General features: G+C 40.8%; 3 protein-coding genes across 4 annotated transcripts in view; all 3 read left to right on the top strand.

Moving 5' to 3' along the window:
• Kcnq3 (potassium voltage-gated channel subfamily Q member 3) overlaps positions 1-2,903 on the top strand; it is a 308,651-nt gene extending 305,748 nt beyond the window's left edge. The window contains exon 15 of the mRNA XM_031359714.1: positions 1-2,903. This exon is cut by the window's left edge and continues 6,548 nt beyond it. The gene's annotated coding sequence lies outside the window, so the exon portion shown is untranslated.
• A 14,910-nt stretch (positions 2,904-17,813) lies between these two features.
• Positions 17,814-49,621, top strand: Hhla1 (HERV-H LTR-associating 1). The gene is made up of 16 exons (XM_031358419.1): positions 17,814-17,892; positions 18,894-18,953; positions 23,051-23,107; positions 23,792-23,848; positions 24,621-24,701; positions 28,828-28,911; positions 29,008-29,091; positions 34,288-34,371; positions 35,089-35,145; positions 35,248-35,334; positions 38,596-38,814; positions 41,124-41,360; positions 43,996-44,064; positions 44,394-44,468; positions 48,801-48,957; positions 49,573-49,621. The coding sequence occupies exons 1-16, from the start codon at positions 17,814-17,816 to the stop codon at positions 49,619-49,621; spliced, it is 1,536 nt and encodes a 511-aa protein (XP_031214279.1).
• A 9,938-nt stretch (positions 49,622-59,559) lies between these two features.
• Positions 59,560-72,089, top strand: part of Oc90 (otoconin 90) — a 43,973-nt gene continuing 31,443 nt past the window's right edge. For both annotated transcript variants that reach the window (XM_031358418.1, XM_031358417.1), the window contains exons 1-2: positions 59,560-59,698; positions 62,884-62,976. In XM_031358418.1, coding sequence (XP_031214278.1) covers positions 59,593-59,698; positions 62,884-62,976 — 199 coding nt within the window. In that variant the 5' untranslated portion in view covers positions 59,560-59,592. The remainder of the gene's footprint in view (positions 59,699-62,883; positions 62,977-72,089) is intronic.

The following is a 72,089-nucleotide window of genomic DNA, read 5'->3' as shown; positions in this document are numbered from 1 at the left end:
GCACTGTTGCCATGAATCAGACTCTTCAAGAAGGTCAAAACGTGTTCAAATTCTTCCTCGAAGATATAATCTCAGCCTTCAGCAGCCTCAATGTCAGTATCCCTCTAGAATCAGTCATAGTTGAACAGAATTGAGGAGATGTGATTTTACATATTCTAAAATGTTCAGGGGAAGAAAATGATCACCCATATTTTTTAGGGCAGGACACAAATGCTCAGAGATTGGGGGCTCTAACTGGTTCTCAGGGTGATTAAAATAGAGATCAGGTACCAGAGTGGTCTTAGGTCTCAAGTGTCCTGACTCCTGCTCCAGATGTTAGAGACTGGAGTATTTCTGGTGACCCTGGAAGATATATTTTCTTACTCCCTTGAGAAAGAGCTAGACCAGAAATGTTTTTTGAGACTTCACTCAATCTCTATAATAGATTCTCCCATGTCACTAAGATGTCCCATCTGAATGTTTCATCTTCAAAGGGCTCAGAGAAATCACCTGCTGATGAGTATACCTAGGGAAAGACTGAAGAACAAACTTTCAACCATGTGCATGACTTCTCTCCACCCTTCTGATTATTCCTGCTTTGTCTGTCCTTATGCTTCCAAGATTGGGCAGGTTCACCTGTTTGGTTCATCCCCTGGACTCATTAAGATCCACTCACACCTTGGGTTGCACCTTCAGATACAGGCCCACTGCATGAGACTTCTCCATAGGTTTAATTTAAGTAGGATCTGATTTCTTTGGGAATCTGACTTGTTGTCAACTTCTAGTTCAACCAAAGGTGACTTTGCGTACTGGAATATCTGGGGTTTGTCTGAGCATACCTGGTTCCTCTCACTTGACCCTAGGGAATCCTCATCCTTGCCATTTCGTAGACATGTACTCTTTGGGCCTCTGCCAAAAGCTGCATTGAATCTGTCCTTCTTAAAACACATCATGTCTATGTAATTGTGGTAACACATTAGGGGAAAAACTGGTCTCTCATGACTCACATGCAGATCTCTAGAATTTCCACTTGGTCTGTGCTTACATTTGCCAGAATTTGACAGTGCTCCCGAAGAAATCTGTCTTAAACCCATTGGTAAGATAGGATGTCTTAGTGATCCTGGTTTGGGGTATTCCAAAAGCTCCTGAAAGATTCAGAGGGAAAAGTGACACATTATGGGATTGCTTTGGTTTACTGGATTATTTTAAAGACTGTCATTCTACCTGAGTCTCCCCTCCTCCCAATGGCATTCCTTCAAGATTGAAGTAAGTGCCAGGAAAGAATAGTAATCTTTTGACATATTAAAAATTCAGAGATCCGTGTAACCTGATAATGGCTTAAAATTAGCCAAACCCAGCCTATTACTTCGGATTATATCAAACTACTATTGGAAACTTAAGATTTATGAACGTAAGAGAAAGTTTGATTTCAATGCTCTTTTCTCCAACTCTGAGCATAAAACTGAGGTCTGGGATCGGAGAACAGCTCCCCCTGTGTTCTCCGTAGGAGTTGAATGCAGGGCAGTTCTCTGATTCCTGCATGCTGCACCCGTAGTGTATGCCCACTCGAGGGCTGTCATTGGTGGCACAGAAATCAAAGTTGAAAGGAAAATAGCTGCCTACATGTCACATAGTATAAGAGAAAGAACTGAGATTTTACACAAAGCCATGATCTCAGAAGCTTTTCCTACCCCCTGGCCCTACCCCCAAGTCTCACAGGGCAGGAGAAATGATCTCCTGTTGGGCCCTAAGAAGGCCTTTCCCTCCTCTGCACAGTCAGCTTTCCGATGACATGATCGCAGACCTACCCATGCCCCGGAGAGTAGAAGAATGACTGTCAGCGGCTCCCTTTGGCTATTCAGCAAGTCCTTTGAGTGTTTTCACCATCCAGCTGTCAGAGGCAGAAAGTGATGCCACATAAATTATTTACACAGTTCACATTGGAGTCCATTAGCCTTTAGAGCTTGGTGGCCACAGATATTCCCACAAACACCCTTTGTTCTCTGTCCCCACAGATCTTCTGTCACTGTGTTTATCTGAACAAGTTCAAAAGTATCCCAGGCTCAGCTGACTCTCATCTTCTGTCTCTAGACTGTATCTTTATTTCAGGGCTTTGAAATTTTGCAGACACAAACAGGCCTTTAAAAAAATAAGAATGTTCTCTGAGAGGCCAAAAGTGCAGATCAATTATTACTCCATCTTTCAATATTAAGAGAACAAGAATCTGCATGGACATCAAATGGATCTCCTAACTGGGCCATTCTTTACCATTCTGGATCCATTTCCAGGGGATGGGAGATCAGGTCCGCCCTCCAGCACTCCCTGAGGGCTAAATAGAGGATTTGGATTGCCCTTTCTGTCAAATTACAGACCCAAGCTGTTAGAGAGAGAACCTGTGCCAGGTTCTGGAAAGCTAACTTAGGATGGATGCACATTATCAGTTCTGCCAGTCCTTTCTATTTTAAAAAGAAAACAGAATCTCTCTCTTGCCTAAGATGGGCTGTGTCTATTCCCTGCCCCCAGTCCCATATAGCAGTAATGGAAAACACCCTACTGTGGAAGAACAAATTGAGGTTTGCAATGACATGAATCACTGTATTTGATTTTAGGTTGATTTTATTTCACCCCCTTTTACGGCATAGAATTCTGGTGCCTTGCTCCCTGGATTTGTCTCCGTGCTATGAGTAGGCTCTCCACATTCTGGCTTACACGGGAACACAACTATTCCACAAGTGCCCTTTAGTGCTCTTTATAATATGGTTTCCTGTAATTTTTAAACTGTATGTGTAATTTATATTCTGGCTCTGTCCAATATTTGACAACTTTAATAGGTTGATTTCCATATATATTATGCAAACAATTCTTACCTGATTTTTTTATGTTCTATCTCAAAATCAATAAAGATTGCACCACTTATTCATAAATGGATGCTTCAGTGATTGTGTGAAAAATATTTCTGAAATGCTTCAGAACAGGTCTTTGGTATTGTATAACAATGGGTCAAAGGCACTGGTTGATGCTACAGAAAAATCTTAAAAATATTCATGGCCTAATACAACACAAATTAATTTCTTGTCCAAATGAAGATCCATCATAGACTGTCACAATGCTTAAAAGTAATGCAAAGATGTGTGGTACTTTTAGCATGGGATGTACGGGAACCCAGTTCCATTCAGCTACCAAGCATAGCCAGGAAATTAGAAAATATAAAAGTCATACCATTTTCTATCTCCTTGGGATTCGGTGACTCTTCCTTTGCAGTCACATTTTCATTGGACAGGCCTTGCCATGTGGCACTAACAAGCCTGCTCAGGAGGGTGGGATGTGTAGTCTTCAGTAGAGCTCAGGATGAGGAACTGGTGTTAAAGCCAAAAACTTACCCTAGAAATTACTAGAGTAACAAATATACACATAACAACAATTTATTTGCAGAATTTGGCAAAGGTTGTCTTCTTATTAATGGTGTATTTTAAAATAATCAAGTCAGAATATACTAATTCTCAATTGTGAATTGGAATATTGGTGAGTATACAAAGGTATGGGTCAGCTTTCCAATTTTGTCTCCTAAACATTTTGGATATTTATGATCCTTGCTTATATAACATCCTTGTTATTTTTTCTTGTCCAAATTCTATTTAGTTCTGTTCAAAAAAATACTTGTTTATTACTTAATTGACATTCATTGGAGTGCCTCTACACTGTGCCTAGCATTTAAGGTACACTATTTCACCACTGAATAGCAGGACTACATTGACATCAAGATTATTTCAGCTCAGGGACGTGTAATGATAGAAATAAAGAGTCTGTGGACACACAAAAAGGTGCTCAACCAGAATACAATTATGAGTTTTCCTTAAGAGAAAACGAGTCCTCAATGGAATATGCAAAGGTGATTTAGCAAAGCCACATGGGAAGAAGATTATAAGCGTCGACAGATACTGGACAAGGTGAGTTCTATTGAAAGTGAAGTTTTATTTTTTATTTTCTTTATTTACATGTCCGCCAATATCTCCTTTTCCAGGTTCACCTCCAAAAATGAAAAAAAAATTAAAATAAAATAAAAAACATGAACAAAACAAAAGCAAACCTCTGTTCCCTCCCATCTCCCCCTGCCCACCACCCTACCCTCTGCTGCTTACTGGCCCTGGCATTCCCCTACACTGGGGCATAGAACCTTCACAGGGCCAAGGGTCTCTCCTCCCATTGATGACCGACTTGGCCTTCGTCTGCTGAAGCCATTAGTCACACCATGTGTACTCTTTGGTTGGTAGTTTAGTCCCTGGGAGCTCTGAGGGTAAGTCTTATTTTTTAAATGGTATTCTCTGCCTATGGTAAGCAACTCAGTGGTGTGCATAGTTTCGGGAAAACTGAAAACACTCCAAGTGTAAGGAGGTGTTGTGCTTGAAATGCAGCATTGGGAAGGATATGGGGCCAAGAAGGCAAAGCCTTTCAGGCACATCAGCAGTTTTGGAACGTAATAGCTTTGAGTCAAAAAGATCATAAGGCAAAGGGAAAACTTCACTTTCCCATGAAGAAAACCTCTGCCAATATTCAAGGTCTGAAAGCTCACCTGCTTTCTGGCCTCTGCCCCTACCAGCATCATCAGACTATATTTTCAGCATTTTCCTTTCCTAACTAAAGACCAGGCAACAATATTCTCTTGGCCCCATGTTTTCAGTTCCTATCATTGCAGGAAGACCAGTGCTCCCTATTCTCCTCAATAACAAATGCCATCATCTGACCCTGTTCTATACTCCACGTCTAGCCCCATACAGTCCATTCTATACCCAAAGTCCCATCAAGTTAGATATCTCAGAGTAGACCTTGACCTCTCTTGGGTCACCATAGGTAGTCTGTGGTGTTTGTCTTGTTGCTCTTCAAGATCCTTTTTCTACCAACACCATTTGCCTTTTCTCTCCTAATCTTTCTGAATCTAATCTGTCCATCCCTTAAAGTCCTATAAACAGTGGTATTGTAAGAAATAGAAACCTGAGCAATGTACTCCTTTACTTTTCTATACCACCTATAGCTTAAATTAATTTTTATGTACAGTTATTATTGATAGCCATGCCTCACCCCACCCCTTTATCTTACAGTGTGTTGTCAAATTTTCATCCACCTACTAGTGCATTATCTACATAAACATATTCTATGCTTTCTACTTCAGAAAAGCTGACAGTTCCACTCACACACAGGCTGTTAATTGTAAATATTTTGTCAATATTTCCTATTGCCAAAGAAGCACTCATTCCCAAGGCTTTGATAGGACATTGGTACCATGGGGAAGTCTTTGATGAATCTCTCATCTTTCAGGTAACACTTTATGTTTTGACTAGAGTGTCCTGCACAGAAACCTACCATAGCATCTGTTTCACAATGTTCTGGTTGTTGCAGCATCTGCCTTCTCTCCACCACCTCCACCATTGGCCTGGGACTCGTCTGTGGGTAGAAACTATCAGAGGCAACTCTGAATTTCCCCAAGCCAGCAAGGGCTTCACACTGTCAGCATAGACCAAGAAAGGGGAAATCAATGCTAAGGAACCTTTTTACAGCTAAAAAACATGGAGGGGGAAGTTAGAAGGTGTAGACAGTTAGGAGAAACAGAGACAAGCTTCCCGAGAACACTGCTTCCTTTCTCCAGGGAAAAGCAGAGGGTAAAGAAAAAGGCCCACTCAGGGACAAACAACTGCAAAAGATGAGAACAAAGATGAGAAGACCCAGGGGTCTTATACAATGCCTAACCCAGAACACCCTCCCCAGTCCTAACTCCCAATTCTGACTACAGGATTCATATGCCTTCTCAGTACAAAATCACTCCAAGCAGTTAGAAATGAATAGAGGAGACACTCTTTAACAAAATATAATATTACTGCTTCTGTCTAATGCACAAAAGAGAATGAGCCCAAAACAATTATTTTACTGGTTCATGTAAGCCAGTTTTGACCTTAGGTTTTGCATTTTACATACACTGTTATCCTGAAATCTCTCTCAGGTATGGATGGCAAGTTACAGGTTTTTAAACAGAGTTAGGAGACTGCAAGTCTGTCATTTGAGCAAATGTAGGATTTACACAGCAAAGATATTGCCAAAATTATTTTTTAAAGTATACCAGTGTTGTTGCCAAGACTCACCCTACCCAGCTGGCAGAATTATGCTTTCCTGATAAGAAAACCAGGATTTGGTGGCAGACAAAGGCTTAATGATGGTTGTCATGTGCTCTCCCCTTGAGCTTCCTGTTACAGGTGTTTTCTTTCAGATGGGAAAGGGTCCATGGGTCCCTTGTAAGTCAGGGTTTTGTTATGGGGTGGACCCTAATTGTTGGAAATCTTGGTAAACAAAACTTAAACTTCAGTTATGTTCGAGGTCCCACATTTTCTATCCTGTGGTTTCTAACAAGCCTGGCAACTGTACTACTTATCATCTGGTCATTTTGGAGGCAGTTCTCCTTTAGCTAAATTCTACATTGTATAACAATATTTCCTAAACAAGTTTATTGATAAATTGTTTATATCAGTTTTACTGATTCAAGGTTCCCCTGCATCTCTAACCCAACAGGACATGTCAGCTTGTCTCCACAAAAGCTGTTTCTTTTACTCTCTCCACCTCTCTGTTTTTCTCATATTTTGTTCGGTGGTCGTTCCTGGGTAGTTAGTTCTTTACCTGGTCCACAGAATGAACTTGTCTAACATCAGAATCCCCTTTACAAAGGCTCTAGTTTCTTCTCTGGATCTGGTCTTTAAAAGCTTTCCCAGAACTCAGTGTTGTCAGACATCATGAGAATAAGAGTTGATTCCAACAAGCACTTAATGGAGAATAAACATTCTTTGTTTTCTGTAAATTGTCTCATTTCATCTGCACAGCAAACCTCCTTGGGTGTAGAACTATTATCAGCCCCATTTTGTAAATTGGGGCATGGAGGCTAAGAGAAGCCTTTCAGTCACTCACCCAAAGTCATAGAGGTAGAACCAGAATTTGGGCCGAAGAAGTCTCATTGCAGAGCCTGGATTCCTGGCCACTAATTCATGAGAACTGATAAGGACTACATCAGTTACCATTTGTGAATGAAGCTTGCCCACTCACCCTTATCCCTTGGGCTTCTCCAGCAACTTGACAGTGTGGATTGTACCCATCCAAGACCAACTAGATCAAAAAGTCACTTTATTACTACAGAAGTTAAAGTGTGTGTGAGAGGGTGTAGGTGCATATGCAAATGCATGTGAAGGACAAAAATTGATGTTAGGTGTTTTCTTCAATTGCACATGACAATATTTTTGAGACAAAATTTTCTCATAGATCAAGTAAACCTAGAACTCATAGCTCAAGCTCAATTGGCTATCCAGCATGTCCTGTCCCCAATGACAGGCATGTACTGTTGTGCCTGGCTCTTTTACTAAGGTTCTAAGGCTCTAACTTAGGTCACTATGCTATACAACAAGGAGTATACCAACCCCTTTTTCCTCTGACCCAAAATTAAGATTTTAATAAAGGGATTAAAGATTATAAAGATTAGGCCAGGATTTCACCCTGGAACTACATGGTTTCCCAGAGCTATAGACAGCACAAAACTTTTAACATGAACCTTATTACTCCTACTGGAGAAGGTCCCAGGGAGCTAATCTCTTAGACCTAATGGTCTTAGTTAACAAGGAGCCTTCTGAGAAGTTATATAAATTGACCAAAAACCTGTTCCAAGAACACACAGGATCTTGCTAGAGTCTACTATTTGCTGCCTGAAGGCCGCCCCATGATGTTAAGTGACACTCTCTGGTCACTCTTGCTACAAGTGAATGTGCTCCAAGTTTCTCCAGCCCTCAGGCAGAGAAGCCAGGAGACACGGTCAAATAAGGTGGAGAGATGTCTACATAGAGAACTATACTTCAACTTTCAGTGAGCTGGAAGGCAGGCAGAAGTAATCTGGGTCAGGCAGTATCAGCATGTAGCATACAAGTTCAGTTTAAAATCCTACTTCCAGAAACAGAACCACTCAGTGTCAAACTACAATTTTGGACAGCAGAGGTGAGCTGACGAACATTAGCAGCAGGATTTCTGATGGCTAGAGCTTCTTGGAATAAAGGCTGTCATCACTGCTATTCAACTACAAGGTCAATGCCTAGCTTCCAGGGAAGGTTCTACAGAACCTTGTGATTATGGGAACCTCATGCACCTTGCATACATGTGCACATTCGACAACAAAACTCTCAGTCTCATGAGTATCAAATACAGGAGAGATAGACCTGAAAAATTATATCTCTGAGAAAATAATCCCTTTCCATCTGCATAAATGAAGCAAAAGCCCATTCATAGCCTCACATCTTAGACACTCCTGGGAATCTACTATTTTTTTTTCCAGTTTCCTACAATGAGCGCATGCATCTGACTGTCCCAGATCTTAATAGTTTCCCCACACTAGGGACGTGTAAGGTATCTTCCCTAAGGGGGAAAAAAAAGATTGTCTTGGATCCTGCCCCCACATCAGGCCTGAAAACATTCAAGGCAGGTCAACTTCTGATTCTGATCAGGTCAGCCTCAGATGAGTTCAAGTCCAATGGAATTAGCAGAGGCAGGCAGTCAATGAGAAGAAATTACAGAAGAAACAGTGGTCAAGTCATAGAGGGGTATTAAGCTATTGGCTGATCATATTCTGAATCAGGAGAGATTCACTGCAATACTTCGAGAAGGGGTGGTGAGATGTTATTTCTATTGAAAATGCCTGAAGGGCACGAAATAGAATCAGGAAGGTTAGCCTAGAACAGTATCATGTTGGCAACAATTCAAATGAGAACCATTTAATTTCATGGAGCTGCCATGTAGGTCCTGATGATTGAACCCAGGTCCTCTGGAAGAGCAACCAGTGCTCTTAACCCTGAGCTATCTCTTCAGGGGGAGGTTAAAGGGAATCTATGCGGGTGATCCAGCTGAGATTCCTGCCAGGGAAGGGTATAGAAACTAATGTGGCCACCTCCTGCAGCTAGGCAGGACTTCCAGTAGAAGGAGGACATCAATGCTCCCACAAAACCTTCAACCCAAATTTTTTCCTGCCTACAGGATGCACAGGGATAAAGATGGAGCAGAGATTGAGGGAATGGCCAGCCAATGGCTGGTCCAACATGAAACCCATTTCACAGGTGATATCCAATTCCTGACACTAATAATGATATTCTGCTGTGATTGCAGACAGGAACTTAGCATAACTATCTCTGAGAGACTTCATTCAGCAGTGGATGGAAACAGATGCAGAGGCCCATAGCCAAACATTAGGCAGAGTTTAGTGAGTCTTGTGGAAAAGTAGGGTCAAGGACACCACAAGCCCTCAGAGTTGACTAACCTGGGCCCATGGGGGTTCACAAAGACTGAACCACAAACCAAAACATGCAAAAGCTGGACCTTAAGGCTCCCACACATTTGTAGCTGATATGCAGCTTGGTTTTCATATGGGTCCCCTAACAATTGGGGCTATCTGACTGTATTGCCTGCCATTTCCCTTCCCCTACTTGGACTGCCTGATTACTGGACCTCAGTGGAAGAGGAGGTGTTTAGTCTTCCTGAGATTAGGTGTCCCAGGGCATGGTGGTACCCAGCTGGGAACTTCTTTTGTACAGTTAAGGGGAGGGACTTATAAGGGTGGGACTGGGAGGAGAGGAAGGAGAGAGCTGCAATTTGGATGTAATGTGAATAAAAATAAATACATTGTGGGGAAAAAATGAGAAGCATGAGTGCGAGGTCAATGAAGTCTAAGGAAATGGTTTGGTGAATTTACCACTTGCCAAGAAAGCATCAAGGGTTGAATTAGCATCTATAGAACCTGTATGAAGCTAAACACAATATCACACATCTATACTCCCAGCTCTTCTCTAGAGTAATAGAAGGTGGAGATGGGAGTATTCCCAGAAGCACATGAGTTTAGCATGCTCAGTGGAGGAAAAACAACAACAAGATAACCTGTTTCAAACAAGGAGGAAGTAAAAAAACAGACACTGGAGATGTCCTTTGGCTTCCATATGCATATCAGGGCACAAATTCACACAAAGATTTCAAAGTTAAGAAGACATTTTAGGGCCAAAGATATACCAATGTTTATCTGCACATTTATATCATCTTTCAGGTTCTTATGAAACACACTAAAAGCCATAATGCATAATAGCATCACCTAGTAACCAAGCATAGAGAAAAAAGAGGAGCTCTAAGGATTGAGCCCTATAGCATTGAGAGAATAGGAAGATGAGGAGGAACTACCAATGAGTATGAACACCTAATAAAACAAAGAAAATCAAGAGTGTGTCATTGAGGGAGATAAGCTTGAAGTGTCCTAAAAAAGAGGCCAAGAGCTAATGGGAAGAGTGCTGCTGGGGTCTTTTATGAGAAGACAGTCAGCCTCTTGGAAGCCCTGGAAGCCATATTGATATCATGCCCGATTGTTGTGTCTTGTGGGTTAGGAAAAGGAAAGGGATAGATGAACTGAATTACAGAACAAATCTGATAATTTTCACCATAAAAAAAGGAATACATGGAGAGCTATGAGGAAGCAAGGAGGTATTTGTTTTATTAAAAAAAAATAGTATATTTGCATGCTTGTGAGGATGAGTTTATAGGGAGGAGGAAATTGATTTAAGGATGGGAAGGGGCAGCATTTGCAGAATCCCAGTCTTTCCACCAATTAGGAAAAGAAAAACAACAAACATGAAAGAAGAAATTCACTTAAGGAGCTTTAAGAACAAGCATGGCAAGATGTACAGGAAAGCATCTGCAGTACACCCATGAAATCAGGAGCAGAGGGAACAGCAGGAAGACAGCCAAGATCCTTTGTCAGAGTTTTCTTGGGAAGGAACCGGCAAGGCATGGGAAGCATATTAAAGGTTCAGTGAATCATATCAAGGGACTCTGGCGTAGCGTAGCCTAGAGGAAGGGTAGACCAGAAGCATCACAGCTGAGCACCAGAGCTCAATGGAGGAGGTAGTTGTGGGAATGCAAAGCATGCTCCTGGGGAAATAGGAATTGGACTTTGAAGAGAAAAGAAGTCCTCCCTGGGTGAGCAAGGCCCAAGGTTTGAATTATCCTAAGAAGGCCCAATGAGTCATTCTGGAAATGAAGAGTTGGGGCAGCAGCAGCAGGGCCCCTAATGTTATGACAAATTTCAGGACAGCCCAGATAGCACTGCTGTCTTCTCTCTAGCTATGACCAGCAGCACAGGTGTCAGTATAGAGGACAAGGAGGAAAACAGAAGCCATGGGCATACAAAGGTCACAGGTCCTATTCAGAACCCAGTAAGCCAGTGACACTTCCAACTTTAAAACTCCATGTTTTAGAACCACTTGAATGTAATCCTGCAATAGAAACCTTAAAGAATTAAAGGGGCAAGGGCTATAGCTAAGTGAGTAAAGTGCTTACTGAGCAAGAATGAAGATTTTGACTTCAGATCCCTAGAATACACATTATAAACAAAAACAGTTTCACATGGCTATACATATTTGTGTCTCTAGATCTGGGGAAGAATACAGCAATGTCCTGGGGCCTCCCTATAGGTTCAGTGAAAGACTGTGTCTCAAAAAACAAAGCAGAGGGTGATACATGAAGACTCAGTTAAACATGGCCTACACACACACACACACACACACACACACACACACACACACACACACCACAAATTGAAACTTTCATGCTGAAGATATAACACCCTGAAGTCCTGAGAGTTGAGTAGGGACTGCCAGAGAAAAGGGTTTTTTTTTTTTGTTTTGTTTTGTTTTTTTGTTTTTGTTTTTGTTTTTTGTGAAACAAGCCTCGTTGCTGTCATTTATTGTACATGTTGAACAGTGTCTGAGAACCAAAGTGAGTTTCTTTGTTTGGTTTTAGGATTGTTTTGTTGCTTTGTTTGCATCAAACGGGTTCTTCGAAGAACCTGTTCTGGAGGAAGACAAAACCAGAGATCCTCAGTGAAGTGAAATGGAAGAAACAAGGTTAAAAACTCACCAGACACAAACCACACCAGTCATCCCATTTAATATCCTGTTACATGCACCGAGGAAACCAAGAACATTAGGTCTCAGGACACCAATGCTCTGAGGTTCTAGCTCAAGTCCCCTCTTTGTGACATATCATGCACACATACCCACACACACATTGACCAGAAATCACATGCATGCACAAGTGGGTATAGAACCTCTGGGTGAGATAGGAGGAAGAGCTGAGACCAGGATATGCCAGCACCTGCATACTAGAGACTCAGAAAACCCTTCTGTTGCAAACTAAACAAGAGTTAAAATTAAAACACTAGCAGAACACAGGAAAAAGGAGGATGTTCATACAGGAGGTTTGGATAGATGAGGAGGGAAAGATGCAACTTGTCTTGTCTCACAGCTGAATCATCTACACATGCATGTCTCATGGTTCCTGTTTCATCTTTTCTAAAAACTGCAACTCTTGGTGTAGGAAAAATAGAGAGATCCTGAGAAGTTTTCTCTTCCTAGTTGCCACCAAAAGTGTAAATAAAGACACGTCTTCCAATTGCTTTTTCGCTGCTTGTTGGGTTGGTTGGTTGGTTTGTAAAACATCAAGTGTTGGGTGTTAGATTTAGCTGTCATTCGGGGTGTTGACCACGCCACCATGATACCCTACTGAAATCCCTGAGAAAGGCAGAACTCTAAATACTAGACACTTCTGCCCTGCACCTCAACTACCTTACTCGTATTTCACTTGCCAGTTGTGTTTACTAGGATGTAGGAGTTGGAACTTAAGCTCTCTTCCAGAGAAAGGACAAAAGGGCCTCTACCTAAACAGAAACATGCAGGCCTACAGGCCTGGGCCCTGGCCAGCTTACTGAGACAATTCTGGGTCTAGGAAAACAACCTTACTTCATGTAGTGGCTTTATTCCACACAGAATCTATCAGCCCTAAAATTTGTTTCTGTGGCGTTTATGTCAACAAAATAGTCTCCTTTGCTTATTTCCCCCAACTTTTAAAAACTTGACATCTTTCCCTCATTCAAAGCCTTGTGCACATGGGCAGTGGGCTGGCTTGAGTCTCCTGCTTTCAGTACCTGCCAACCTTGACCTCAGCCTGGCCACTCTTCTTTAGAAGACTCTGGCTGGCTGTGTGCCAGATGATGTTGTGCCCAAAGATGACCAGGATAGGAAGGGAGACTCATCACCTGCTTCCTGCTGTGCTATTCCCTCCACAGAGTAATTATCCTCAGGAAAATTTTCCCATCCCTGACTGAATCGCTGCTTTGTCATTCAGCTCACGGATTCTATTCAGCTTATCACACAGGCATTTTTCTCTGATGGAGATGATCCTCTTTCACTGCCCAGAGTTTGGGGGAGGATTATTATCCTCTTTTTTCCAGAGGATTTAAAGCAGAGTTATCAAGCTTTTCCCCATCCCCCTCACCCCCTGCCCCATATCTTTCACTAAGAACTCATATAAATCCTACCACTCTGACCTAACTGCTAAGCTTTCTGGCTGTCTAAGTTCTTTGAAGTCATTCATCCTGCTCAGGAGACCGGTGAGTTGTATACTATAGATATTTTAAGCTGCCTTTGGTCTCCTCACCCCCAAAGCATGAGTTCAGCTAAGGAATGCTGTAATTCCTGTGTTCTGGCTCCTGGAGGCTGAAAGATAGAAGAGTCCTTTCTGCCGTATCTTCAGCACGTTGAGCGAAGAGTCCATACTTTGATCACAATCTGTTGCTGCCCATTTCCTTTATGGTATTGATTAGGATCTTAAAGCATTCTTGAGCCAGTGAGGGAATAGATTTTCCTCACTTCTGAGATAAAGAAAATATGATCTCCATTCCAAGAAATTGAACCAGTAAGTGAAGAATGCCCTGAGGTGTGTCTAACAGCAAGGTAACTGCTGCCAAATTTAACTTATTGAGTTAAGTAAATCTCAACTCTGTTGTGGACTCAGACAGGAAACAGACACTCCCCCTGGCTTTTCTGGTCTTCATGCCTTGAAATGGATGCTCTCTAGGCTTCATTTTCTTCAGATTACAGAATAATGATAATAGCAATGAATGGCAAGGTGGCTTTGAGAATTAGTGGGTAACCATACATGGGCTAGCAGGAGGCCCTTCATCTCTTCCTTGTCAATAGATATTTTGAAGACAGCCCCTCATGTGTCTGAGTTGCTCTAAAGGCTGTGGCGGTGGCTGTCTGGGACTAAAATCCCTGGCTGTTATCACCATCTTAATGGCCTTGAGCAATTATTAAACCAGCCTCTACTTCCTCTCCAAGAAGAGGAAGCTGGTGCTAAGCTAGAAACTAGGTGAGCAAATGATCATAAAGATACACGGAGAATTAAATAGCTCACGTTTACTGTGGCTGATCAGGTCCCCGTAGTACATCAGTGTGAGCATTTCTTCCCTGTGGATCACTGATTTCTGCAGCTTCTTCACCCTTTCAAAGTGAGTGGGAAAGGTAGACTTACTTGTCGGTTCAAACCAAACATTGATCTGTGTTCTGTATTAACTGGAAGCAATACAATGGTTACGTAGACTCTAAAATTTAAGATCTTATTGCACATGCCACCAATACCACAACTGTTGTTGATAAAAATAAGGATGTATCATGAGTAGCCATTATAAGACTCTTGGGTGGGTCTTGACCCACTGGTCTCAAGAAACATTTTTTTTTATCTGTCTTCTTGGGAGTTTCTGGGTTTCTAACCCTTCCATCCATTAAAATGCTCAGAAGTCATCTATTTTGTTTTTTAGCATTGGGTCCGTTCCTTGACTTTCAAGGGAGGTATTTTGCAGGTAGGAAAGAATTTACTGCTCTGCTATTTAGTGTTGTATTTGCTTAGCTTAGACTGGGTTTGATTTTGTTTGGGGTTTGATTTTGTTTTGGATTTTTTTTACTGGTTTGAAAGAGGGTCTCACACTATATTCCAGGCTAGCCTGAAACTTACTTTGTAGCCTAGGCTGTCTCTGAACTCAGAATGATCCTCCTGTCTCAAACACCTGAAAGCTGGGTTTAAAGACATGAGTCATAACATGTGCTTCTCCTTTAAGAAACCATGTGGCCATGAGCCAAGAGGTCCTCCTCTGATCTTTTTGTTTTGATATTACATAAAAAGTATTATTTATCTAATATGATAGGCATATAAAATAATACACATAGACGGTGCCCAAACGTGCATGCTTAGTATATGGAAGCTAGCCTACCAACAAAAAGTTGTATTTCCTCTAAACTTAGTATCAATGCCTGGGGGGCTAAAAATTGAGCTAACAAAATTAGATTAAATGAAGTGTGAAATTCCATATGCCTATGTCAATCCTCACAGATATAATATAAAAATCTCAAAGAGGCAACTTGATCCAGAGGTTTAAATGCTCTTTTAGTAAGAGGTCAATAAAGCTGTGAGAGGAAATATATTCAAAGAAAGGGTCATTGGAGCTTCAAGAGGTGGAACATTAAGTGCATGGGGGAAACAGACTGAAGACAATGCTCACTTTAAGGTGAGCTCTGTGTACAGACCTGACTCAGTGCCAATTTTCTGTCTTCTTTATAGCCATGAAAGTCTTTCTAGACATGGGAATTATGGCAGAATCCATGTATTGGAAATGTGGGCATTTTGTCAGATAAAGGAATCTCTGAAAAGGTTACTTCCTATGCCTGTCAATTCTCAATAGCTTTCAGCTCAAAATAATCCATGTGGTAAAGTGTCATGTCTTAGGGAGCCTTAATCCCTCGGGCTTTACTGTAGCCATTATTATTGCTGATTTACTTCTTTGCAAGTGTCACTGACGAAGCAGTAGATTTGCAGATATTATAATAATGGCCACAGGAAATGAGAAAAATAATTATAACTCAGTTTCAGAGCAAAATATTTGACAGATGATATAGATTTTATAAGATACAGCTTTGAGGACTATAAGTCCATCACATGGAGAAAAGTATTTGTTTGCTTGTTTGAGTACCAATGCTCTTGAACATCACATCTTTAGTTAATCAGTCAGATAGCTCTAGCTATGCCATGTTCTGCCTACTGCCTTATACACACACAACATATTTTGCCATGAGAGAAGAAAGGGAGATACAAATAGAACAGGAGTCTACAAATAGACAGATGAAACATGGCAGAACCAGAGAATGATTTCAAGATGCCTGACTCCAGAGTCCTTGCTTTCAGTCAGGGGTGCCATAAGGCTCATCACTTTGTTTGAGCTGTGAGGAGGTCTAGTTGAAACAGGTTACAAAGCTCAACTCTGGAGTCAAATAGAGTGCATCTTAGAGACACATGCTCTCTAAGTGCCTTAAACTGTCCCACAGTAGCCCAGGTTTGCAAGAGGAAGATTAGAGAAAGAAGAAATGATTAGTTCTATCCTGTGTTCAAGTCTGGTTTGTCTACTGCGCAAGCTGGGAAATTCTTTCAAGAACCCTCTGCCTCTCCATTCGAGTCTTGTCTCAAGCACTGAATGGGAAACCCTAAAATAACATTCTTCATTTGTCTCAAGCTCAGTTTAACTGAGCTTCCTGTTTTCATCTGCTAATTCTGCTTATCTTCTGCCAAACACATAGTTGATTCTGTCCAATGGAGATGAATGGAAACCTAAACTATAGGAAAATTGCTTCTTCTTCCATAGACAAAATCAGTAGAAATTGTGGTCTTAAAGTAATGAAGTTTAACACATTTACTTTTAGTTAATGGAAGTTGTTGACATGATGATCAGCAATCAATAAAATATGTGTAACTGTTACAGAAATCGAAATGACGACTTTTTCTGACATAAACTTGTATTTTCTCATCATCGGTGTGGTTCTGTGGTTTGGCTAATGTAGACAAGGAAGTGGGGGAAGAGCAAAGGGTAATGGAATGATAGACAGTTAAGATCCCTAAGCACACTCTCTAGACCAAAAATTGTAACTAGTTGCTGAATTTTATGATCCCGTTTACACTTCAGAATACACTTGCAACTGTCCATTTTATACTTAAAGAACAGTAGGGCACATAAATATTGCCTAGTCCTGGAGGAAAGGTTTCATTCTATGCACATTCTCATGCCCCTGAGTTGAAGACAATGCTGACTTCAACTTATGGCAGACAATCTGGCTTCACTGAGGGAAAGTGTACATCGGTGTTCTGTGTGGTATGTGACACACAGAAAGTGTGCAATGATTTTTTTGTCATTCTTATATTCATCTCTATTTTAGCTGTCATGCTACAGAATAAACTCTCAAAGATAGCTGGCACAGATGCCACAGAGTTGGGCAAGTTGTAAGAGTTACCTACATTCATAATTTTAGCATTTAATATATTAAGAGTAATGTTAATAGTACTGTTTTGTCTTTAGAGGCTATTTCTCATCTTGGAAACTACATGAATGCCCCTAAATTATACAGGTAAACCTCTCATAGTCCCAGATCCCTGCAGTTACTCGGAGTAGACCCATGACTCTGACATAGACTGTAACTAAAAAACAAACATCACTTTCTGCCAAACACATAAGGGCTGCTCTGAGACCCACAGGCTATACCCTTCCCACTATCACCATCGCTAAGGAGTCTACAGCTAATAGGTAATGAGATTAAAAACTACAAATTGGTAGAGTCCACAAAATAAGGTTCCTCAGTAAATGCTTCCTGCCAGTGCTTCCTCTCCAACTGTTCATAATCAAATACAGAGATTAACAAGAAAATGAGCTTTGTTTCAAAATTAAGCCAAAGAAATCACAGGGTCCATTTTTTATCTCAGCCCAACCTAAATCTTTCCTGATGAGATGATTTTCCAATGATTTCCCCAGCACTGCCCTGAGAACATTCTACATCAGAGTGCTTACTAAGCAACCCTGGCTGCCTCTAAGAGCTTGATGTTTTGCTCCCAGGTTGTCAAAGCTTCCAAGCATGCTGAGCTTCCTGCTGCATGGTCCTCCAATAAGGCTGTGTGTGGGCCTTGCCTGTATCCTCTCTCTCTGGAATACAGGTGGGCTGTTCACTTCCTTGTATCTATTCTTTATGTTTTATGATGGTGTGTTATTGTGCTTTGAGAATCCCAACAGCAATAGTTCGATGTACAATCTTAAGTGTTTTGGTCAAAATACTAATCACATTGTTTACTTTTTCTGTGGCCTTTTGAACTTGAGCATCACAGAAAGCTGTCCCTCTACCATCCTTATTCACAGCACCAGTCTTTATTTGCTCTCCCACCAAGGGAGTATTCTGAACTAGTTCACTGATTCTCCTATTGTACCATTCTCCACTTGTCAGCCTAAGTGGTCTTCGGATACAGATGATTACATCACTTGATTGTATTCTTCCATGGTCCCACTCATCCCACACAAATGATTCAATGACGTGTTATTTCTGTTTAGATAGTAATCCAAGTTCTTTATGTGCTCCACATGATCTTGTTTATCTCATTTACCAGCTCCCATAAAATGCCTACCTGCTTCTTGATGCGCCAACATGTTGACCTTCAGTCAGTTCTTTAGAAAAATGCTCACAGGTAACTTAGGACTGAGACACAAGATATTCTCTGTATGTAGGACAGCACTCTACCACTTCGAGCCTACCCAGATATTGTTCCTTCTCAGATCTCAGTTCAGCATGCTCTCCCAGGGAAGACTTCCATGTCCCTGCTGTGAGATCAGGCTTCCTGTCATCCATATTCACATCCCACTCAAAGCATTGTTTGTAATTATTACCCTTCACACTATTGAATTCCCTTCTTTTATATTTGCCTCTCCAACACATACAATACCTAACAGATTCCGATGCTGAGTAAACAGTCTCAATCACATTTGCCTTCAGTAAATATGAGATGACTAGTGACTGAGTGAACACAATACATGGGATTTTAAGCAAATCGCAGAATTCTAGATGGAGATCTTTCATCTGTAAACATAGGTAAGTTTGACTAACTTCTGTCTGATGTTATGGCTTCACTGTAACTTCTTTGACAAAACCTATTTTACTTTATTTTAGTGTCTGGTCTTAAAGGAGAAGGCAAGAAAGATAAGGAAATGGCTCTCCTACCTGCAACAAGTAGGTAGTTGTTATCTCCCCAGCTCACTTAACTCCAGCAGATTCCTGAAGCTCTCTGAGTCAATTCTTCTGGGGATCCTAGTAAATCTTCACTGACTGTGGTCTTCTATCAAAGGTTGAAATTTATGATGGAAGCATTGTTGTTTGACATCATCACCTGTAGAACATCTCTCTTGCCTTTACCTTTCCTGGTTACATGGTATGAACTTGACTAATGCACTGTGCCTGGTAAGACAGCTCACATGGCAACCAGACACTGCACATTCATTCAGAACTTTTAAAGCATAGCAGGATAACATCTTCAGTATTCATTTGGATTTTAGGAAAGATGGAAGTTTCTCCTCATTTTCTAAACTTTCCTTTTAAGCAGAGCATCCAGTGTTTCAAAAGGCAGATGGTACCAAATGGGCATAAAATACTTCCACGGAAAACCACTTCTCTTTCTCCAAAGCTACCAGCTGTACCAATATCCTGTGTGTGAGTGTGATAATTGTTCACAATTACTTACTCTACTTGAGCCTACAAGTTTCTCCCTTTAAAATGAGGATAACTCAAATGCCAAAGGAAATTAGAAAGAATAAATGGTGTTTTTTCTAAGAAAAATATTAGGTGTTGGGTGTGAAAACTGTCAGATACCAGCTAATGTAAAATGTTAGTGTGGTGGGGTGTTTGTTGTTGTTTTTTTGTTCAAAAGCAATATAATAGAGGCATATATTCTGTCCAACAATTATTTGAAATCAGCTTCTGCATGACATGCTTTTAGACACCTGAGATTTTTCCAAATATGGTGGCACACGCCTAAAATCTCAGCCCTCAAGAGGTAAGGGCAGGGAATTAGCTGCATGTTTGAAGACAGCCTGGGCTATATTGATATGTCTCAGGAAAAAAAATATAAGAATTGGCAGGATAGCTCAATCAGTAAAGTGATTTCTGAAGGACCTGAGTTCAATTCCCAGATCCCAAGTGTTTTGTTTTGTTTTGTTTTGTTTTGTTTTAAGGAAAACATGGTGAGGTGCACTTGTAATCCGAGTGCTATAAAGTCAAGGATGGGTAAACCTCTGGAACTCCTTAGCCAGACAGTTAGTATATCTAAATTCCAATACCATTACTTTTAAAAAGAGAAAGGTAGGCATTGTCTAAGATAAGCTAAGGTTATCTACTGTCCTCAATCACATGAATGTGCACCAGCATACATGTGAACATACATGAACACACACACACACACAAACACACACAAATAGGACAATCTGAAAGGCAAATAATACAAAAGGTACATTCTTCCACAGAAAACCATGTCTGGTTTTGGGGGAGATTTACTGTATACTTCAAATTTATTTACAAATACTGAAAAAGGATTTCTAACTTTAAAAGAGAGTGGCATATGTAATTATTGAGGTTCAAAGTTTATGCATTGTGGGGTTGGAAGGGTTCATGAGCCCCACTGCTTTCTGAAGAGCTACTTACAGTGGATGCCTTCTAGGAGAGGAAGAGTCAATTTTCTTTGAAGATGTTATCCCTACTAGGTCAAACACACTCCAGTGGATGGTCCCACACCCATGAGTACATGGGCAACACAAACTGGATTCAGTGGCATATAACTAAAGGAGGACATGAAGTTGGCAGTTGAGGAGGGGTATTCTAAAATGAGACAGATTTTTTTCCTGGGGAGATGAAACACACATGTCTACTCATCACAGATGCACAGCTTACGACATACCAAAGAACTGGCACCACCAAAGTCCAACTTAGTGAACTAATGGGTTTTAACTGTAAGTAACTAGGGCTACTTATAGGAATGTGGGTAAGGGGTCAGGTACAGGAACAGAAATCACTCAAAGACAGCTGCATCACCAAAGCCCATCCAGACATGTTGACACCTCACAAAAGAAACTTGGAGTGCACTGCACAGCCTTAAGGAAGTGCAACAGGTTTGAAAGTATACCTTCCAAGTTGCTCTGATCCTCTTAAAAGGCAGCTCAGATGATCGTTGTTTCTCACCAGCAGCTAAGCTGGTCCCTGCTTCTGCCAGGCAGATGGGCTGGTCTGAGAGTGACTCTCAGCAGTCTTTGCTGTTTATATACTCTGGAAGAGGAAGGAGCCGAGTTAACATGATCAGTTTAAGAGACTTCCTAAAGCTATTCTAGGTTGTTTACTTCCTGTCTCAATGAGTTTGTCTGTAAAATGGAATGCTGCATAACAGAGGAACAGGAGGTGGATCTGGAAAGAATTATGAGAAGGGTGTGGTGTCTCTCTGTGTGTGTGTGTGTGTGTGTGTGTATTGTATGCATGTGCATGCATGTGAAAATTCACTATATATGAAATTCTCAAAGAATTAATAAAAATGTTATATTGAAAAATCAACCAGAATAATGTCAAAAACAAGAGAGGGAAATGATAGATAGATAGATAGATAGATAGATAGATAGATAGATAGATAGATAGATAGATTGACTGATAGGTGGTAGATGGATGTATGTTGGGCCACAGATTTCTTCAAGAAAAAATTGTTTGGAGGAGGCTTTGAGAGCATCATGGAAAATGGGGCAGAAAGAATGTCAGAACTGGGCAATGAGAAGGATGGCCAGGAAATGCTATTTTATGGCTATTACATGACTGTACACTCGTAAACTCCAAACAGTTGCATTTGCTTTCATAGGACCCACACCAGACTAAGCCAGTAAATACTCAGTCATAGTTGGGGGAGGGGCTCCTGAGGCCTTCCCAGGATGGTGGAAATGACTAGGGTAATGCCATCCCATCCTAAATTTGTTTTGGGCTTGCCAGGTCATTTCTCAGACTTCCAGCCCTAACAGTCGCATTCACCTTGGCAACCTGTCTGGGATTGTCCATGGCCTTTACCATGGTGGTCTCTGGAAAAAAAAAAAAACTTCAGAGCTTTACAAAGAAAGCAGATTTTACTAGGCTACCCTAAATCCCTCACTATTGTAACCTTCTATTCGAACACTAATTTAATTGTGGATTTATCTTTTAAAGTCTTGTGCTTGAGCTTCAGCACCAAGAGACTTTTCAGAGGCACGAGTTCAATTATTTGTCTGCTCATTAATAAAAAGGACTAAATATTTAAGTTGATTCTTGCCGGGTTTTTCAATCCTAATAAGCCATATAAGAGACACATAATTTAGATATTTTAATTATAAGCCATATACCTATGATGGGCAGATCTAGGACTACACTAACTTATTCCCGAGCTATAAGGCCCCTTGTTTCTTGCTGTTTCTCCTGGCCATGCATATCTGGTTCATGGCAGCTTCTTCCTACTCTGTCTGCTTCCTCTCCCTCTCCTCTCTACCTGTCTCCCCTTCTCCAGCCCCCAGTCCCACCTTTCTGCTCCATTGCCCAGTCCATTGCCAGTCCTAGAATTTATTAACCAATTAAAATGGGGAGAAGATTCACATAGCATCACTTGAGTATGTGATGGTCTGGTCAACCATATCTTCCAGTATTAGTAATAGAATACAAGCAGCATCAGGCCGACTCACTACACTGGCTTAATCACGGTTGTGGATGACAGTCTTACATGGATCATTCCATAGCTAATGGCAGTTGAGGCATGCTAGAAGAGAGGACATCATTTTCATTAGTGACGTAGCTAGTGAAGAGTTGTCCAGTGTACCCAGTATAACTAGAGTGGCCCTGGTAATACTAAGTGAGTCACAAAACAAAATTAAAGACTTGGCATCTAGAATAAGGGGACAAAATAGAGGTATGAAAATGATGGAATCTACTACATACATGTATGAAACCGTAAAAGAATAAATCTTTAAAATACTATGAAGGGATTGATTTTGTATTACGTTTTCCTACTATAATGAAATACACTATTTAGTATACTAAATATGATATAATAAACCAAGATGAAAATCACAGCAGAGCTTTCTTACTGAAGGTCCCTTCTGCCTGCTTCAGTTTTATCTTGGTTTTTGTCTGTTGTGGGACTTGAGTCTATCTTTTAAATCCTCACGGTTTTTTGTCTCTCCATCCTTGAAAGGAATTGAAGGACAAGATGATTTTTAAGGATGTTACTGTGTGACTAGGTCCCCTAGCATACATTTCACTGGTGGAAATTTCTGTTTCAGTGTCTGGAAATGAAGGCCTCAAGAAGGATAAATATGGATCCCTCCTTCCTGCGGCAGGTACAGTCCTGCCCTACTCCTTCCTTACTTAGGAACACTGGGCATATTTCCCAGACTCTATACCTTTACTCTTCTGCATATTTCATCTTAATTTCCATGAACACTCATCTCTGCAGCAGTGATAGCAACAGGTACAGTGTGAGTCTCCACCCTCTGATTCAAAGTGACTAGCCCTCCTGGGCAGTCACTGTCTCAAAGAGGCCTTCTCTTCCCCGATGACCAGGTTACTTCCCTTATAACTCCTACTGCCATTGGTCATGGGTATCCTCCTCTCAAAGCCACAGACAAGAAGCTTCATGAAGCCAGAAACAAACTGGCAAGTGGCCTGATATTATGAAGGCCCATTGCATTGTAGTTCTACAAAGTGAATTTTGAGCCTTTCGCACACACAGACACACACACAGATGTACACACACACACACACACACACACACACACACACACACACACACACAGCTTACTTGTGCAAAGTCAGACCAGTCATTCTTTTTTCTGAAGCCCAGTTTCCTGACTCACTTAATGAGGTTGGTAGACCACACACTCTGTATTATCGGTATTTTATTTATGAGTATATGGTTCTCTAGACCACAACCTGTCTCTTCTCTTCTCAGGGTTTCTCAGTGGTCCTACTCACAGGGCTGGAAATAGAGATTTATGTTTGTCATACTTTTTTTCCTTTCCCAGAGTCTGTCTTCAGAGAAAAAAAGATGGCAACGGGGGTAGAGGTTCTTGCAACTACAGGTGAGCTTTCTCCTTACCTTTACCGTGGTATGGGAATCTAGACTGCTAAGCAAGTTTTTTCCATGTCTCTAAAAGAATTTCCAATCAGCACAGCAGGGGCAATATCATGTAAGCATAAAGTAAAAATTGGAAAAGATAATGCTTACAATAAAGTAAATTAAAAGGGGAAAGAGGACCATGAACCACTCTGTCTACCTTGTTTTCTTGTCCATAAGTAACAGCTGGGAGAAGGGAATATTTTAACAAACAGCCTCTCTCCATATTACCGTAAACACCAATACCTGGGGGACTTTGTTGCTCCATACTGGTATCTGGGTCATATTCAAGTTCTATTAAATCTGCATTTCTGGGGTTGAAACCCATACATTGGAATTTTAAAATATAATAATATTTTAGGAGAAGCCAGAACCCTGCTATGCTTATGTCCACATATGAATCAGTATGCCAATCTCTAAATTCAGAGGTGCTGAGAACACTTATGATGACCCTGAGCCTCCTCCTGTGGATGAGGGACAGTCCGTCAATTCCTGCTCTCTCCAAACACAGAGATAAAATAGTCACTAAAACCAAGTGCTATGTGAGCCACAGTATGTGTCACTGACTCTCACCTAGTCTCTGACATGAATTGCTGCTTACCTCTGAGCCCCTTGTGTCTGTCACTTAGTCTGTGTTCAACATGCGCCTGAAGAAGTTCTAGACCAAGTTTGGAAACGAGAAACTGTATCTGTTGCACAGCAGATCCTATCAGAGATGTTTTTTAAATCTCTTTCAGAACTCCCAGCAAGGTCAGTTGATCTGTCTGCACTCAACCTGACAGAGCTTGTGAATGGGATGCTCAGTAGAGCTTTAAAAGGTAACCACTCATTTAAAGACCATGTCTATATGGACTTCTCTTGTACTGGCTTATCTTCTAGCCTGTCTTTGACCTGGGCAGGACACATTATATACCTATGCCATAGTTCTCCATGTTCAGAATAGAGAACACATTGTCCTGTGTAACACATGAACAACTATGAATGCATCAACATGAAGTGGGAGGTTTGAGAGCATCATGTACAGGGCTGTCATTTGAAATCTCAACTGTATCACCCTATGAAATGCTATTCCTTAAGTTTATATGACCTAATCTATGTTGCTTTAAGACAAAGGATCTCTGAGGCTTACACTATTGTCTAAGTAGCCTTTTTTTAATTTTCTTTTATCTTCTGTCAAAATAACTTATAGGCAGCAGGTATTTAATGATTGGAATTTCATGAATCTATTATAATATAAACCAAAAGGTACATATCTAGAAGATTCTTTCAAAACTGGAGTAGAGCATGAAAGATCCCTGGTGTACCCTTACTTTCTTGATTGTTTATATTCTCCTTTATTCTTACTTGGCAAATGTTTATGGTGCACCTACCACATGTCAGCCACTATTCTATATTTTTTAGTGTAAAACAAGGGAAACAAAACAGATAAAAGCCTCTGCCATGGGCATTCATAATCTAGTGGGAGGAGAGGAAAAGAATTCTTAGTCAACAAATAAAACACGTAGACAATGAGTGGTGTGCAGAGCAAAGAGCTAGAGTATGCCAGTTCAACATCGAAGGCTATGTGAATAGCATCGCCTAAAGCTGCACTAGATGTGCAAATAGAAGTAACTTGAGGCACTTATTAAAACAACTCAGCATTCTGGATACTTCACCTTCCCAGGCTTTCAGTCTCTAAAATCATGAGATTATCGACTTCTTGTGGTCTTCTCTCTAAATGTGTGGGAATTTTTCCCAACACCTTGCAGAAATCACTGCACTCTAGACGGTCATTTAGGGAATTCTAGAGTTGCCAGGTGGATCAGATAGTCCAATGGCAACTGCTATTATAGTAGGGTGTTTTTGTTTGTTTCTTTGTTTAATGTTGTCATTTTTATTTTTCATTTACTCTTCAAAATTAAAATAGAATTACATTATATTGTGTTTCCCATCCCTTACCTCTCTTCGACCCTTCCCATGCATACATGCTATGCTTTCTCAGATTTGCAGCCTCTATTTCTTTGTTTGTTGTTTTTTACCATTTGTTTTTGCCAATAATTTATTTTTTTGTTCACTTTATATCCTGATCAACCTCTATTTCTTAATCATTGTTATATACATATGTGTGTGTGTGTGTGTGTGTGTGTGTGTGTGTATGTATACACTCCTATATGCATTACATATAACCTGCATAGTCCATATGTTACTCATATGTATGTGATTTTGGGATTTGCCACTAGGTGTTGGAAAATCAATTTGTGGGCTCTTCCCCAGAAGAGACTATTTCTTTGACTTTCAGCATTCCTTATTTGCCTGGGATTCTTTATTCAGAGCTGAGGATCTGTGGGATCCCCCAATTCATGATAACATGTTTATTGGTGTTGTCCTTGTGCAGATCTTGTTTAGGAACTCATGGCAATGAGACTTCATGGGGGTGGCTTCTTTAACATTTCTAGGAGTCAACATCTCATTGCAAACTTCCTATTTCTCTGACTCTTACAGTATTTCCACCCCCTCTTCCTCTACAATCCCTGAGCCTGGGGTGGAGGTGTTGTGTTCTAGATTTATCAGTTGAGGCTGAGCACCACACAGTCACTTGATCTTTGCATTTTGTTGAAGTTATCTGTAATGATATTGGTCTGTTGCAATGAGACATCTCTTTGATATGGGGTGAAACCTATACTTAATTTTATTTTTCATTTATAATGTAGTTTGCTATACTTCCTTAGTAAAGTAGTGGTTGTGGATTCTCCTCCAAGATCCATGACCTTACTAGTCCTGGGTAATTAGCTAGGTTTTTAGGACCAGGAGTGATTTCCTTCTTGTTAGGCAGGCCTTTTGTCCAATTAGAGAGCTGTTAGTTACTACCAAGTTATGCATATTGCTTTTGTACTTTTTGTGCCACATTGGTTATTATTTTAGTCTATAATAAGTAAATATTTGTCATTGTTTTGTTTACTGGTATTTATTTTTATCATTATTTTGTTGCATTATTATTCTATTTGATTATAAAATACTGTTTCTCTTTTCTTCACTTATTCTCATTTTCTTTTATGTTCTGTTTTTTCTCTTTTCAGAAAGGATATAGAATAATGAGTTTTGCTACAATATTGTATTTTTATTAAAACATTTTAATTAAAATATAATTATATCACTTCCCCCTTTCCTTTTTTTTTCTCTAACCCTTATCTGCTCCTCACTCTCTTTCAAATCAATGACTTTTTTATTGTTGTGTTACAAATTGGTGCATAGATGAAAGACAACCTGTTAGTCAATATATTATTGCTTGTGTGTGTATGATTTCACAGATGACTTTTAGTGGATAACTAGTTAGGAATCTCATCCCTTAAAGAGGTCGACTCTTCTTCTCAAAGGAGTCATTAGTTGCCTATAGTTCCTTGTCTAGGGGTGGAACTCATGATGTTGCCCCTTCCTTCTTAGCGTGGCTATTACTATTGTAACTGTTCTGATGCTGTTGGGGCAGTTTTATTGTTGCTAATGTAGATGTAGCTTCATTTTCATATCTTGGAGAAATATTCTCACAGTAGACTTTCTAGACCTCTGGGTTTTCCTCCCCCTCTTCTGCAACATTTCCTGAGCCTCATGTATAGGAGTTGTGCTGCATTCATATTCACTGGAACTAGAATCTATTCCAACATATAAACCTCCTTTGAAAATTTATTTACATGTTTTTATTTTTTCCTTCCTAAACAGAATTTCTCGTATTTGTCAATCTTAGCCATTCTTACTGGGATGAGATGAAATATTAAGTTGTTTCATGTTGCCCTTCCTTAATTGCTAAGTATGATGAACACTTTTGAGTTGTTTATTGGATGTTTATATTTCTTCAGATCCTGTTTCCTAACTTTGGTCATGTGTTTTCTTAACTTTTGGGTTTTTTTATTCTCAATATTAGTCCTCTGTAGGATGCATAGCTGACAAAGATTCTCCCACAATATATGTGTTTCTTCACTTGATGGTCTCCTTCATTGTCTTTTAGTTTTGCAACATCTTGGGTGTCAGTTGTGTCCTTAATTACTGGGCAAATGAATCCTATTCAGAAATCCCTTTCCTACAGCTGCATCTTGTTTTCTTCTAACAGTTTTGACGTTTCAAGTTTTAAATTGGGATCTTTGCTCAACTTGGAGTTAATTTCATGGAAGGCGATAGATATGAATCTAATTTCAATTCTCTGCTTGTGGAAATCCAGTTTTATCAGCACCACTTCTTGAACATACTATCTTTTCTCCAATGTGTGTTTTTTGGCATCCTTGGCAATTATCATGTACAGGCTAATTTTATGTTACCTTGAAACAGGCTAGAGTAATTTTGGAAGAGGGAACCTCAACTGCAGTAATGGTTTTACCAGATTGGTCTGTACACAAACCTGTGGAATATATTCTTGATTGACAGTTAATGTGACAGAATCCAGCTCACTGTAGGTTGTGCCACCCTAGGCTGATGACACTGAGAAAGCTACAAGTGAGCAAGCCATTAAGCAGTTCTATTCCATTACCTCTGATTTCTGTCCCCAGGTTCCTGACTTGATTTCCTGCCTGACTTACCTGGATAATAAACACAATAAGAGGAAATAAACTTTTCAAATTTCTTTTGGTCATGTTATTTGCTAAAAAATAAAAAAGAAACCCTAACTAAAATATATCATCTGACCATAGTTGCATGTATTCATGTTCAGGTCTTCTATTTTATTACACTGGTCTAGATGTCTATTTACAACATTGTTATATAAATACATCTTTTACCTTCCACATATTCACTCTCCCTCAAATGCACTTTTTTGTTTGCTTTTCAAGACCAAGTCTCAGTATATCACTTTAACTGGCTACAAACACACAATCCTTCTGCCTTAGCCTCCCAGAACTAAAGTCACAGGCATTGGTAGTAACTCTTTATTTAAAACTGTGTCAGCAAGTATTTGTGATTCTTTCTCTCCCTCTTCAGCAGATAGCAAGCAATTCTTCTCCGTGCTTAGCATCACTTCTTATAGTTCGTTTGCCTTTCAGAAGGTTTCTGTGGCCATCTACAACAGTAAGTGATAACAGGTCTCCTGTGGAGATGTGGTAGGTGAGGGGATCAGGGCCAGGCACAATATCATGACACTAAGGAAATGCTTTCTTTTCACAGTTTCCAACCCAAAGACAGTTGATCCAGCCAAATTCCCTACCAGGCATTGCTACTGTTTGAGCAATAGAACCAATGACTTATCAGGTAGGTGGAGTCCACTCTACCCTTGTAGCTCTTCCAATTTTGATTGTGCCCTTTGGATGTAATTTTTTTCACAGTAAAATAAAACAGAGTGATGCTTATTACACTTAAATGTGTGCATATTTCTGTGTTTGTTTTTGCTATAGAGAAATCTCTGTGTATACACAAATGAGTATTCCCTACCATTGTTTATGTGGCAAAAACATGGAAAATGTAAATATTTACCACTAGGAAACTTCAAAACATAGCCATGTATAGTGAACAATGAGTGTGTGTGGCCAGATAATTGCCTCTAAGAGGAAATCAATGTTCCCAAGAATCTTCAGATTCTAAATAGTATCCAGAATACAGTGTTATCAATGATAAGATATGTGCATATTTGAACAAAAGAAAGGCTATTATCTGATGAAAAGATTGAAGTGTTTTGAAATGGAAGAATATTTATCAATATGGACTTGCAGTATTTCAAATACTTTTCAATGACACTATATTTTACTTTTATAATCCAAATTTATTGCATGTTTCTTAAATTTAAAATGTCTTAGAAAAAGTAGAGATTTCTCTTTTCCTGCAACTTCACTTAAACAACTATTCTTTATTGAGAATATATTATTACTGAAGCCATCTTCCTTGCCTGAGAAGAGAGGAACTTAGAATCTAGAGCAGTGGTTCTCAATCTATGGGTTGTGATCCCATGGGGGGAGGATGTCAAATATCAGATATCCTGCATACCAAGTAGTTACATTACAATTCATAACAGCAGCAAAAATACAGCTATGAAGTAGCAATAAAATAATGTTATGGTTGGGGGTCACTACAACATGAGAAACTAACTGTATTAAAGGGTTGCAACAGTAGGAAGGTTAAAAGCACTGCTCTAAATGAAGGGACAGAAATTGAATGAAGGCACTATAAATGCCTGCAGCTAACAGACCACAAGAACAACAACTCAGGAACTCAGTGCAATAGTGTGATTCTCTAGTGCTAAGGAACTACAAGGTCTGTTATGGTGGGAAATATTTGGAGACTTATACCCCACCTTAGATCATTTAGTTCTGAAATAAAAACCACAAAACCTTTATATTTATAATAATCCTTAAAGCACTAGAACTGGGCAGATATCTATGCTATTTTGCATACTTCTCTCTCAATAATCTTGCCATGTTCTGCTTAGACCACTCCTTAGCATCAGGCTAGCCCTCATGACCATATGTTCATGATCCATCTACCCTATGGCAACTTTTTCTTTCTCCTCCTCATCCTTTCTCTTCTTCTGTTCCCTGCCTAAGAACACTAGAACCTCTGACCTGCCCCCATCTCTTCTACCCAGACCAGGTTGTAGGCATATTTACTAACCAATTAGGGATAACTTATGGGGCAAGGCTTACACAACAAAAGTGGATATATGTGAAGATCTGCTCATTTTGAAGAAAAAAGATATTTGGGAACATAATTTAGCATTTGAATACATGGCAGCACCAGACCAACTTCTTACAGTTTGTAACATATCTGTAAAAGGATTCCTCTGGTTACTTGTTAAAATATAGATTGCAAAAGAAGCAAGGGTTTATTTTCCTTGTTCCCTTTTCTACTTAACCATTTAGTGTATTTTTATATTAATACCTTTTGTAAGCATTTCAAATAGCTATGTAACCTATAAACACAAAGCCCTAGATCCTGCTAGCTTGTTGCTCTGCTTCTGTAAGGTGTTGCCTTAGTCCTCAGGATGCAAAGTAGTTTACCATCAGACTCTAGCAATAAGACAAGGGTAAAAAGAAATGGAAGGCTTACTCACTTGCCATACACTCACAGTGTAGACACCATTCACATTCCATTGTGCAAAATCTGGTGATATGATATAAAGAAAGCTTGAAGATAAAATGTTGTTAAAAAGAAAAAAGAAGCTTTGCCCTAAGACTTAATATTCTTTAACTAAAGTAATGTTAGAGCATATATTTTTAACTTGCTATTTAATTCTATCCACTTTATTGTTAAAATTTTCCTTACAGTACATTTTAATCATATCTCCCCACATCAACTTCTCCCAGAATCTCCACATCCCCCTATGCATCTAACATGCTTGCTCTTAAAAAAAAGCAAAAGAATATCAAACCAATGAACTAAAACAAGACAAAACAAAACAAAAGAAACATACAATAACAAAATAAAGAGTACACAAAAACAAACAAACAACAAATGTAGAATTCAATTATTTCTGGGCATGGTGTCTTTCCTGGAGTAAGCTTGATATACTCAATGACACTCCATTGGAGAAAACGGATTTTCCCTATCCAAAAAGTTGTCAGTTGCAAATTCTTGGCTCAGGGTGGCACTTTGTGTCCATTTGTCCTTCTCAGTGGGTGGGGTCCTGCTAGTTTGACTCTGTGCAGTTCATGTGTATTCTGTCACAGTCTCTGAAACTTCACATGCATCAGTCCTATTGTCTTGCTTCCTTGATGTGATCTATCAACTCTGGTTTTTATGATCTTACTATCTCCTCTTTAAAATCAATCCCTGAGCTTTGAGAGGAGGTGTTTGATAATGAAATGCAATTTAGGGCTGAATGCTCCAAAACTGCTGTTTGTACATTGTCCAGTTGTGAGGCTCTGTATTAATTCTCATCTACTGCAAGAAGAAGCTTTTATGGTGAGGGTGTACTGATGCCTTGGTGCCCCATCACATGTGCAACTGATAAATTATTATGGAATGTGTGTGTCTTAAAATGCATTCTATCCCAATATATGGAAATATGCCCAGTCCTTCAAAAAGATGTTCATTATTCACTGACATAGAAGGTGATGGTTATTGACCTGTTTCCTATTCCTGAGAACCTTTACTATTATAAAGTGCTGTGGTGAGCACCTGTGCAGAATCACTTGAAGTACTAGCCAAATTATCTCTGTAGGATAAAGCCCTTGAAATGAAATTGTTGGCTGACAGGGAAACAATCTTGTTGTGATTCAATTTGTTAAAATTTCTAGAAATCTCTCATGCATTTACCCTCTTTGTCAGCAATGCTCAAATGAATTCCACAGCCCGTTTACACTGAATATCTAAAAAGTGGCCTTAAATTATCACTAATTGGATAAACAAAAATTTGTTCCTGTCTTCTATTTACATATAAAGGGACTTAGACATAAACCATCTCTGAGCATTGACAGTAAATCAACTAACTGAATTTCTGTGAGAGCAAAGAATATCTTAAAAGTAACAATGATTGGCTTTCTTTCAAACCCAAATGAAAGAGTTGCAAACATACTTTCAAAGAGGAAGTGAACAGAAGTTGCTGAGTGACAGGTTGTATGAATGGGTGGTAGGAACCTTGGGAGGAGAGGACTTTTGGCTCAAGGCAAATCTCAGCTGAAATCTAAGCTCTGTAATATGCTATAGGACTCTGATCACCTACTATCATTTTTTTTTATAATCCTTGGGCAGAACTAGTATCCAACCTTGGTATCTGGATCCAGAGTGCTGTTCATAACTTCTATGCAACTTTGCATTTTATCATTCAACTCATAAGTCTTTCTTTCCTATTAATTTTACAGTCTTTTAAATACACATTTACTTATGTGTTTATTGGAGGATGACCATGCACATGAAACAGTAGTGTACCATAGTACACATGAAGAAGTCAGAGGACAACTTTCAGGAGTAGGTTTTCTTCTTCCATCATGTGAGTCCTGCCTGAACATCCAACACAAGTCAGCAGGCTTTGTGAAAAATATATTTACATGCTGTTCCATTTTGATTCTACCCTCAATTAACTTTAACTTCCACTGTATGTATAACAAGAATCTCCAGTACCTAACAGCCGTCTGGCACACTGTAGACATTATATGGATATATGTTGGGTAAGTGAATTAATGAAGGAAAGTTTTGAGAAGTGGAAGGAAAATAGATGGAAGAGTCATGAGATTGAGCACATTAATAGCCTCCACAACATAATACAGAAAGAAGATAATCATTTTATACAGCCTTCTGGACAGAGTGGTGTCAACATCTGTAGAAGTGTACTACATAGCACTTTTCCATACAGGGTGTCTTAGTTATGATTTCTATTGCTGCAAGAAAACACTATGACCAAAAATCAAGTTGGGGAGGAAAGAGTTTATTTGGCTTGCAGTTCCACATTGGTATACATTGTAGTTCATCACTTTGGGTAGCCAGGACAGAAACTCAAGCAGAACAGGAACCTGGAAGCAGGAACTTCTGCAGAGGCCATGGCAAATGCTGCTTCTGGCTTGCTCACATGGCTTGCTCAGCCTTTTATATATATATATATATAACCTGGGACCACCAGCCCAGGGATGGCACCACCCACAATGGGCTTGGACCTCTCCCCTTGTTCACTAATTGAGAAAATGCCTTACAGTTGGATCTCATGAAGGCATGGTCTCAACTGAGGCTTCTTACTCTCTGATGGCTGCTTTTTGTCAAGTTAACACACAAACCCAGCCAGCACACAGGGTAATCATGTGACCACACAGTCACATTGTGACTCAGGCTCATCTCTCACGTTCTGCTAGTGTTGGCCTACTTCACCAACTACCATTTATCATAGGGCATCAATCTGCATCTACCGGGTACAAGTTTTCAAGCCTGGTTGTTCTTCCAAGCGACTCCCAATCCTGTTGATGAGGCAAAGAAGCATCTCTAAGAGGCATGATGGGAAGTCATCCAGTGGGCTTCTCACATTCAATGATTCTGCAAGCTAAAGTGTTATAAAAGTCTCCTAGACTTCCCCTTCCATGCTCTAAATAAAGTAGGCAAAAGAGGACATTCCTGTTGATATTTTGTAGAGGTCTTGTCTATTTTGATGTCTGTAGTTCACAACCTGACATTAATTTTTGCTGTATTTTCAAATTCCAACTTTGTATAAATAGACCTTACATATCTAAAGGCTTGATTTCTTTTACATAGATCTGGTAGCTTAACAAAATTAGATGAGGTAATGGAGATTTTGGTAGCTCTTAGATATTACAAGAGGAGGAGTTGAATTATAAAAGTTCTCTGCTTGGATTTGACTTTACTATTTTTTGAATTGGTATTTTTCTATGTGTGAGTATCAATAGTTTTTACCATATTAACTTAAACTACAATTGCAAAATCTATTTGGAGAAAAGGAAAATCTAAATAGGACCTCTTTCCCTTTGTGTCTCTGCTTCAGAATTCAGAGAGCTTCTCCAATTTGTCTTGCAGATTTCACAGCATTGCTGGTAGACATTGTTGGAAATTCTACCAGCTACCTTACTGAGATTTTTAAGTCAACCTCCATCCTCTCTGGTATGTATTTTAAAGGTGTTTAGCAAGCTTTAGGTCTGGTATTCCTCAAAAATATATCGAAGTCTGGTAGGTTTCCACATCCCAAGTCCTGTTGTGGGTCACGCTGCCAGACATCCTCAGGTAAGCTCTATTTAGGTTATAGGTGTGGGCTTGTTTCTAATACCAGTCCTTGGTGGCTCCATCACCCAAACAGGGATGTTCCTGGAGTCCCACAAATTGAAGGGCAAATACCACAATCAACCAATAGGGAGAGTACCAGCAGACTCTAGAAGTTGCTATAACTTCCCCTTCACTTTTAAAGGCAAAAAGGTAGACTCAGGGAAGGTGACTCTTTTCTACATACTACAAAGGATCAACATTTTCATGAATGAATAATAGCTGGCATAGATAGGATTGCTGCAGGCTTCCCTGGTTGCTGCTGGGAGATCATCTGTCAGTATGGTACAAGCACACCAAGAAACATTTAAAAACATACGACTTCTGTGTTCCTAAACACGGTGGTCTCTAAACACAGTGGGGATGCTCTGCTAAAGAGCTGCAGACATGCGCTCACATCTTCCATACAATGAGAACGAGGGTTCAGTGAGACAGTATACAAGATATGCCTTGTGGGGAATCAGACCAACAAAACAACATTTTAGCTTTAGAACTGATCCTAGAGACCATGCCCTGGTTGGCCATTGCAACATTGTGCTTGTGTGCTGGTTTGTCTTACAGTGAGTCAGACCAATGAGTCGGACTGTGTCTTCATCTGTGTGATGGTGGGAAAGTCAGGTGAGCAGCAATGACCTGGATGTTCTCTGGGTAAGCATTGGGCTTCACACTCCAGCAGGTAAACCCAAGATTCTTTCTCCATGGTGTGATTTTTTTTTTCAGGAAGGAATCTTTCTGACTTCTGGGAGATGGTGGAGAAATCCCCTGTCCTCAACTACACATTTACCAGTGGTGTGTCCAGTGCTTTGGGTGAGTAGAAATTATTATAGAGGCCAGAATGTCCCCACCCTCCACCAGGCCTCAGCTTACCATAGAAGAAATGCTGCCTTCAGGTATTTTTTTAGTTAGATAGTGTTAAAATTGGATGATTTTGACTTAAAAAATTGATTTCTGTAGAATCTGTGTGTGAGGTGAGGAGGGAGATTTGCCATCCTAGATGTTCCTCTCAGTGACAATGAGCAGCTGGAGCTGAGTGGTCGCTGTCTCCTTTCTCCCCAGTGAGGGACACCTGTCACTTCACTCCCACGCTGTCACATTACATATTATTTCTGGTGTTCACTACTGGGCTCTTGAAGCTATTTGAAATTTTGATCACCATTCTAGAGTCATTGCCCCTCTGTAATTCTCACGATCTTCCCATACCTTTTTTCTCAATAATATCTGTGTTATCAGGTGCCATTTAAGAACCACTGCTAAGACCTCTTTCTCCTTCACACTTAGTGCCTGGGATCTGGCTGCTCCTCTGATTCCACCTGATGTGTGTGTGTGTGTGTGTGTGTGTGTGTGTCCAGTCCTCATCATTTACATAGAGCAGCCTATGACCAATTTCCTTTTGTTACACTCTTGCATTCTACCTTTAAACTATCCATGCTTGGGTGCAAGAGCTTTGGTCCTTAGCTATGGCATAGGCATGTCCCTTACCTGATCAAACCCAACAGTCAGCAGGAACAGAGGCTCCAGAGCTCTTAGAGAGAACACATTTTTTTTCTTCATATATTTGCTATTTTCCCATGATTCTTCGTCTACATTCAATTTGAAATCAATGCCCATGTTGGTAGCACAAAACATTTTCCCAAAACTCTGTGCATGCTTGTTTACTCTGTAATCTCTGTGGGGAGGTCCTGTCTTAATATTGTGTGATGTTTTCTAGGCCTGTCATTTGTCACCCCAGATGCCATCTTCTCCTCGTGTCCTAAAGTTTCCCAGTCAAAATCTATTTTTTTGAGGTTCAACCCAGTATCTGTTTGTCATCTCGACTCAGTTACTCTAGGTTACACCATAGTTACATTTACACGTGTACCTCCTCAGTGAATGAACCTTGAAGGAGAACAACTACCTGTCGTCCCACAGAGTGCCTTATTTCTCAGTGTGTCAAATGACATCTTCACAGAGTAAGCTTTTCATCAGTGTCGAAACAGTGAACGGATAAACACAATCAATGATGCTCCAGTTCTATAGCAGTAGGCTGATTTGTTTTAGTGCAGAATATCTTTTGGCCATGCTGTAGAGGAAAGCTTATTTTATAAGGGACAGGGCCACTTGTTAAGGAGATGAACTCAGCCTATAGCAACTTACCTTTCCTTGCTTGCTTCTGAGGACAGAGTCAGTCTCCACTTTTCACCCCCAGTTTCAATCCTGGCTCCCAATAGTCCTCTTTCACTAAGGACAGATCCTCTGGCAAAGACAAACTACCTACACATTGGCATTTCTGCTGAAACAGGAGAAAATAAAGGAGGATTTGGGGTCTATAGAGTACTATTTTAAAAAGGCAGGTTTTTTTTCTGACTCAGCTACCTCCCAAATGATTGAGACGGAAATGTATAGATTTATTCAACAATCTTTAAGCACAGTAACTGAACAGATGTTTCTAATGTTCTATGCTATCTAGCTAACCACATGCCCTGAGTTATGGGCATTTGGTCTCTTCTTGGTTCACTCTGCTGTAGCTGTCTGTTCTCTTGGAGAACTCCTTTGGTGACCTCCTTATCAGACCTCATGGCAACTGTCTTCTTCCTTTACCCTACGGCCCTTCTCCTGGCCCCTCACCTGCCTCCTGGTAAACTCTTTCTACCTGGCTCATCTCCCTGGGACCCAGGCTGGGATAGGAAACCTAGCCTTCCTGTGTCCTCTTCCCAGTCAATGGCTGTTTTAGTGTTCTTTCAGTAAGGACAGATCTCCAGTAGGGGATTTATTAGGGTTTTATTGCTATGAAGAGACACCATGACCAAAGCAACTCTTATAAAGGAGAGCATTCTATTGATGCTGGCTCATGGTTTCAGACTTTCAGTCGACTATCATCATGGCAAGAAGCATGGCAATGTCTGAGCAGACATGGTACTGGAAGACCTGAGAGTTCTATATCTTAATGCAAAGGCAGCCAGGAGGAGACTGTCTTCCATACACAGCCAGAAGAAAGGTCTGATTCCACATTCAGTGGAACCTCACCCCAGGAGACATCAAAACCCACCCCCACAGTGACTTAGCCCCACCAATAAGTCCAGATCTACTTCAATAAGGCCACACCACCTCAAAGTACAACTTTCCAGTGGTCAAGTATATTCAAGCCACCACACTGGCTGTTCAGCTTTTTTATTAACCAATCAGAGATAATTGGGGAGCATACTTTTCACCACATTAATACAGGAGATTCTTCAATATTCATGACAATGCCCATGTCCAGAGTATAACTAGATCTCATGACACTGAATACACAATGCATAAGACCCTTCTCCAGTAGGATCACCTCCTGCAACTACACAGTGAGTTCCCTATATTCAATACCTGCCAAAGGACACATGGTAAACAAAATCCAATGCAGGCTGAGTGAGGATCAGGCCTTTTCCACCCAGAAGAAGCAACCCTGTAGGCTAGTGCATACCTCTCATCTTAGGTCCACACTCCTCAGCCTCGCATCATCTCAGTCTTCCTAAAGGAGAGCATTAGTCAATTTAACATTTGTGCCTCTTTTTCCTATCCCTTGAGGAATAAACAAGGTCATTAGATAAATTCATATTTAAAAAAATTCCACCAGTCTTGCTAAAGGTCAGTCTTTCAAGTAGTTTCTTTTAGAAAACCCAGCTCCTCTTGATGTTCCTACATGTGGCCATAGGGCAGATAGCATGAGCCTCATTACTCTTGCAGAGACAAGGACCTGAGTCATGGAGCAGTTGAGGATGGCAAAGACACATGCAGAATCTGACAAACCCCTGAGTGTCATTAGTTACTGATGCTTGAGACAGTGACTGAGAGAGAGTCAGCCTGGTATTTTTAGATCTGACAACTTTACTTTCTGTTCACAGAGGCTTATCGCACAGCATTTGTGTGATATTTAACCCCATTCTTCACATAAGAGAAAATATCCTTTGGTGACATTTAGTACTGTTCACAGTAATATCCTAATATCTGCATTTTATATAGCTACTGCCTAATTGTCTTTTCGTGACTCAACAGTTCTATTTGCTCAAAGTGGCAAGTAAGTTAAAACTGCCATTGGCTGTTTCCTTTGAGGAGCAACTACCAGGGGAACAGCAAGGACTTCAAGGCTCACAACTCAAAGCCTTCTAAGATCATACTCTGCACGATGGACCACACAATGGGTATCTGCTCTGAAAACCTTCCCCTGGACAAAGACAAGTACTCCTTCAGAGAAAGACTTGACAGAAAACAAACAGATGTTTCCAGAGCTTCCTGTTGGGACCATGGGCACATACAGTAGTGCCCCGACCTTGGGTAAGATGCTTTCTTGGTTTTTCTTTACTCTGCTAGGTCTCTCTTCTGTTTCCTCTAGTCTCACATAATTAAATAAAATACCTCCGTATAACTATTCCCAGCACCTTAAATGATTCCACAACTTAGTGTAGCAGGGTTCACAAGGGTCAGTCAATGATGGAAATTGTACTGATGATAATACTTCTATAATTCATACTAATAGATTTCTATACTGAAATACACTGTCTTAAGAATCCCAAAAATAATACCAAGAGTTCTCTGATACCCTTAACCCCTCCTCCTCCACTGACAATATCTTGTATGATGATAGTAATTCCTGGAATAAGACATTTTTATTTCAACAGTGTAGGTAGATGTCATTCTCTGGAAATTCACAGGTAACAGTGAGGTCAACATTTTAAAGCACAGTTTGGTTAATTTGAACCTGGTTGTATATTAATACCAAAAATGTGTTAGCAACTCCACCCAAACATGAAATGGTGCCACCAGTGTCTGAGCAAGATTTTCCTACTCAATCCTACCACATTGTGTACAATAACAACAGTATTGTCACCACCCAAAACATACAATGACCTGAGAAATATACAAAACTGAGTTATCTCTTTCAGTAACAGTCAGTATTATCTATGTCAAGGATGCATCAGAATCCGTAGAACTCATTCATTCACTCACTCATCAAAAGACATCCTTGCTTCTAGCCAGGAGAATATTTTGAAGATGGCTCTTTAAATTTCCCCATGATCTCTCCAGCTCACAGATAGAAAGGAGATACCAGAAAACAAACTACAGCCATGATCAAACTTACATTGAGCTCTTCCATGCACAAGCCCAAAGAGGACATCCTACTTAGCACAGCAGGGCACAAAGCCTTCCCCCAAGGAGGAAAGGATGGACAGGAGAGAAGCAGGCTACGAAAAGGCTGTGTCTCAACAGTGGAGTGGAATAGAATTCAACTCTACCAACTACAACTTTTAGATTTTCTACGAAAAGATAATACCATAACTTACATTGTGAAAACTTCACAAAATTGTAAAATACTCCCATATAATGTAAAAATAGATGTTTGCAGGAGGCAAGAAAAGTCATAAAACACCTAGCCATGGTCCTTAAAGAAAACACTGCTTCATATAAGGAAAATCTCAGAACTTTAGTGAGAGTAATGGCATCAATACATGAAGGGAGAACTGGTATTCTGGGTAAGCAAATGTTCTCTCACTTAACTCACAGCTGTGAAATCATCCATCATGATTAGTTCTATAAACTTTGAGAGAAAAGATTATTAACTTTCTTCCATGGGAACAAATGTGAAACTATCATCTTTAAAGGACGATTAGGGAATATTTAGCTTAACTATGGAAAGCTTGGTGACTTATTGCCACCACCACCACCATCACCACCACTCCCACCCCCACTACCACCACCACCACCATCATCATCATCATCATCAATTATCTCCAGTTTAATTTCAAGGCTAAAAGAGGCAGTGAATGTGTTTCAGTAGCCACCGCCTACTTGGTGTATTAGCTACTTTCTTTGTTGCTGTGACCAAATACAAGAAGCAATGTAAGAGAACTACTGTTTAAGTACATTCACATTCAAAACCACACACATCATGTACATGGCCCTGGGTTTCATCTCCAACACTGAAAACAAGAACAAACAAATTGTGTAATTAAAATAAGTTAAATAACTTGTTTCACAGTGTGAAGAAAACAAAGCCTCTCCAATGCCTGTAATTGTCCTCATCTGAAACAACCATCCCAGCCTATTGTATGATTAAAAATACATTTCATACATTTGAGACAGTTCCTCAACTCCCAACAACATACACTAACTTTCTGGGGGTCCAAGTGGCTTAGAGAGGATTTGGGGGTTTTATTTTCAAAGATTAATTTATTTTTATCTTTTGTGTATGCATGAGTGACTGTGTCCTGCATGAATGTATGTGCATCACATGCATGAAGCCATCATAAACCAGAAGAGGACACCAAATTCACTAGAGGTGGAGATATAGGTGATTGAGAGCCACTGTATGGGTTCTGGGAACAGATCCTGGGTCTTCTGCAAAACCAGCAAGTTCTCTTAGCCACCAGGCCATCTCTCCAGATGTTTCTTTTGTCTTGTTGCAAAAGAAAACAACATTCAGTCTAATCAGCCTATTCCACTCCACAGTAAAATGTAAGAATTATCTGTTATACATAAACATTTCACTTGCCCTTTGAGAGCATTTGATATGTCTGCAGTTATACACATGCACAAGTAGATCAAGTACAGCAATACCAATGGTTGTCACTTTCGACACGCTACAGGGAATATGACCAGAACACCATGGGTGACAAGTAGATATACACAGGCACCTACAGTATCCATGCCTATGCCACTGACTGTGAATGATAGCACACCTGGAGGACAAGCCTGGGCAAGCCTTTCCTCGACATCAGCCTCCACTGAAGATGCCCAGCAGCTCAGGAGCACAGGAAGCCTTTTTCATCCTACTATGATACCAACCACATCCAGGCGACTAGCAGAGCCCAGCACAGCCTCAGGTGAGAGACAACATTCACCTTCTTTGCAATCACCCTTAAAAATGTCTGTTTTGAAAGCCTCTTTTAAAAATTTTATTTTATTTTACTTACTCAATTTACATCCCTCTCACTGCCCACTCCCAGTCTCATCTGATCAGGTGAGGGTCCCCTGTGTATGCCCCCCACCCTGGCACTTCAAGTCTCTTCAAAGCTAGGTGCTTCCTCTCCTACTAAGTCCAGACAAGGCAGACTAACTAGTAGAACGTATCCCATATACAGGCAACAGCTTTATGGATAGCCACCACTCCAGTTGTTCAGTACCCACATGAAGGTCAAGCTGCACATCTGTTATATATATGCAAGCAGGCCTAGGTCCAGCTTATGTATGTTCTTTGGTTGGTGGTCCAGACTCTGAGAACCATAAGAGTCCAGGTGAGTTGACTCTGTTGGTTTTCCTGGGGAGTTCCTGCCCCCTTCGAGGCCTGCAATCTTTCCTCTATTCTTCTGAAAGAATCCCCAAGCTACATCCACTTTGACTGTGGATATATGTATCTGTCTGAGTCAATTGCTGGGTAGAGCCTCTCAGAGGACAATCATGCTAGACTTCTGTGTGAAAGCATAGTAGAGCATCATTAATAGTGTTAGGAATTGGTGCTTGCCCACGGGATGGGTCTCAAGTTGGACCAGTTACTGGTTAGCCATTCTCTCAGTCTCTCCTGCATCCCCTGTAAGCATTACTTGTAGGCAGGATAAATTTTGGACTGCAAATTTTGTGGGTGGTTGATGGCTCTATGACTCCACTGGGGTTCCTTGAGTGCCTTTTTAATGTTTTGAAATCTAATACACATGCTGAAAAGTGGGGAAAAGTAGTGATTTCAGAAATTACTATAATACAAACTCATTCTCCTTTTTTTTCTTTATTCCACTCCTTTATTCTTATTTATAAATAAAAAAAAAAATATTGCTTCTTCACAGGACTCTCCAGCTGCCCCTCTGTACTTTTCCATATTTATTGTAAAGCATTTCATGATGTCATTGCCATATATGCAGGTAACATGCTTCATCCATATTCACTCTTCTACCCCTCTTCATTTGACTTCCTCTCCACATTTTCCTTATACTAGAGTAGAGGAAAATTAAGCAAACTCACTTCACTTTGGTCAATGGAACTACAGTCACCTTGAAACTCAGTTCTGTCTCAGATTCAGACACAGCTGGACTGTGATCTTGCCTTAACTCCACACACTGTTCAGAGAAAATTTTCTTCTTCCTCTGAGTTTCCATTTCCTTATAATTAAGAGTTTTCAGGGTAAGGAGTTTGGTTTAGGATGAAAGCATTTTAACAGCAATCGTTTCCTGCAACTCTTGTAAACTGGCTAAGCTATCCACAGTAGGCACCATCAAGGGCCCTTGGTCCCTTACAAACTTCAGTATTCTGTGATCACAGAGCCATTCTGTCAAACTAAATGATAGTCATAGACAAGTTGGATGTGGTTCAAGTGTCAAGATTTACATGAAATTCCATCAAGGAAGCAACCATTACTAGTACCTTCTTTAGTGGAGGTGCTAGCCTAGTCAATACCTGAAGAGAAATCACAAGATGATGATCCTTCCTGAGAAAATGAGGTTTCCACTGGAGTTGGGATTCTGATAGTTATGGTCTGAATGTGAATGAGCATTCATCTGTAGCATTCATCTCTGTAACTTACATGGAGAACCATGGAATGACAGCCATGTCAAACAGGACACCACAAAACTTGGTCCCAAGAGAAGAGCAATCACAAATAGTGGGCTACATTATAGCAGTGTTGGCTGAAACATGGGCTCCCCAGCATTTCCCCAACTTTCCACTTCATTCCCTGGAGTCCATCCACAGAACAGTACTAATTGCTCATTCCTCTTTGCACAAGCTTTTTGCTCTGCCTTCTAGGCCTATTCTCACTAGCCACAGTTTCCTTATTGCAGTCAACAATGGCACCTGCTGAACTGGGTGTCTATCTATTGGGTCAGGTTGTACCTTACTCATCTCATTCATCCTCAGAATGGAATGTTCTCTCTCTGTCTCTCTCTATCTCTCTGTCTCTGGCTTTCTCTGTCTATCTCTCTCCCTCCCTCCCTCTATCTCTCTCTGTCTCTCTCTAAGATGGCTGTTTTGCTGACTTGCTAGAGACCAGACTCATGTCAGCAGGGATCAGGGCCTGAAGTGGTCCTAAAACCAAAATTTTACAGGCATGAAAGACAGATGTTGAGCTGAACATCTACACTATTATTAAAATGATTTACAAGTGATTATCATGAATGTGGTTAGAGTCCATATGTACACCATGAATCAGATCAATGACAAGTTGTCTCAGAGGGCATACTCAAATACTCCCCTGTTCAGTACCATTGCTGTCCCATACAGTGTCACCATGTCTTACTCATATTGGCAAGTTCTCAATGGCCCCATCATACTTTACCAATTATTGGTGGCACTCATTCATTCCCTATGTACTCCAGGAAGAAGTCGATTGTGGCTATATTTGTTACTCCTGAACCTTCAACATCCATCTTAGTGTCTGGCCTAGTCAGTCAAACTGGTAAGAATGTGGAGCTTCTTCTTCAGATTGTGCTCCCCTTTAAGAGATTCATGGTTATCGTTCTCCTCACTTCTCAGGAACACTCATGCCTGGAACACAGACTACAAATCCAACCAAAGCACCAGCTCCTATAGTCCTGCAGACAGGTGAGGCTGCTTGGCCAGACCAAGAAACTGCATACTTCAGAGGGAAGTGTAGCCTGGGAGAAAAGGAACAGTGAACAGTGGTACAAAAGCACATACAAGCATACTGTTACTGTACGTTATTACAGGGAAAGAGTCAGAAGAAGTGGTTTCGTGCCATTGCTGTTCTGCAAAATTGTAGCTAAACCACTTCTTTCTGTTTGGCTATCATTTCCCCATGGATTGTTAAGAACCCTCACCTTGAAGGTAGTAGAATTCTCTGACTGTTTGTGTATAATAGCCCAAGGCCATCTCATTTCAGTTTGGGAGAATGTTCTTTTTAATATTTACAGATGGTATCCATGCAGAGTGGCCATTCAGCCCTGAGAAAGAGCCAGCCCCGGTCCCAGCAGCCCATCAAGTTTCAAGTGAGTAGGAACACCCAGCCATTGCTTAAGCTTGTGTTTTATTAATGTAGTTGCACAGTCTAATAAGGTTTGTTTTATCAACGTAAACTCAGACTGCTAGGATGCAAATCTAGCTCAACTACTTTTGTGAAGGGTGGCCTCCAGGATTGATGCCTTCAATTTAAAGCAAGAACCACCGCAATTACTGGGAGCACTAAAAACATCAGTTCTCTTTATTCCCTACTACATGGTTTTGTGTTAAGGTAATGTGTGCTGAATTGACTTGGGATTTTAAAGCTCTGTGTTATTTAATTTGATCAACATTTGTTGAGTGAACATCTTTGAAAAAAATGAGCTGATCACTTTGCAAGCAGAAGCTGCTCTCATGATGAGCTTGTTGGCTGCTGGTTGGCTGATCAGAGCGAGAAGGCATAAATTGCAAAATCTAAGCCCCAACTTCTGCGGGGAACTCCCTGTAACTGTGTTTTAAACGATGCCCTGCTGGTCATACCCCTGAGGACTCCATTCTCATGGGTTTGAGAAGCAGCAACTTCCTAGATGCCGATTACACAATTCCCAGTACTTGAATTTCTAATTCTCAGCTTTTGGCTGTCACACGCTTTTCTTTTCTGGGCTGTTAGCTCCCTACAAAAGGGAGACAAAGTAAGTCCTCAAAGATGGACAGGTTCACAGGCCCCACCTTCTCCTGAATATCTTTCTATACAAACTTCCTGAATGTTACAGCACTGGTCAGTCATATGTCAACAGGGCATTATTAAGTTGCTGGAGCCTGCACAGATTCCTGTTTCATAAATCCTCAGACCTACTTCAATCCTCACAGCCTCCAATGAATGATGAATGGGCCTTTCAGACACAAAGACCCGACTGTGCTACCAAGAAATTGTGTCTCTTGTGCTAGGAGATCTAAAGAGAAACACTGGTCATGCCAACAATATTGTCAGGTTGAGTTCTAAGACACATATTAACTATATCTACATCCATATTTATATTTATAGATGTATCTACAAAGCTGTCTCTGTCCGTCTTTCCACCGGTTTATCATGTATCATCTGTCCATAAATTCCTAGTCATTTCTTCTGATACTTCTTTAATACATGTCTGATAGATTGCTACCTGCCTATCTTTCTCCATCCTTCTGTCTATCATCTGTCTCCTGAAGCATTCACTTCACAAAAGAGGCTCTGACATCTTCAAGCAAATTATTTTGCTCATTCAAAAATCATTTAAAAATATTCCATGAAGATTTTTTAATCATTCAATTATCCCTTCAATGAACCTATATTGAGCTCCTACTATGTACAAGGCCTAGAGTTAGGGTCATCTCAATTTCTCTGTCCGATAATTCTGGAAGGTAGACAATGCTAGCTTCTTCCAAGGGATTCTGATGGATCCTATAGACAAGAGGCTGAGTTTGGAGGGCATATATGCCTAACTTCCATATCTGTGATCATTTGATATTTTTGTATTACCTCAGCTAAGATGTAGCATGCATACACACATACACACACACACGTGCATGCATGTGCACACACACATGCACACACACATGCACATGCACACACAAACACAATACAAATGACTATTAAAAGAAAAGCATTATGCGGTTCTTGAGTAAAGAAACAGTCAGCCCTTTATACAGCTAGTGAGGAAGAGAATCCTTTCAGCTGAAGAAGTCATGCAGGGACCCAAGTGAGCAGGTGCTTTCTGACATAATATTTCTAAGCATGACTCCTACAGAGCCTTGGCATAAGCAAACTCACAGAAGCAAGAAGATTGGCATTCTTGGGGACTGAACAGGGCTTCTGTAGCTAGAATTCTTGTGGTGAAGGTAAGATTCATAGGAACTGAGTCCAGTGAGAGTAAAATTAAGAGCAAGTTGCTGTCATGACAAGGAATCTGGCTCATGTTCTGAGGCATGGGAAAGCCATATGTCCTGATATGTGCTGTGCAATGATACCCCTGATCTCAGAACGGAAATTACAGAGATGCTAGGATGAAAGGCACAGTGAGAGGACTCATAGATGATGATGTGGCTGAAAATAAAGCATAATGACATAGGCAGTGAGATTCGGGTCACATTTAGGAATCAGAATCAACATGACGTGTTGGTGCTCAAGTGAACTGTAGGAGTGACCTGAATTAGATCATGTAAGTTCCTGAGGTCACTCCCTGAAGGCCAGAAGTACAGATGAGGTGCAGAATGGAAGTGCTGTGTGCAAATCTATCCTTAAGGATGCTTATTATATAGTAGGGATGTAGTTCTTATCGAACCCTCCATTTGCTAAATGTTGTTCATAAATTATTATTCAAAAACTCACAGAGTGGGATTAGGTTTGGTTATTGGTATCTTGCTAAGCATGGAGACCTCAGTTCCATCCATAGTACTACAGGAAAAGTCTTGTAAAATTTAGAATGTAAGTCTGTCAGTATATTAAAGATGCTATTCAACTCAGTAATTAATGAGGAAATCAGAAAGGTCTTAAAACTGTATCAATAGGGAATCAGATTTACAAGCCAATATAGGGAAGTAATTTCAAAGGAGCTTGCCCATTTATAACTTATAGTAATAGTTCTTCTATCTGAAATGGAGCAAAACCAACAGTAGACTTGTCAGATACTCATTGTTTTGAATAGGAGTTACCTGTAGTGTGTTCAGGGAGCAGCTGTAAGTTAGTATCAGTTAACTTGTACCACTAAAGAGCTGTAACAAAAAAATGCTCCATAGAAAATCAGTTCTATTTACAGATAGAGTTATATTCCTATATTCTTACAACTCAGAGGGTGGAGGCAGAAAGATCTGGAGCTCTAAATTATCTCAGCTATAAAACAAGTTTTAAGTCAGCCTGAACTTCATGAGACTCTGTCTCAAAACAATCAAATCAAATCAAGTGAAATCAAATCAAAAGCTTCACTCTATAAAAACCAGATAGTCTCATGGTGTCTGCTAGGCAACAGTCAAAATGACATTAAAGAGAAGCCACTATTCCTGTCTGCTCATTTCTGGATGTTGTGTCATTTTGTTTAATGATGATTGGTGGTCCATCCTAAGTAATTGTAACATTCTAATATCACAGGGCTAGTCCTAGATGGCAAGTCCTGTGAGAGGAGGACTCTGTTCCTTCTTCTTTGTTGTTGTATTACTAGTCTGTTGGTGCCTGGCACATGGCAGACTCTGAACATTTTTCAATAAGTACAACAACAATACTAGTTATTATTTATGTTTGTTCCAGGCAAGAATAGTGTCATATGCTCTGTATAGAAGGAATTCCCGAGTCCTCTCAGTTGCTCTGAATGCTGAGTCTGAGTCTCACTTCATTCTTCCTGTAAGGCTGCCTGGGTGCAGCTGCTGGAAATTAATTCAGTTTTAGAAGTTTTGTTAGGGTGATATTTTTAAGAATCTATTTTATCCTTTGCTTAATATTTGTATTATTTTCCTAAATGTCACATACTAAACAATAATGAAAATCTGGTTACAAGATACAAAAATCAACCTAGTCCTAAAGGAGAACTCACAACCTGTTGCCACAGATTGCTAGACTTGGATTGCTAGATTCATTTTCAAATCTGCGATTATCTTCTGCATTAGTTTCTTATTGCTGTGACAAACTGCCTGACAAAAGTGACTTAAGGATAGAAAGGTTTATTTGGGCTCATAGTTCAAGGGTCCAGTCCATCCTGGCAGGAGGAGCTTAGAGCCAGTTCTCAAATTGTATCTACTACTGGGAAACAAAGGAAGATGTATCTTGGCACTCGAATACTTCCTGTTTTGTTTTTTTTTTATTCACTCCAGTACTCCACCTCATGGGATGGTGTCACCCACCCTTAAAGTGAGTCGTCCCAACTCAATTAATCAAGTCCAAGTGATTTTAGATCCTTTCAAGTTGACAGTCAACCTGACTAACCATCACACCTTGTTGATACTTTACACGTGTATGTGTGTGTGCACACACACACCACAACATACCCTCTGTATTTAAAGCATTATCCATCTCCCCACACCCCCACCAGCTATCCCTTTGCATGATAGTAAGCTATCTTCTGTACCAATGATGCCCTGCCCCCAGTGTGTTTCTCTTCTACAATTTGGATGCATGCTCCTCAGAGAACCCATGCCTGGTCTCTTCCTGAACCCTATTACTATCATTCTCTAACAGTCTTTTGACATTCCCACAGTAGTTTCTCAGAGCAATAATGAAACCATACTCTCTATTGTCTGTTTCCCATATACCTATAATAAGGGCTAGACTGTGCTAACCTATCAGAGGCTATACCCAAGAGAAGATGTTTGCTGAACTCTTACTGATTTCACATGTCTGAGATTGCATGTTCCAGAGTGTCCTTGGCCACTCCCCCAAGAAGAGGCCATTACAGAAGCTCCTCTGCCCCTGGCCATGAAGAAGCTCACCCCATGTCTGATGGAACTCTGCCGCTTCTTCCAGAAATGCCTGTGTGCAACCCAAAAGCGGGATTTCAGTTCAGAAGCCATGAGGTAACCTGCGAAAGGGACTCCCTTTGCACACTCAGTTGTTATAGTCTTCTTATTGTGTGTGTCTCTCTGAAAGTTATCAGGTAGCCAGGCATTAAATAATTCCCAGGCAGGTGGCAGGTGGCATAAGGGAGTTTACAGTATGCTCCCACTAGACTTTTACATCTTTGAGCTTCACATTAGGGCTTTATTCATCTCTACATTCTTAAAGCAAAATGCAGGATCTGGTAAATATAGTTGAGCTGAACTACACTTAGCTGATTTTTGTCTGAGATGAATTCAGATGAGTTAGGTTGGGTTGAGATGAGCTGACTGAGTTAAACTGGATTACCCTAATGGAGCTATGTTAAGATTTGGAGATTTCAGATTAAATGAGTTGTGTAAAGAAGAAATGTGCTTAGATATTCTAGGTTGGATTAAGAGATAGTTGAGGAGTTGAGTTGAGTTTAGGTAGGGTGAGTTGAGCTTAGATTACACAGAGATGAATCATATTATGTGTGGTAGAATTAACCTACTACCAAGGACTTTGCATATGAGTGTCCTATACCTGATGAAATTTTCTAGGAAAAATACAATCAAAATATTTACCTATCTAAATTACAGACCTTTAATTCACAGCAGTTGTTGCCTGCCAGAGAAAATCAGGAGGCCGATCACACTTCATTAGATGATCTAGGCAATGATGTGTTACTGTCTTCCAGTACTGATAGAAGATGCTTCTGGGTTTTATTCTTGGTTGCTAAACCCAGAATCAAACAGTAGAAATGCATGCCTTTCCCAAGTAAGCTGAGGACCAATTTCTCAAATCTCAGTGTTATCTTAAAAGCATACTAACATGTCTTTCATTTTTTAAAATCTCCATTAGCCATCAAATCTAAGCATCAATCCCAGGTTTTTACTCTTCCCCCTAATCTATTTTTAGATTTGATCTAGGTTGCCTCAATCGGCTTGGGAGTATTACTTATATAAAGAGGGTAATAAATAAGTTGACAAACCCAGGACAGACAAAGAAGGGGTATTTCTTCACAGTGAAGAAAAGGAAAAATTTCAAAACAATACTTTCTGCATTATCTAGAGTCAGCCCACTTCCATAATTTCTTCTCTCACTAACTGAATGTGCGTTGAATCTCTACTATCTGCCAGTCAGGTATTATATTAAGCCAAATGTCATAACGATGAATTACAAATAGATCTAGAAACTGGGACATAGTTGGCAGGATATAATAGTTGTAAAGCTCAAGTTAAAATAAAAATAAAAGTGATAGGACTAAGTCACCTATGCAAGCAAAAATAAAGTAGTTATACTACCTGGACAAATATTACAAATGAAAACATTCATATGGGACTAGAGATGGTTCAGGCATCTCTGACAGTCTTCTAGAGGACCTGAGTTCAGATTCCAGCATCCATAACAGGTAGCTGACAAATGTCTTTTACCCCAGATCCAAATCATCCAGAAAGGTAAGAATGAGAAGGAAAGAAAAAAGTTACCATGGAGAATTCTGGGTTAATTTATAGGATTAAAGCATCTGCTCACCTGGCCTTCATTCTATCCCTATATTTTCACTGAACAGTAAATTATTCTAGAAACTCATATAAATATTAAGTATAGTACAAGAATACTAATGTGGGAGAGGGTTGTGCAACTGGGTATAGTATTTTTTGAATAATAGTACTTCTGAGATATGAAATCAAAGCCCTATTTAGTGGAAAATTTGGTAAAATAAAACAGGAAATTTCAAATCAGTGTAACAAGTAATATAGGAGATTCAGAATCAAATGCTGTAGGATCCCATCAGAAGGGGGACATCCAGGGTTTGATGGAGGATTAGAAGTTATAGAAGAAGAAAACTGGAGAGGTCACTGCAACAAAGAATGAAATGGCATGTGCAGAAATGGAAAGGAAGATGGCTTGGAACACTTTAGGACTTCTGGGTGCTAGCTGTGTCTACAGCAGCAATAATAGAACCCTGATGCTGCCTTTATCCCTATTCAAAATGATCTTGTCATTTCAATCACACACATTGTTGCTTATAATTCATTCCTCTCAAGTCTTGCCATATAGCTTTCTTTGTCTTTCTAATCTATTCCCTCAATTTAGAAGAAACAAAACATATAGAACCCTAGATACTGAACCATTTATTCCCTCAGCTCTAAAACTCTTGTTCCTTAATTTCTCTTTCCCATCTAAAGTCTCTTCCAGTGCAGTCCACTGTTGAGACTTTTCCAATTTTGGGGTCCCTAGTGCAATCATGAGAATATGACTTCCTATGTTATAGGATGACAGAAGCTAAGTCCATTTCACTTCTAATGGATTACAAATACTGACATCTCCAGGGTTGTCAGCTATCTGTGGCCCCTGATGCAAGGAACTTGGACATCAGTGAGTACTTCAGAGTCCAGTTCATACTGATGGCCCTGAAGCTAGCCCTGATGCCAAAGCCTGAGCATAGAGACAGCAGATACTACAGCTTTTCCTCCGTGATTATTTAGCCCAGTGGTTCTCAATATGTGGATTATAAACCTCTTTAGTATCTTGAAAAGTATTCACATTATGGTTCATAACAGTAGCAAAACTACAGTTATGAAGTAGCAACAAAAATAATTTTTATGTGTCAGAGTCATCACAACTGAGAAACTGTTGTCATGGCATTAGGAAGGTTGAGAACCACTAGTTTAGTCTTTTCTGTTTGAGATATGTATCCTCTAAGTAATCCAACAAACCTCATTGTTAACACAACTTTCACTCTATTCTCTGCCACAAATGGCTATTTATCTACTAGTAACTGGCCTTGCTATACTAACTTGGGGGAGGGATCCAGATATTCTGCCTTAGGTTTGCGCATGGCCATGTTATCATGTAGTACTCTTTCCTGATCAGAGAGGCAGAAACTTTCCATTCTACAAATAAGCTATGTGAATTAAGACTCCAAATAGCAACTTTGGCCTTTGGAGGACGGACCACAAAAGTATGGAACTTCTGAAGATTCACAAAGCACCTCGCTTGTTAGTACCACATCCTAACACAGACCCTTTCACCTAGTTTGACATCCTAACTGCACTGCAAACAGATGAGACTTGTTAAAATTGTTTTTAAAAATGTCTATACACTATTAGCCTGGCTGAGAAGGGTTGAGGCTAGGGTGTGAGTCAAGGGCCCAAAAACCAGTATTTAGCTGGCTAAATACTGTATTGGGCTGGAAGTCAGGCAGGCTTCAATTTAAAATTAGCTTCTATAACTTACAAGCAATGTGGTGTTGGGGGTCTACTCACATAGTCTCTTTATACCTTATCTAATTTATCCCATGATGTACCTAATCCTGCCCACATTCCAGGCCACATATCACAAAATTCTAACAGCGCTGTTCACAGAAAGACTGCAATACTCTTGCCACCGTGACAGTGTTGGGAAAATGAACTGAGACAATGTAGACGGCACTCTGACCAGTACCGGGGATGCAGTAGTGTTGGGCTAGTGACTGTGCTAGGACTTATGCATTGTTCTCTTGCACTTGCTGTATGGATCCTTCTCTGGCACACTTGACATGCTGTGGCTATGGCAACCAAATGCTTAGGTACTGTGCTGAGCTGTACTGGGTTGGCCAGATTTGACATATTATCCCTTCTTGAAGTGTCCTTGAGCATGTCCAGGTTCATGAGAAGAGTAATCCTATTGTGTCAATCATTGAAATACACACACCCCTGCTCTGTTTCTGGTCAGTTTTATACTGAACTATTTGGCTTGTGGAACCTCCATTTCCCAGAATGCCTAGTCATCTAGTTTCCTGTTTGTTCATGCAAATGGAAGACACTGGAAGAATGGAGAAGCCAGGAAATTTTTCTACGCTTCTGCATGACCATAAATAGGTGTCTCTTCTGAAGCTCCAGCTGCCATAACAATGCAGAACATCCGTTCCCTTCTGTGATCCTCATACGCTTAGTTCTGTCTCTTCTGGGCATTCACTCTCCAGCAGACAGAGGGTGCCTTCTTCCTGCTTGCCTTGGTTTCTCCTCTTCTAACCTGTTTGGGACCACTGTCCAGTGTGAAATTGCTTTATCAAAGCATCTCGTTGTTTCCTCTTTCCTGGTGAGGTCCTGGCTGAAATATTCGTCTTTTTGACTACTGACATTACAGTATTTTCTAGCACACGCTGAACAACTTAAGATAAAATCCAAACAGCTGAGGCTGAAGGAATGGCTCAGCAGTTTAGAGTACCTTCCTGTTCTTCCAGAGGACTAGGGTTGAATTCCAACATGCCTGGCTCAACAACCTTAGATGCTAGATATATCACAATTAGCCACTGACAGCCTGGGCTGAAACCTCTCCTGATAGCATGCTCGGGGGCTCTCTACTGTGGCATTCTGAAGCAACCCTGAATGCCTCAGATCAGGAGTTGAGTATCTCTTTGTAGTGGATTTGTTACATGTGGAATGAGAGCATTCTTCCTTCCTTGTTCCTTCTCCCACAAATATGAATGAACATTCTTACTTACTGAACATCTAGACACTGGTATAGTTCAGGAACTTCATACATACCATCCCACATAATCTTATATTATTGCCTTTTACTTACATATGAAGAAACTAAGGCCTTGAGGATTAAGTTGCCAACCTAAACTCATGCATCCTAATAAGCTATAGGTCTAAGATTAAAAATTAATCTCATCGGCCCCAAAGTCTGAGTTATCTCCTAACAAGCATTCTTCTCTACTCTTTTTCCCATACTCAATAAAGATAGAGGGTTCTCTGATATAAATTATGGACCTTGTTTATATTTGTATAATTACTATTTTTGATTCTGGCTGTATTACGGTCATCACAGGAAAGTGACCACTCCCAACTCTGATTGAACCTGTAGGTATTGTCTGGAATACTATTCTTGGTTTCTAAAGAATGCTACTCTGATCTGTCAGAGGGAGAAGAGGGTGTCCCATTCTCGAAGTAAGTACTCAGCTTACTGATGTGATTGTTTAGCAGTGAGTGAATTTGATGGAAGGTTCTGTGACTCTGATAGGTTGTCTCACCTTAGTCGAGACCAGAGGAATGCTGTAGCTCATGGAGACCCCATTAAGTCAAAACAGCCTAGTGATCAGTCAACCCCTCAGTGTTTGCAAGAAGTACAGAAAGCTTTGGAGTCAACTGACCACTCACTGCTGCCTCTGTGTAAACCCAGGCAAGGTTCTTAGGCTCTGGGTTCCAATACAAGCTAAAGAGACAAACCAAAGGAAAACAGAAAACAATCCTCACAAAACACTGGAATTCTCACCCAAGGTATATGCCAATAATTTAAGGCAGAGAGGACAAGAAGTCCTCCATTCACTGGGTGATGGTTCTGAAGTCAAGGACAGAAATCCCTCACTTTGGTGTATGGGCATAGAACAGCTACCCCGCACATTATCTAATATCTCATCTTTTGTCTTACCCAGCTGAAATCTCTAAACACACATGTTACATTTACTGATCAGTGTATTAATGAGTTTAAATAACCAAAATGCAAATTTGAGAGATGAGTTGGATACAGTTGGGCATTAGGACAATAGCAGCAGGGCAGAAAGTGAAAAAACACAGCTGTGTCTTCTTCCACTCTGGTGCTGCAAGGGGCTCCCTTAGAATGAACCTGACCTGGGATAACCCTCAAGAATAAGCTGAACTGTGGCTGATACTATTTGATTTTATGTCTCTGTTCTGTTCCAATCTTGGTGCCCTGAATCCTTTTCTTGCTCTTTCAGCCTTGAAGCAAAAATGCCTTGAGAACATATGCAAGTCTGTGTGAGCACCAAACAGTGACTTCTGGCACCAAACCTTCACCCTGGTTTTGTTTCCAGCTTGGTTATGTTTTGAGAATCCAGGCATTCCACAGCCAAGTCATCTGTAGAAGGGAAGGGTTTCTCTTTGGAAGTAGAGAGCTTTTGTCTCCTGTCAGTCTGTGTAATGCATCAAAGGCAGAAGCTTTACAATCAATGGAGTAACACCAGGTTTCTCTGCCTACTTCAGAACAAAGGAAACCTATGATTTGGGTTTGAGAATCTGCTATTATGCCTGCGGCAATCCTGATACCAGGAGGATTGGGGTATAGGCTTCATATCAGTTTCCACATAGCTGTGCAGCATAGAGACCTGAGCAAAATAATGGAGGTGATTCAAAGTTGGGATTCTGGAATGACAAGATGATGGATTGAAAATGCCTGATGCACTCCAGAGAGCTCTTACTATGACACAGTACAACTGATGACTACTTGGCTACATACAACCAATCAGACTTACAGTTCTACAGCATCAAGATTCTCTTCCAATTTCTAAGGAGGAGGTGATGGAAACATTTCCTGTGAACATGGAGATATGGAGATCTTGACTTCCCTCCTATCTTGACTTCCCTTCTGCATGTCCCATTGTGCTCTGGCATCCTCTAGAAAATCCCAGGGCTCAGAAACTCAGTAGATAGATGCCAGAGCTCAGAAAACTGATATACTCATAGAAAAAAGACAGGTAGAGAAGCTTCCAGAAGAGCTCAGGCATGAGCTTCTTGTTCTCCTTGACATTCGGTTGCACATACAATCATTACACATCACTCTCCAGCAATAATATGGGATAATGCATATAATATATATGGGTAATACATAATGCATATGGAGTGTTGTCAGCACAGAAGCTCGTGAACCTGGGTGTCAGGTTATTTAAGCATGGGGTGACTGAAGGGATGCATTTGAGCAGTCAGTCTCCAGAAGTTAGGTTAACACTGCATGGCCCAAGGCCCTCATTAGAAGTCACATGTTTGCATATTATGTATGCAACCTGAAGTTTATTACGTTAAGATGCTCCTTTTCAATTATTCCAAGACTTTAGGGATGAGGTTTTGGGAGATCCATTTTCACTATTCCTAGTCTTCTGATCTCCCAATAAATGCAAAGTTTTGGGTTTTTTTTTTTGTTTGTGTTTTGTTTTTTGGTTTTTTTTTTTTTTACAAAGCATGTCTAAACACCTTTGCTTTGTCCAACAGTCCAATGTGGAACCCTTTGCTCTCCTTACCAAGGACAGTTTTCCTCTTGGTGTGCTGTGTCCCTCCTCTCTCGCCATAGGTCTCTGTCTAAAGCATTCCTTATTTTCATAATCCAAAAACTAAACAGTCCCTTCTTCTAGAAGATAGTTGAATGGCCTGATACTTCTTTGTGTGAACAAGAATGGGCTCAGGATATAGACCTTGGGCATGTTCAGAGAAACAGCATGTGCACACCCATCCAGATAGACAGAAAGGTTCTTTTTTAGTCTGAACACTTGAGACACTTTTCAAATTATACAGCTGTCAAGTTCATTAATACCTGTTGTTTTGATTTGGGGGGGGGGCTAAGAAATAACCTTTGAGTTTGCAAACATAAGATAATTGCAGCCACTATTCTAAGGAGCAAAAAGGATGCCTAGTTCAATAGGAGTAAAAGGTATGTCCTTTTTAGTATGTTTAAGTTAATTTGACTGGGCCATTTTTAATGGACAAAGTTCAATCAATTAAGGGTTTTTGGCAGGAAAGAGTAACAGGTCCTGAAACCTTAGCACAACTGACGCCATGTTAGAAGTACCATTCTGACCTTAGAACCCAGCAATGCAGACTCCACTACCTGTCAAAATTTGAGCCAAGTTTTAATTCATTAAAGACCCAGGCCAGGCTCTGTGGAAGTATCTAAATATACTAACTTTGTTTTTTGACTTCTTTATTTTCCTCACTTACTGTTACTGGTAACTGAAGTGTGTCAACCAAGGTATATTTTTTATGCATAAAAAGCAAAGAATGATAAGTCTTAGGGCTGCATGTTTTGAGCAAGTTCCTCATACAGTCACAAGCTGGAAAATCAAACTTTCTATTCTGTTTTTAGACTATCTGTTCTCTGATGGAATTATCTCACAACAAAAGGATAGTCAAAGTTCTCCAGAAAGCCACTTTTTACCTAGGATAGGATGCTAGCTCAAGCCTATGTGCAAGGCTGTTGTCTTAAGGAGAGCCCATGTAGACCCAACTATTCTCCTTATTGAGAATATTAACCAACTATGACTATAATTTGACAAGGCTCAAATATATAGTACTTCAAAAGCTTGTGTTGAGATCTGATAGTATATTTAGACAAGAGCTCTGAGGTCCATATGGGATCAGTTCTCTACAGTCATACCTTCTGTGTAACAGAACAATGGTGGAAAGCACACAAAGTCCACATGCAAACTGCTTGCCTAGTTGTCAAGTCAGCTGGTCTCCCAGAGCCTAAGAAAGACTTAAGACAAGTATAACTTGACTTATGAGATAGGGAAGAAGAGTAGCAAGCCTCAGGAGATGACACAGAACTGGGATTCTAATTCATAGATACATGGCTACCAGTGCTTAACTGATTAGGTAAAGTAGATGGGAAATGTGTGGTTGCCTGGACAACTTCATTAAACTACACTATTTCTTGAAGAAAAAGGAAGAGCCTTTCTATATATTCTATGTCCCAAAGGAAGAGCTAGGTTGGCAAAAGAAAGAGTGTAAGAAAAGAAAATGGAAAATAGTAGGTAGAGGGAGTAGAGGAGTATAGAAAGAGGGAAGGAGAGGGTGGGAAAGGATGTGTGCACATCTCAGTCCCAGAGCATGTCTCTGTGTAATTGCATGCATTTTCCTCTTTCTTCAAAGTGTAGTTCTAGGCTTGGGCTTGTGTGAGTAAAGATTTCAACTGCTTTCATAGTGGAATCTGTCATTAAACTCTTACTGAGAACAACTCTGTCTTCTTCTGTCTGCGTTTCTAGGGAAGCTTATCTTTCACTCTATTCTACCAGACGAAAATAGAAAGTTATGGCTCTAGGCAATATTTAGCATTTTAGTGATGTCTAGTTATGTTGTTTAGAGGGTCTGGTAAGGATTGCCATAGGCATCTAGTAGGTGCATGGGCAATCTTTTAATGCCCAAGACATTACCCATGGAAAATAATCCTTTGACCATGGAGTATCAATCACAGATTCTCAAATACATTCTTTGTGTTAGATATGTTTACTCCCTTGTGGAAAACTTACCTGATAGAAAATCTCAAGTAAGAATGATTTGTTTCAGCACCTGGTTTCTGAAGACTTAGACTTTGCTTAGCCCCCTGCAATTGGCACATGGGAAGCAGATGGCAGAAAGTAGGTTTTGCCCCATGGCTGAGTGGAAGCAGAAGCCAGCTAAGAGTAAGAAAGAGAGATATAGAGGTAGGAATGGAAGGAAGAGAGAGGAGGAGGGAAGGAGAGAGAGAAGGAGAGAGAGACACACAGAGAGAAACAGAGAGACAGAGAGAAAGACACAGAGAGGAAAAAGAGACAGAGGCACAAAAAGACAAGCAAAGACAGACAGACAGACAAAGAGCCAGGAACAAGATCTGTCTGCTACTAATCTACAGTCTACTTTCTCTAGCTAGGTCCTACCTCCCAAAGTTTCAAACATCTTTGAAAATAGTGTCCCTAGTTCACATTTAAACCATAATATTCTTTTACAAGCTATGGGAGAAAATCTTCTAGTCCTTTGCAAATATCCAGAACTTCCCCTCTAGGTAGGTTGCTAATCCCTTATTATCATTTAGTAGTGATGCTCTTGAGATCCACAGAACATCAGTCTGGCTGTTTTGAGACATGTGGCCCACTGACTTGGAAGCTTTAGAGACAGTAGCTCATCTGTGTTTGTTGAATAAGACTTAAGCAGATATAGTTCAGACCCTCAGTGCATCTGAGTGACCTAATGACAAAACCAGAGAGGCATTCCAACACACAAGGACAACTTCTTATTTGGAGAAGCCCTTCAATGTAGAGTCTGTTGGGAAGACTCCACAGACCCTGATGCAATTATCTAACCAGTTCTGCTCCATCATGAGCCTGAATCTCAGAGGAGTCATGACCAGGTTAACTTGACCTGTGTCAAATATGACAGAACAAGTGAGAAGGGAATAATACCTCTGTAAACACTTGCTTCTCAGTTCTTTCCTCTTAAGATTAAAAAAAGTCCCACTGGGATGACTGTAGTGACAAGGACAAAGTCCTCATGACCACTGGTACACACTATCAGGAAGGAAGGCACTCTACAAAGGGTTATGCAGAGAAGGGAAGACTCTGAAAAGCCCCTAAAGCCATTTTAAGTGCATAGGATGATCCCCATATAGTGGACATGAAAGCCAAGATGGAGCTCAACAGGACTGGGAGTAGAACCTAGGATGTTTAATTATAGAACCCCATTTGACGGTACCCCAAAACTTGAACAGAAATCTGTAAAGGAAAGAGAAATCAAATCCCCATGTGTAAGCAGGGACTTCTAAAGAGTCACTGTCACAATGACTAGGCAACACAAAGCCTGCCTTTTTCCTAGCTAGGGAGCCTGTGACTTTCAACATCTTTTGGCCTCCAGAGTTGTTCCCTTGTGATCCTCAGACATAATCAGAAAGTCTCTGAGACATTGCAGTGGGGTGGGGTGCATGGAACAAGGCAGCCATTGTTCTTTAATTAGAGCTTGGGTCTCCTCATAGGGCTCAAGATGAAACTGTTTAATATAGAGCCTTCAGCTGTGCCAAGGCATAGCATTATGATACCTGCTCCCCTCCCATGCAGCCCACCTGCCAGAGTGCATGAAAAGCTCTTGGTGTGAGTCTGAGAAGGTGCTCACATGACCAGGGGTCTTTGGCTAAGATATAAAAGACTCTGTCCACATTTCATCAAAGCCAAGCAACACTGGATCACTCAACAGCCTTTGAGTGGAACTTCACTTTACGGTCAGTACCTACTTCTTGTGATGGCATAAAGAGGGAGAAGAGGGTGGAGGAAGAATGCGAAAGGACAAGGAGGCAGGTTCAGAGAGATGGAAGAAATGGATAAAAATGGAGATGGGTGGGAGAAGGGAAAGAAGGAAAGAAGAAAGAAAAGAGAACTAGATGGCAAAAGTGGATTGTGCAAAGGGAGAATAGGAGAGAAGAAGGGATAGGGAGGGAAGAAGGGTCAGGTCTTTGTCACTGTGTGAGTACTGGATGGTACTTAGGATGTAGCTGGACTCCAAAGGCACTCTAAGTCCTGGTAGAAGGAGATGCAGTGCTAAGTTGAGAACCCTTGCTAAACTGCACTAGGAACTCCTTTGCCCAACCTCCCTACCACACACACCACTTCAGCAAGGGTCCTATAAACTTGGTCAACAACTGTCCCGAAGGTACCTCCAGTGGGTCGGTGGTCCTGAGCACAGAGTTCCTGCCTTGTAACTCATGGCAAGATTGTCCTGGATCAACTCCAGGAGTCTCAGACAAAATGGTACTCAGAAAAATGACCTCCATCCATCCAGCAACAGAGCTTGACTGATCCAGCCAGCCGTCATGATCTGGTCCCAAGATACAGACAAGTAGCCACAGGATAAGTTGTCAGGAGGTGACCTGGATTCTACTGAGGGACGGCCACAAAAGGCAGACTCAGGGTACAAGATTTAGGTCTCCTGATTGAATGTAACAACAATCAGGAGGCTGCTTCTTTTGTATCATGTGGCTGACCAGGCAACTGAGGGTAGAATCCACAGAACAAAAGCTTGGGTTAAATTGGGTAATGGTTTGAAGCACGGGCACTAGCATTCATGTTGTTTCCCTTGTGCCTGTGCCTCATTTAAAGACAATTTGGTACATTGACATTTAACTGAGCCTCAGTTAAATAGGGAAGGAAAGCATTTTTGGTTTTTGGTTTTTAAGTCTTAAAGTTTTGTTTTAGACAGTGCATGGAACTATAAGTTTATAACTTAGTTAAAATTTTGTATACATACATACATACATACACATACATTTACCATCTTGTCCATTTTTAGTGGACAGTAGTGTGAAGTAAATTTTTAGTTTTGTATCATCATCTCCGCTGTCTTCTTCCAGACTATTTCCCCTCCCCAAACTGGAACTCTGTACAAACAAACCTCCCTACCACTCTTTACTCTCTCCTCTCTTATAAATTATTTCTTCAAATAGACTAGTGATGGAGCCATGCCTTATGATTCAGTGACTTTTGTCATTTGCATTCCCATAAATCCTAGGAGACAGACGTCAAGTAGCCCTCAGGCTATGTATCCTGAGATGCAGAACAGCTGGGAAAGTGAACTCCTGAGATTTGGTCAAAGGTGGCTACTCTAACTGAAAACTCTACTTTATCTCCCAAAGAAGGGCTTCAGCACAAACAAGGGACAGGGAACAGCATGAGCCTTTGGCTACAGCATAGCCAGCTGCTCCAATTGCAGTCTCTGTTTTCATGAGCAGCTTCTGTACTTCAGTATCACAGTTTGGAGGCAGAGAGTAACTCACTTGGGTCCTTCAAGAGCTACCATGATAACAGTATCCACTGGGAGTCAGGCACAACTGGGACCTTTGGGCCATAATTCATCAGTCTCTAAGCTTCCAAAGGCTTCATCTTAAAACTTGTAATTTGACTAGATGATGCCCATGCATGGCCCTTTCGAGTTAAGTAAAAGTGACTGTAAGATGCCATTAGTGTTAGATGGTGATTGGATTTCCCAAGGTATGGTGGCCTCAGTCCTGTGAGTTTTGATTTTCATTTTATAAGAGGGTCCCCATCCCCCTTCTCCTGAGAGGCATTTGGACACTAGTAGAGGACCCTAGCATAGTCCTTTGAGAGACTTGTCTCATCATCCGTACATTTCAATCTGGCTTCAGCCTGAACAGGAGGCAATCAAAACTGACTCTGCAAAGAGCCAGGAGAGCTTGTTGGATAGCAAGAGCTCATCTGTTTTAGGAAAGGAATACAGTGGAGCATTGTGCTGAAGGAAAATCAGACAGCAGTCAATTACTAGAGGGCGCTCAGTCCAGTCAGGATCCTCAAGCATACACTCCTTGCTCTTTCTTTCATATAATACCCATTCATTTTGTAGCCACCAGAGGCCATGCTAGACACAGGTTTGTAGAGCAGCCATCTTGCAGTCTGCAGGTCTTCTCACTCAGGACTCTCCAGAGTAAACTGAGTTCACAGGCAGGGTGGCCCCAGCATGACAACCCCTAAGCTGTGGGATACCTCCTTTGCCTCTAGAGAAGTACATTATAAAATTGCTCTGCAGAGGGCACACTTGAGAGTCTACCCTAGTTGTTTCTATATGTCCTCTTGGCCAAGCACCTTTGTGCAATGCACAATATCTACAAATCTGCCTAGCAGCCTGGAACATGCTTTATTGGCATTCATACAATATCCTGAAATCATGATCTAAAGCAGAATATGCCCAAATCAACCAATCATTTTCCACTGTTTAGGGGATTATAACTAGGGAGAAAATTATTTTAAAATCCTTCTAATCTCCTGCCTCCTATTAACTATACAGTTGTTGGGCACTAGGGTGCCTATTGAACTCAAATACTTGGTGATCTGAACACAAGAAACTAATAAAAGTGTGGCAGGGTTCCAGGACATTTGTTTCTACCTTGTTCCTTTGTCCCCAGAGCCGCCCCTGAGGATTATCCATTGATATACTAGGACAGCAACCAAATAATCTGAGTGCTCAAAAACCAAAGGAAAAAAAGAAAGGTTGAGATACTATGTGAAGGGGAGGGCAGGGGTATACCATTTGTTGGCAGGCAGCACCACCATGTGGTCACCAGATTTATTCATATCTACAGTGGTGTTGATAGGGTTCAAACCCACACCTCCCTTATGCTAGATCTGCTGCAAATGCTTATGGAATAAATGAGTGAAAGCACAAAACACTGTCATGTCTTTGGGGGGAACATGGCTAACTTATCATTTTACAGCTGGATAAGCTGAGTTACCATAGTAAATATTATCTCTTCATTTCAAGGTGCTAGTTCGTGTAGAAGCTGGGACAGAAACCCTTTCAGAATTTGGTCCTTTGACACAAAGGGAAACATGAAGCTTATGGTGATTCTCATATAGGGTTTTAAAAAGAATCCTTTTCATGTTTTGCTGGCTCTCCCAGGAAGCTGCTCTAGCCTATGCCTACACCTTGTCCTCTGCACTGCCACAATGATTATGCTGCTCGTGGTCAGTATGCTGATGGTCCCCTATGTTGGTGAGTACTGTCTTCCCAGTTTAGCATTTGATAACCTCACAGGAATGCAGGTGAGTTGTGTTGGCCTCCTGCTGACTTGCTCATTAGATCCTCTTCATTCCTCTTCCCAATGAGTGAAGGGAACCAAACATCAGTATTAAGTTATATAGCTAATGTTAACTATGTAAAACCCTGCTCAGAAAATCCCAGCATAGAGAAGGGGAAGTGGACACTCAGTCCGACCCTTTACCAAGACACTATTTGTAATTGATTTTTACTGGGAAAATCAATTTCCTCCAATGTAGTGGCACTGAGCATCAATCACTTCAGACACTTCCCATGCCCAGGAGTAGCTAGCTAATGAATAACGGTCTCCATTTTTTTCGTTGTTGGTGGTGGTTGTGTGTATGTAGTGTGTGTGTTTGTGAGAGAGAGATGTGTGTGTGTGTGTGTGTTAATGTGTGTTGCATTGTTGTGTGTGTGTCGTGTGTGTGTGTTGTGTGTATGTAGTATTTGTGTTGTGTATGTGTAGTGTGTGTCTATGTGCTTTGTTTTCGTATTTTGGTCTTACTGGGTTTTTTTCCATGTTTATTTTGACCTTTGCTTTTTGTTTATGTTCTTTTTTATTGAGAGGGAGGGAGAGAGAAAGAGAATGTGAACTTGGGTTGGTAAGGATATGGGGAGGAACTATGGGGTGGAAAATAATATGATCAAAATATATTGTATATAAAAAATTAATTAAAAAGATAGAAAATCCTGTCCAGAACTTAAAAGTATCAGATAGGGTACAGGATGGAGAAGAGTTAGGATAAGAACAAAGTGTCCTGTTGGTAAGCTCCCTCCCTCCTTCTAGGAGTGTAGTTACTTTCCCCTCTGGTTGTGAGCTACTACATATCCCCCTTCAATTTGCTAAGTCCTTTGGTCACATTAGCCTTCCTGAGATGAAACAGCATTCTTTTTGTCTCCGTGGGCATATGAACCACTAAGGCAAACATTTCCATTCCTTACACACCAGCCAAAGGTAAGACCCTCAAACTCCTTGTTCATTTAAACATGTAAACCCACAGCATTCTTTCCTCCAAGGTGGCTCCCATCTCTCATTGATTGGGCCCCTTGATCTTTGTTCTTGGTTTTCTCATGTTCCAAGACACTCTCAGCCTATATACTATCTCTGACAGGTTCTTCATGCATCTCTTTGAACAACAAGGACAATGACACCCTGTGTTATGCATGTGTGTCACTTATGTTGGTGAAGACCCAAGCAAGCAGATGAAACACATGAGGTCTGCTTCTGGTCCAGAAGCACATAAGTTGAGCATGGCACTGGCAATCTAATATTTGAGAGCAGATGCCAGCTACTCACCCATAGATAAGCCTTCCTTCTGAAGCAGGACTGGCCAACAGCATGTTCCCTGGCCTGCATCCATATGCTTTTTCCAGATTAAACATTCTTGTCAGGATTTGAATCCCCTCATAAATTTGAAAGCTTATTCTCCTAAGTAGCTAATACTTTCTTCTTTCTAAAGAGTAAATTGCCTTTTCCTCAAAGCTGCCTTTTTAATGTGTACCATTTATATATTTTTCCTATATAAAACTGTGACCAATAAATATTTCCTTCTGTTATTCTTGCTTTCTTCTATCTCCTTTATCCCTTGACTGTTCCATTTAAATAATAAAGTGAAAATAGATATCTTCTATTATGAGGAATCATTTGACAATTTTTTTAACTAGATGTTTTCTTTATTTACAAAATCTCCTTTCCCAGGTTCCCCTCCAAAAAAAAAAAAGAAAAGAAAAGAAAAGAAAGAAAGAAAAAGAAAAATGAAAAAAAACTAAAACAAACAAACCCCTATTCCCTCCCCCCTCCTCCTGCTCACCAGATCACCCCCACTCCTTACTGGCCCTGGCATTCCCCTACACTGGAGCATAGAACCTTCACAGGGCCAAGGGCCTCTCCTCCCACTGATGACTGACTTGGCCATCCTCTGTAATACATATGCTTCTGGAGCTATGAGTCCCACCATGTGTACTCTTTGGTTGGTGGTTTAGTCCCTGGGAGCTCTGAGGGTACTAGTTAGTTCATATTGTTGTTCATCCTAAGGGGCTGCGAACCCTTCAGCTGCTTGGGTCCTTTCTCTAGCTCCTTCATTGGGGGCCCTGTACTCAGTCCAATTGATAGCTGTGAGCCTCTACTTTTGTATTAGTCGGGTATTGTCAGAGCCTCTCAAGAGACAGCTATATCAGGATCTTGTCAGCCAGCACTTGCTGGCATCCACAATAGTGTCTAGATTTGATGACTGAATATGGGAAGGATTCCCAGGTAGAGCAGTCTCTGGATTGTCCTTTCAGTCTCTGCTCCATAGTTAGTCTCTACAACTCCTTCCATGGGTATTTTGTCCCCCCTTTTAGGAAGGAATGAAGTATCCACCCTTTGGCCTTCCTTCTTCTTGAGTTTCTTGTGGTTTGTGGTTTGTACTTTGTGTATTCCGATCTTCTGGGCTAATATCCACTTATCAGAAAATGCATACCATGTGTATTCTTTTGTGATTGGGTTATCTCACTCAGGATGACAGTCTCCAGGTCCATTCATTTCCCCAAGAATTTCATAAATTCATTATTTTTAATATCTGAGTAGTACTCCATTGTGTAGATGTACCACATTTTCTGTATACATTCCTCTGTTGAGGGACATCTGGGTTGTTTCCAGTTTCTGGCTATTATAATTAAGGCTATGTACATAGTGGAGCACGTGTCCTTATTATATGTTGGAGTATCTTCTGGGTATATGCCCAGGAGTGGAATAGCTGGGTCCTCTGGTAGTACTATGTCTAATTTCCAGAGGAACTGCCAAACTGATTTCCAGAGTGGTTGTACCAGCTTGCAGTTCCACCAACAATGAAGGAGTGTTCCTTTTTCTCCACAACCTTGCCAGCATCTGCTGTCACCTGAGTTTTTGATCTTAGCCATTCTAACTGGTATTGAGGTGGAATATCAGTGTTGTTTTGATTTGCATTTCCCTGATGACTAAGGATGTTGAGCATTTCTTTAGGTGCTTCTCAGCCATTCAGTATTTGTCAGTTGAGAATTCTTTGTTTAGCTCTGTACCTCATTTTTTAATAGGGTTATTTGGTTGTCTGGAGTCTAACTTCTTAAGTTCTTTGTATATATTGGATATTATTCCTTTATCAGATATAGGATTGGTAAAGATCTTTTCGCACTTTTTTGGTTGCCATTTTGTCCTATTGACAGTGTCTTTTGCCTTACAGAAGCTTTGCAATTTTACGAGGTCTCATTTGTTGATTCTTGATCTTAGAGCATAAGCTATTGGTGTTCTGTGCAGGAAATTTTCCCCTGTGCCTATGTACTCAAGGCTCTTCCCCACTTTCTTTTCTATTATGATTGAGTGTTCTAAGGCTCTGCATTCAGGTCACAGTCTGCCCTGGAGGCATAGGTTCATTTCCCACATCTGACAGAATTTGACAAATGTTTTTATTGTTATCTGGGAAATTTTTACCCTCAAACACATGGCTTTGGAAACATGACATTCAAAGTGCCAACACACCAATTTGTATGTGGATTTACATATGTTCTTTCCACATTCCCAGTTTTTGCAGGGTCTGTCCACCACTGAGATGAGGTTGCCAGATCCTACAGTGCAAAGGGACATTGCAGAGGTTCTGCTGAGAGGATTGGGAGAAATGTGTTAGTCTGTGTCTCCTAAGAAATAGACTAGGGCCTTATCACGGGCACAAAAGTCTCTTATCAGAAGAAACATCCAAAAGCAGTGGGGCAGCAAGCAGGAAGGTCCAGTTCTGCAGCAAGGAGAATTTGGGCAGTGCATGCATTCTGGGGCTGCAGCTTGGTCTGAAGACGTCTGGAGAGGCCATCTAGGAGAAGTCTATGAGAGTAGTCCTGAGTCCCCAGAAAACTGGCCTACTGGTATACCTGGCAACCATACAAATATGTGTGTGTACATATATATGTCTATCTTTTTACAAAGTTCTCTACTCCACATATATATTTTGATGTGTGTGTGTATGTGTGTGTGTGTGTGTGTGTGTGTGTGTGTATGTGTGTGTGTGCAGGTAGGTATATATGATAGACATTATGTATATGATAAAGAGAACACACAGACCTCAGTAAAACATTTAATTGGGGTTGGCTTACAGATTCAGAGATTCAGTCCATTATCATCAAGGTGGGGGCATGACAGCATCTAGGCAGGCATGGTGCAGGCAGAGCTGCGAGGTCTATATCTTCATCTGAAGGCTGCTAGTGGAAGACTTGTTGTGATCATAAAAAAAGAAAGAGCCATAAGAGTATGTTCCAGCAGGGTGTGGGGGAGGGGATGCTCCTGTGGGCCCATGCTGAGGCATCCCTTCCCCCTGAGAGAGCAGAAACACACTGGTATAGTATAGAATAGTTTATTTGGTGTATTGGGAAGGGGACTTAAGACAGTAGTAGAGGCAGAAAAAGGCAGAGAAAAGGAAAGAGTAGATAAGTGGAGGCTGGCAATGACCATGTGGAGAGAGGGGGAAACAAGGGGGCAAGAGGCAAGGGAGAGGCAAGAGCTTGAGAGAGAGAGGAGGGGTCAAGCACCCCCTTTTATAGGGCTAGGCCTACCTGGCTGTTGCCAGGTAACTGTGGGGAGGAGCATACCTGGCTTCTGCCAGAAACTGTGAGGGTGGAATTTAGACAGAATACCAACAAGACTGACTTCAAGGCAGCTAGGGTGAGGGTCTTAAGTCCATACCCACAGTGACACACCTACTCCAACAAGGCCACACCTCTAATAGTGCCACTCCCTGGGCCAAGCATATACAGACCATCATAATATGTATATATATTTTTTCACTCCTTATAGTAATGATGCTTCACAACCTAGTTTTCTCAAGAATACAAAGCATATAATTTTAAATTTTGAACCAGTAGTCTAAAATTAGAGTTTTTTTATACAAAGAATTCAGACTGTCAGCAAAATTTCAATGTATGCATATGACATACAATAGTACTCACTTTCAGTAGGTCCCTAGTATAATGTAGGTTGCATAGGTAGGTTATTTTAACATGGAGGGTATACACAATGAAGGAACGATGTTGTTTAAACGGTAACCCAGTCCAGGTTAGGAGTCAAGTATGACTTTGTACACTTCAAGTTGAACCAGAAAATGAGACAAGGGCAGCAGACTCCGAGCGGAGCCCCAAGTCCAGACACCGCACAAGCTAAGGTATATAGCAGATGACCAGATGACCTTCAATGCCTTGGCACTGCAGGAGAGTAAAGATTACCCAGGGCATGATGGGACACAAACCAGATAGAGAAAATATTTGTGTGCTAGGCCAGACGGTGTGGCTTCACTGCTGAGTTTCATATGCATTGTCTATAAAGTGTCTATAGACTGCATCCTGGGGAAATTAGACAAAACAAGGGAGACAAACTATAACACTATCACTGCTCTTGACAGGGATGCTCCTGCCTCTGCCTTCCTCTCTTCTACCATTGTCCTCCCTCCCTGCCCACACACCTGCCCCACCTCTCACTGTACTTCCTTCGTGATCTACAGCAGGGTCTAGAACAAATAATTTAGAATCCAGGATGGCTTTTTTTTTTTTTTTTGCATTAAGCATTTTTTATTAGATATTTTCTTTATTTACATGTCACATGATTTCTCCTTTCCCAGTTTCCCCTCCAAAAAGCAAACAAACAAACAAACAAATGACAACAAGAACAAACCCTTGTTGCCTGCCCCCTTCCCCATGCCTGCCACACCATCCTCTCCCACTTATTGTCCCTGGCATTCCCCTACACTGGGGCACAAAACCTTCACAGGGCTGAGGTCCTCTCCTCCTATTGATGATCGACTTTGCAATCCTCTACTATACACATGCTGCCAGAACAATCAGACCCCTCCATGTATAGTCCTTGGTTGGTGGTTGAGTCCCTGGGAGCTCTGAGGGTACTAGTTAGTTCATATTGTTGTTCGTCCTAAGGGGTTGCAAACCCTTCAGCTCCAGGACGGCTTATTAAGCAGTAGGTTGGGCAATGGTGCCTGATGCTATGTGCTGAAGAATTTGCTTGGGGTCTAGGATAAGGACAAGCAAGCCCAGAACATCTCTCTGGCCAAACAGGAGGAGGGATTTTAGTGCTCACTCCCAAAGCCCATCAGTCTCAGACAGGAAGGAATCCATTACCCATGAAAGCCACTCATATACCCTAGAAGTCAGGGGCTCCACTGGAGCTCGCAGACTTACAATCCATTCACAGCCCTCCGTGACCTGCCCTGCAGTCATTCAAGACAAAGTATCTTCCTTTCACTCCTTAAACTGATGACATTTTACAAGCTTGTTTGCTGCATTACAAAACATGTTATTTTAAATTTCAACCAGTAGCCTAAAACTGGAATGTTCTCTTGCAAAGAATTGAGGTTAGAAGCAAAACTTGAAAGATTCCTATTGACAGTGTCCTTTGCCTTACAGAGGCTTTGCAATTTTATGATGTTCTATTTGTCAATTCCTGATCTTAAAGCTTAAGCTATTGGTATTTTATTCAGGAAATTTTTTCCTGTGCTCATATGCTCGAGGTTCTTCCCCACTTTCTTTTCTATTAGTTTCAGTGTATCTGGTTTTATTTGTAGGTCCTTGATCCACTTGGACTTGAACTTTGTAAAAGGAGAGAAGAATGGATCGATTTGCATTCTTCTACAACCTAACCACCAGTTGAGCCAGCACCATTTGTTGAAAATGCTGTCTTCTTTCCACTGGATGGTTTTAGCGCCTTTGTCAAAGATCAAGTGATCATAGGTTTGTGGGTTCATTTCTGGGTCTTCAATTCTATCTCATTGATCTTCCATCCATGGTATTGTACCAATACCATGCAGTTTTTATCACCATTGCTCTGTAATACAGCTTGAGGTCAGGGATGGTGGTTCCACCAGAGGTTCTTTTATTGTTGAGAATAGTTTTTGCTATCTTACCTTTTTGTTATTCCAAATGAATTTGCAAATTGCTCTTTCTAACTCTGTGAAGTACTGAGTTGCAGTTTTGATGGGGGTTGCATTGGATCTGTAGACTGCGTTCAGCAAAATGGCCATTTTTACTATATTAATCCTGCCAATCCATGAGCATGGGAGATCTTTTCATCTTCTGAGATTTTTGATTTCTTTCTTCAGAGACTTGAAGTTCTTGTCATATAGATTTTTCACTTGCTTAGTTAGAGTCACACCAAGGCATTTTATATTATTTGTGACTATTGTGAAGGGTGTTGTTTACCTAATTTCTTTCTTTTTTTTGGTTACATATTTTCTTTATTTACATTTCAAATGATATCTCCTCTCCTGGTTACCTCTCCAAGAAAATATCAAAAGCAAAAGCAAAAATTTCCTCCAACCTCCCCTTGCTCACCAACCCACCCTCTCCTACTTCCTGGCCCTGGCATTCCCCTATACTGGGGCATAGAGCCTTCACAGGACCAAGGGCCTCTCCTCCCACTGATGACCGACTAAGACCTCCTCTGCTATGCATATGCTGCTGGAGCCATGAGTCCCACCATGTATGCTAATTGGCTGATGGTTTAGTCCCTGGGAGCTCAGGGATACTGGTTAGTTCATATTGTTCATCCTAAGGGGCTGCAAACCCTTCAGCTGCTTGGGTCCTTTCCCTAACTCCTTCATTGGGGAACCTATGCTCAGTGCAAAGGATGGTTTTGAGTCTCTACTTCTGTATTAGTCAGACACTGTTGGAGCCTCTCAGGAGAAAGCTATATCAGAAAGCTATGTCAGCCTGCACTTGCTGACATCCACAATAATGTCTGGGTTTGATGACTTAATATGGAAAGGATTCCCAGGTGGAGCAGTCTCTGGATTGTCCTTCTTTCAGTCTCTGCTCCATAGCTTGTCTCTGTGACTCCTTAGATGGTATTTTGTAACCCCTTCTTTCTCAGTCTGTTTATCCTTTGTGTAGAGGAAGGCAACCAACAGATTGGATAAACTTTTTACCAACATCTGATAGAGGGCTAATATCCAATATATACAAAGAACTCAAGAAGTTAGACTCCAGAGGACCAAATAACCTTATGAAAATGGGCTACAGAGCTAAACAAAGAATTGTCAACTGATGAATATCAAATGGCTGAGATGCACCTAAAGAAATGTTCAACATCCTTAGTCATCAGGGAAATGCAAGTCAAAACAACCTTGAGATTCTACCTCACACCAGTCAGAAAGGCTAAAATCAAAAACTCAGGTGACAGCAGATGCTAGCGAGGTTGTGAAGAAAGAGGAACACTCCTTCATTGCTGGTGGGATTGCAAGCTGGTAAAACCACTCTGTAAATCAGTTTGGTGGTTTCTCAGAAAATTGGGCATGGTATTACCAGAGGACCCAGCTATACTACTCCTGGGCATATACCCAGAAGATATTCCAACATGTAATAAGGACACATGCTCCACTATGTTCATAGCAGTCTTATTTATAACAGCCAGAAGCTTGCAACAACCCAAATGTCCCTCAACAGAGGAGTGGATACTGAAAATATGGTACATCTACACAATGTAGTACTACTCAGCTATTAAAAACAATGAATTTATGAAATTCTTAAGCAAATGGATAGAACTAGAGGACATCATCCTGAGAGAGGTAACCCAATCACAAAAGAACACACATGGTATGCACTCATAGAAAAGTGGATATTAGCCCAGAAGCTCGGAGTACTCAAGATACAATCCACAAACCACATGAAACTCAAGAAGAAGGAAGATCAAAGTGTGGATACTTCGATCCTTCTTAGAAGGGGGAAAAATACTCATGGAAGGAGTTACAGAGACAAAGTGTGGAGCAGAGACTAAAGGAATGACAATCCAGAGACTGCCCCACCTGAGGATCCATCCCATATACAATCACCAAACCCAGACACTATTGTGGATGCCAACAAGTGCTTGTTAACTGGAGCCTGATATAGCTATGTCCTGAGAGGCTCTGCCAGTGCCTGACAAATACAGAAGTGGATGCTCACAGCCATCCATTGGACTGAGCACAGGGTCCCCAATGAAAGAGCTAGAGAAAGGACCCAAGGAGCTGACGGGGTTTGCAGCCTAATAGGAGGAACAACAATATGAACTAACCAGTATCCCCAGAACT

The sequence above is a fragment of the Mastomys coucha genome, unplaced genomic scaffold (genome assembly GCF_008632895.1).
Source record: "Mastomys coucha isolate ucsf_1 unplaced genomic scaffold, UCSF_Mcou_1 pScaffold7, whole genome shotgun sequence".
NCBI lineage: Eukaryota > Metazoa > Chordata > Mammalia > Rodentia > Muridae > Mastomys > Mastomys coucha.
The sequence above is the reverse complement of the archived record's forward strand: the minus strand, read 5'-3'. Positions and strand labels throughout refer to the sequence as shown.

Excerpts from the sequence above, each read along its gene's own strand:
- Hhla1 (XM_031358419.1), top strand. The coding sequence starts at position 17,814 with ATGCTGAGCTTCCTGCTGCATGGTCCTCCAATAAGGCTGTGTGTGGGC. Across the intron at positions 35,146-35,247 it reads TGTGATGGTGGGAAAGTCAG|GAAGGAATCTTTCTGACTTC; the intron begins GTGAGCAGCAAT and ends TTTTTTTTTCAG. Across the intron at positions 35,335-38,595 it reads TGGTGTGTCCAGTGCTTTGG|CAACTACCAGGGGAACAGCA; the intron begins GTGAGTAGAAAT and ends TCCTTTGAGGAG.